The 68,873-nt window shown below is 64.0% G+C and overlaps 1 protein-coding gene across 8 annotated transcripts; it reads right to left on the minus strand.

Annotated features, from left to right (window-relative positions):
- Nucleotides 1-11,671: 11,671 nt before the first annotated feature.
- On the minus strand, nucleotides 11,672-42,695 carry WSCD1 (WSC domain containing 1). 8 transcript variants are annotated; one of them, XM_045487318.1, is made up of 9 exons: nucleotides 42,602-42,695; nucleotides 34,277-34,922; nucleotides 29,740-29,854; nucleotides 28,222-28,412; nucleotides 24,842-24,963; nucleotides 17,970-18,129; nucleotides 17,474-17,638; nucleotides 15,993-16,214; nucleotides 11,672-15,413 (listed from the first exon to the last, which is right to left on the minus strand). In XM_045487318.1, the coding sequence occupies exons 2-9, from the start codon at nucleotides 34,686-34,688 to the stop codon at nucleotides 15,061-15,063; spliced, it is 1,740 nt and encodes a 579-aa protein (XP_045343274.1). In that variant the 5' UTR covers nucleotides 34,689-34,922; nucleotides 42,602-42,695; the 3' UTR covers nucleotides 11,672-15,060. The 8 variants fall into 8 exon arrangements, with proteins under 8 accessions (XP_045343274.1, XP_045343272.1, XP_045343279.1 ...); XM_045487316.1 differs by lacking the exon at nucleotides 42,602-42,695 and adding an exon at nucleotides 41,558-41,676; XM_045487323.1 differs by lacking the exon at nucleotides 42,602-42,695 and adding an exon at nucleotides 41,558-41,675 and having other exon boundaries at nucleotides 15,993-16,193; nucleotides 28,228-28,412.
- Between the last annotated feature and the right edge of the window lie 26,178 nt (nucleotides 42,696-68,873).

Genomic DNA, 68,873 nt, shown 5'->3' on the forward strand with positions numbered 1-68,873 from the left:
CCTCCTTCTCGGTGGAAGGAGACCCAAGAGACTCCCCACCCCCGCATGCCGTCCCTCTGGGCCGGGTCAGCCTGGGAGGACGAGGTTCAGGCGACCGCCAGCCCAGCCGTGTTCGGCCGAGAACACCAGGACCTAATGAGGTCTGAACTGTTCCAAGGAGTGTTCTTAGCAAGTTGTAAATATACCTCCCCACGTCCCGTCGTCGTGCATAATTGATACAGCTGATGAAAAGCAATCACGATCCCGTGAATCAGTTCTGTCTGTTTACGAGAACGTTTCATTCCCCATCTTCCAGAAGGAGGCACAAAACACACTTTACAGGAAAACGTATTTGATACTGACATATGGTAAGACCGTACCGTGTTCCGCTTCCTCGCTGGCTCCTCGTATGTGAGAAAGAAGGAAAACTCGTAATTACTGTAGATTTTATCTTATTTTTTTCAATACCCGCAGATAATTTCTTTTAAGTATAAACAAGGGCATTTGCAGAAATGATGATCTGCAAATCTCCACTTGGTTTGCCTTAGGATAAGAAACGTGGCCGGTACTTGGGATGTGATTATTTGCTTACAGGCCTGTCTCTCTCACTCAAAGAAACAGAATGAGTCTCGTGCTAATTTATAGCCACCCCACGCTTGACCTCCATCGCTCCTGCTAAGGCTGAGCACAAGCGTCTGTGTGTTTAGTGTATGAACTTAGGGAATAAGCCTTCTCGAAGAAATCCCGAATAACCCTGACGGGGGGGGGGGAGTCTTTCTTATTTCCAGTGATTGTCTCTGTGACAGTCGGGCTCATGGAGTAAGTGTGGGGGACTTGAACGAGCAGGGTTGTGTCAGTCAGCGAATGCAGCCGTGCTGTGTAACAAACCACCCCGAGACTCAGTGGCTGAAAGCAAAAAGCATTTCTTCTAACCATGGATGTGAAGGTTGATGGCAGTATGGCTAATCTAGGTTAATCTAACTCAGGCTGTAGGTCAGCGGGGCAGGGCTCCAGGCTACGGGGTAGACGTGGGTCTCTTTGCCACGTTTCTCCCGGGCCCCGTCTGAAGTGGTGTCCTCTACCTGGTACGTAATCTTCTCTGTGAATCACAGGAGTCACACAAATAGCGACCTCAGTTGCACAAGGTCCTTGCAAGCCTCTGGTTGCATCACATCTACTAACATCTCGTTGGCCCAAACAAGTCACATGGTTTACCCGGAAGTCAGGGAGTGGGGAGGGCCGTGGGGCTGTGATGTGAGTAAAATCTGTCACAAAGCAGTGAAGTGTTGGAACCCAAGATTCAGTGTGTCCCCCAGGAAGCCACGGGGTAGAGAGTGGGGAGCATATCAACGGAGGAGAAGCAGAGGGAACAAGCCAAGCTGGGGAGCAGACGGGCGCGTGTGTGACGCATGCAGGCCGCCAAGCAAGGTTTTAGTTCCCGAGGGACACAGCGCACACGTCCCAAAGACCCTCCAGGTGGAAAGGGCAGAGCAGCACACCCCTCCCCCGGTGGAAAAGCAAAAATCTGTCGTTTCCCCACCGTTCGTTGGTCTTAGGTGAGCAAAGACCCCACGGCCCCATGGCGGCCATCCAGGATGCCCGCGCACGCTGTGCGCCTCCTATGCCAGCTCTCTCCTCGCGCTGTGGCCACCTGGGCTCTGCTCCCGCGGCCCCGCTCTTCTGACAACGTCTGTCCCGTGGCCCCGATGCCTCCGAGTCCGGCAGGCACTCGCCAGACTCCCTTGTCCGCCTGTGGCGCCCACAGCCTCTCTCTCCCGAGAGCCCCCGCTGCCCCAGGATCCTGCTTTGTGACTCATTTGCATTCCCCTCCTGTCTCCCGAAACATTCCTTCCCCGTGTCTTTTCCTGGCTCGTCGGAACGTTCGTTCGTTCGAGGGGGAGAATGTTGGCGGCGGAGACGGAGAGAAGTGCTTGGCAGTAAATGGCCCAACGTCTTGCCTTGGAAGCGCCTGCAGCCTCCCGCTAACAGCGTCTGCTGTTCCATGGGGTCGGGTGGATGGCGGGCTTCTCTGTGACCTGCGGCCGCACCTGAGCAGTGACCCCGCTCCAGCGTCCACGCATAAGTGCAGACGTAAGCTCGGTGGCACTGGCCACGGCATTTCCACCCTTCTGAGCCCCCGGGAACAGGCTGGTGGCTAAGTCACCATTCAGGGTGTGGCAGGCCGTCCTCGCGCAGGGGGGAACGCGCTGCAGGGGGGGAAGGGGCCCGCCCTTGACTTACAAACGTAAAGGCCTGCTCCCCCCACAGCCTTCAAGCTGCCTGGGCTCCGCCCCCCAGCACTCCCGGTGGCATTCCACTAACATTGAACCCGTCTGTCTGCACGCCTGCCCGCCCTGGCTCCTCCCCGCCCCCTCACCCTGCACAGTTCAGCACAGACGCCACTTCCTCCATGAAGCCCTTGCAGATTCTCCTGCAGGAAACCACCCCGCGGCCTCTGCACCGCAGCCCCACCTCTGCGCCTCTTCTGGAACATTCGTTACCGTCCAGCTCGCTCCGCTGTTTCTTCCGTCCGCGCTCATGTGCTTCCCCGCCTGGCTGTCGGTTCCTCGCCGGCCGCCGGGAGTTCGTTCCAAGTTTTGCTTTTCCCTGGTACTTAGCCAGTGATTCGAGTGGAGGGGGTCCTCGATAAATAGTCGGGTAATGATCTCATTGTGGGGGGAGTGGCGATCTGAGAAGAAATCCGATCCGGGCTTAAAAGCTCCCGTCTCAAGCTTGTGGCTTTGGAAGAGAGGAGAGTAAAATCGGTTTTTATTGAATCTGTCTGCTCTTTGCAGAGTTATTTCGTGGTCTCTTTCATTGGGCCAATTACATTTATGAAGATGAATTATGACAGGCGAGAACCCGCTTGCATAGATTACTGTGTGCTAACTGTGTAATTAGCAGCCAGCGTCTAGGAGGGGAGTTTGTTGGATATTTCCATCAGAAAAAAACAAAACAAAACACATTACGATCCATAAAAAACAATGAGCAATGATAATTTCATTTTTATTGGTCATTTTAAAACATTCACTGATAATTTCCCCCGTGCTTAATAGGCATATGCTTGCCTCCTTCAAAATATATCCATAAACTTGTTGCAAAAAAAGTCTTACATAATTGTTCAGCTTCCTCCCCTCGTGAAAGCCAGAAGAAAGACTTCCAGAGGCAGAAGGTGTGGGGTTCGTGGAGGGCGTTCACACGAGTCAGCGGGTCAACAGGACCCTTCCCGAGGGTGGACTGAGCGTTGCCCTTTCACACCCGAGGGGGTTGAGCCTCCGTCGGGCGTCTGAATTAAAGCAGGATGAGCCCTTGTGACCCGTCTGGTTTCCCGTCCTTTCCATCGGTAACCAAGAGGGGACTTGAGGTCCTTTTGGGGGGTGGGGACCCCCAGCCCAGGCCAAAGGGAAACACACACCAAGTGAGAATAAATGGTCACCGTAGGAGTGAGTGCCCCGGGCGGGCTGAGTGCTGGCTGCGTGGCTGGGTGGCTGGGACGGGGGCACTTGCCACGTCCCGCTCTGTGTGGTCCCCGCAGAGACCGCGCACCCCCCACCCCTGACTCCCGGCTCTCGTGACAAGAAGACCAGGGGCCAAGGGGAGGTGGTCACGGCCTCCAGACGCTCCCGGTTCAGGAGGGGAACCGCCTCTGTGTTTCCAGAACCACCTTAGGAAGGGATCTCACTCTTGCCGCGTGGAAGTTAAATCCCCCACGTGGAACGTGTTTCCTTCTCTTCTCGTTCCCCTTGCCCATCCCCTCCGGGGCTCCGGCCCGTCTCTGGCCTCTGCATGCAAAGCCAGAAGCCAGCACGGACGGCAACGGAGACGGCAGGGGAGGGAGGCGCCCACTCACCGGCCTTCAGCACGAGCTTCTCTCCGGAGACAAGACCCACCCTCTGCTTGTGCCGTGAAGCCTGACAAACCCTCGGAGTGTGTGTGTGATTACGTGTGTGTGCGCACGTGTGCATCTGCATGTGTGTGTGCATGGGAGTGTGATTACACGTGTGTGCGCACGTGTGCATGAGCGTGTCTGCATGTGTGTGTGCGTGTGTGTGAACACGGGTGTGCACGTGAGTGTGTATGACCGAATGCCTGTGTCCCCGTGTCTCCAGAAGTCCCCAGGATGGGAGGACGGGGCTCCCCTCTGAGCGTCAGGTCAGGCTGGGCGGTGGCCAGCGGGCAGGTGGGCCACAGTCTGCGTTTGTCCCTGGCTGTGCCCCGGGTGCACGCGGCCGCTCCCTGAGCCGAGCCTGTCTGCCACGTGCTCGCCAGCACCGGAGGCTCGTCTGGGACGGAGACCCGGGTCGCTCCTCCCCCGTCCCCCCAGCGGCCTCCGCTCTGTGGTTCCCGCAGGCAAAGTCACGGCTGCGGCCCGGCGTCCGAATATTCAGTCAGCAAACGTTGAATGAGCACCTAGGGAAGCCAGTGGGTCAGGGCCGTTAATCAGGAACCGAGTTGGAAGCCCAGCCCTACCATCCCACCCTCTCTCTCGGAACCCCACTTGCTTATCTCTGAAATGGGCGTAAACACAGCATGGGCCTCGGGAGACCGATCTGGGGAAGCCAGCGGGCTCACATTTTAAAGCCCGCCTGGCTCTTAGCTGCGGTTACTGGCGTTGATGTTGTCACGGTCAAACCAGGTGTCAGGCGCCCACCCCGCGGAGGCTCACAGTCCGGCAACGGCAGGTAGGAAGGGCGCCCGTGATGGGGAGCAGCTTGCGACGCGTCAGATGGAGGAGACGCCCACCATTTCTGCCTGGGGGGCAGAGAAGGCCGACGGAGGGGGCAGGTAGCTGGGCCGGGAAGGATGTTTAAACGTTCGGAGTCAGGGACGGGGAGGAAAGTCATCCCAGGAAGAAGGAAGAGTGTGGAAGGCCAACGGTCTGAGGCGGCCGAGCAGATTGGGGATGGCGGCCACGAAGAGGACGGTTGTGTGGCCAGATTACAGAGAGCCTTGAATGCCAAGCCAAGTGGGGCATCTGGGTTTGTCTGGGCCGCGGGAGTGGTTCCAGCGTCTTAAACAAAGGAGCAGCAGATCTGATCATTGCCAGCGGTACGACTTGCCATTATAACGGTAACTACGTCTACCCAAGACTAAGGAAGTTGGCAGGAATAAGCGGCCAGATTTTCAGGGCTCTGCCTGTGAGTACGCTTCCTGCCTCAGGAAAAGGGGCCAGGAAGGGTGACGTCACAGGAGCTCGGCGGCCTCCTGTCCAGAGCAGGCAGCCAGGTTGTGCTCGCCAGGGGCCCCGAGGCCAGGAGGTGACCCAGGTGGCATCTGGAGACTGGCTTCCTCCAATCCTCACAGCCTCAGTGGCTCCTAGGTGCCCGGGGTAGCTCCGGGTGAGAAACCCAGGTGGGGGGAGGTGGGTGGGGGGCGGAGCCAAGGGGACCGTGGGGCCCGACATCACCCTGTGATGCAGGGCCGGGGCAGGGTGTCCTCGTGGGTGAGGTGGGCACAGCACAACCGGTCACAGCGAGTGGGGAGGATCGGGGACACTATGACCTTCGGGGCGCCCTGCGGGGTTCCAGCAGGAGCTCTTAGCAGGCAGGTGTGGGCGGGGCCTCTGAGACACTGAGCACAGGCTAGTCCGCCCACCCGCACCCCTGCCCCAGCACCTCTGCCTCCCGCACCCCTGCCTCCCACAACCCTTCCTGCTGCACCCCTGCCTCCTGCACCCCTTCCTGCCAGCAGGCTCTGCCCAGGGCTGGTGGGCGGGACAGGGCGCCTGGCCCTGGAGGGGTTGTCATCATGGAAAACCGAAGCACATCATGCGGTTTTCTCCACGCTCTCTCCCAAGAGGGTAAAACACACATCCTACATCTTTTCTTCTAGGACCTTTGAAGTTTTCGCTCCAAGTGGTAAAACACATCAACGAGTTTCCCCATGAATATTTATTGAAATGGCACCTTTAAGACAAAGCCATTGGGGGCGCCTGGGTGGCACAGTCGGTTAAGCGTCCGACTTCAGCCAGGTCACGATCTCGCGGTCCGTGAGTTCGAGCCCCGTGTCGGGCTCTGGGCTGATGGCTCAGAGCCTGGAGCCTGTTTCCGATTCTGTGTCTCCCTCTCTCTCTGCCCCTCCCCCGTTCATGCTCTGTCTCTCTCTGTCCCAAAAAAAAAATTAAAAAAAAAAAAAAAAAAAAAAGACAAAGCCATTGTAGTGAAACTCCCAGGAAATGCATTTTGTGCAGCCATTGATCTTAAAATATTTACTACGATTGTGCTCATCTTGCAAATACCGCGCATCGCTCTTTGTTGTTTGTTCTGGGATTTGGCCTACGTGGTCTCGTACGGTTGAGCTGGGTCGGCAAGACCATCTTCTGGACGGCGTTCAGCTTCCTTCCTCCTCCTTCCTCCCTCCTTCCTTCCTTCCTTCCTTCATCCTGGCCCTTGGCTCGCTGGTTTTGCCACCTCTGCGCGCGTCCCTGGGCTTCCCGAGCGGCTGGCTGGGGCCGGGAAAGACACACCTGTAGCAGGTGAGCTCTGAGCAGAGACACTAGAGAGTCATGGACACTTGAGCAGGAAAGAGCTCGGCCGTCACCTTGCCGAACGCCCTCACTCACCCTCGAAGGTGCCCGTCGGATCAGAGCCACCTGGCACCCCCACCTGCCAGATCAGCAAACCACGAGGACTCGGGGAAACAGGCCTTTGGCACGTTCTGGTGGGGATATGAACCGCTACGGACTTTTCGAGGGTGAGGCCACCCAACATCCATCACGATGAGAACGCCACCCGGCCTCTGAGCCAGCATGCACCTTTGGGGGGTCTGTGCCTCCGTCCTGAAAGTAGGAGACGTCCGTGCAGAGCAACGCGGGCTGTCATGTAGAGGGTGGCGGCCCCGCTAGAAGCCGCGTGCACACCCGCCCAAGGCGGCCGGGAAGGAAGAACACCCCCCTCCTGTAGACTGCTGGTCTCCGAGGGCTTCTGGCCTCTCCGTCAATGCCAGCTCGCACGTCTACGGTGTGCGTGTGTATTTGTGCGACCGAATGTCTTATAGACAAACAGAAGATAGACATTTTAAAGGGATGGGCCAACACGCCGAATGTCTGTTCCTCCTGCCAACGGGGCGTATGCGCCTCGCGTCGGACGTCCTTGCGGGACGATGTCGTGCCACGTTCCTCGAGCACATCGCCTGGTGGAGACTACAGAGACAGAAAAGCCTAGGCCTCGTGTGCTCACGTCGCTGCAAAAACCCACGACGGCCTTCAGAATTCTCCTACCTCGGTCTGCGGACCGTGGGTAACGTCTTACGGGCACAGAGATGTAGGTCTGGACGCCTTCGTGCGTTTATATGGGCGCACGGAATGGCGTGGGTGGGGTGGTCCTCTGCTGTCCCCCCGGAAGCACAGTGGGGGCTGGACGGGAACATGGGAAAAGGAGAAGAGTGGGGGCAACAAGGGATTAAAAAGGTAACGCAAACCGAGAAGATATTCGCGATAGCATGCTACGTAGGAAGGAAAGTAAACGGCCGTGCGCTGCGTGTGCCCACACGGGGAGAAGGTCGGCGTGCAAAAAGGCACCCGGGTGCCCCAGGGACGAGTGCAGGTTTTGATGGGACGAGGGGCGCAATTTTTGTCTCGGGTTTCTGTTGTCATCGTAACGTCGCCGGTCCTCCCCGGGGCATTTCCTTCTGGGCTGTCCTCTCTGCACAGGGTGCTGTTCCTGCTTCCCCGCAGGGAGAGACCCACGACCGCGTGCCTTCCCCTCACGCACGAGCAGACCGGCTGGGGTCTTTGGGGCCCAAGTCCCGGTGCTGGAAAGAGAGAGCCCGACTGCCCCGGGTCAGGTCAGGGGACAAGGTCTGAGTGGGTGTCAGAGCACAGATACCAGAGCCCGAGCCCCCAGATCCCGGGCCTGGTGGCCTGTCCACTCGTCCGAGCTTCCTCGTTCCCGTGTCCTTGGTCTGGTGACTCGAGGCAGGACGGCTCAGTGATCTGTGGGTTCAGACAGGCGTTCCTGCGGGAACAGAGGGACTCCCAGCAGAAGGTGGCTGTTTACAGAGCACAGCATTTCCACCTGTGGCCCCTCTGTGCTCTGCACCAGGCAGTCTGCTCACGGACTCCGCTGTCCAGCACGACCAGCAGGTCTGAGGGTTTGCCTGCTCCCTGCGCAGCATCCGGGCCCTGAACGGTGTAACAGCTCAGCCTGCGGACAAGGACGGAGACAGAGAGACAGGGCGTGGTCCTGGCAGAGTCCTGAGGGCCCGGCCTCCGTGGCTGGGACGAGCCTCGTCGGTGCCCTGAGGGGCAGGGGACGGAGCCTGACCCGGACGCCTCCTCCATCCGACTCTGTGGGTCGTGGATGGTCCCCCTGCCCTCGGCTGCTGGGCCATTTGAGACAAGAATTGACAGGTAACCCTATCATCCTTGCATCCATCTGGAAATCTGTCATGGTAAATAAATGCTAATCAGGCGAGGGACACGACGTGGGTGGTTTCCCAGGGATCAAGCTGCACTGCCCAGGTCAGGTCGACACCGTCTTCAGCGGGGGGTGGGGGGTGGTAGTCGGGCCAGCGCGGCTGAGTGAGCGTCGGGACAAAAGCGAGGAGTCGCTCGGTGTTTTCCGTTTGAACATCTCATTAGACTCTGTGTCATTCAGGGGCGCGCTGGCTGGCGGAAAGGTGACGTTTAAGGTCTCTCACGGAGAGCCAAACCCTTCATTATGTGATGGAGGTTCACGTGGCCTCGGAAGAGGGGAGTGTGGGCGGCGGGGACAGTGGGTTACGTTGAGCTGTTCTGCGGGTGAGCCTGAAGACTGGCCGTCGTTTTCCGCCCTCGCGGGTCCCCTTCCAGGCTGAATGTGGGGACCTGGACGGTCGTCTGCGTCTGCAGTTGGAGGGCGGAGGCTGCAGGAAGCGGGGCGTGCAGAGGCGGGGCCACGACGCTTGGCCGGGGTGTGCGGGGCCGATGGGGAGGGGGCTTCCGACGGAGCTTGGTTCCCGAAGGGACTGCCTTCCGGCCCGCGTGCCCCTTGCGGCCCCTCCTCTGGGCGCTTCTAGAAAATACAGCAAAGTGATGGGACCCGCAGGGCTGGGTCACAAGGCTGGCGTCCACGTTGCCCACACCCTGTGCCCTCCCCCCTCCTCTCTCCGACGGATCGAGTGAGCCACGTGGGTGAGGGCCTTGCGGGGGGGGGAGTCCTCTGTCCTACCACCCGAGAGGAGTCTCATCCTGTCCACGGCGGGCGAGGGGCTTGGCAGTCAGCCCCCTCAGGGCTCTGTGGGTCCGCGGGCTGCAGGCCCTTGGTCAGCTGTGCCTGGACTCCCGACCCACAGAGACTCCGAGTCTGTGAGCGTTTGCTCTGGGCCATGGCTTAACGTGGCTGTTCTGGAGCGACCTGTGGCACGGTGATGGGTCACTCGCGGGTTCAGACCCTGCGGTGCCGCTGGGGTGGGGGCTCCGGCTCCCCCATTTGATCCATGAAAACCAGGAGCTTTCATGAAAGAGATGGCAAGGTGGACACGGAGAAGTTCACACCTGAGGAAACAGAGTTAACAGAGCTCTGAGTGTATTTAACATCCTCGAGTAGACGTGAGGGGACACCATCCACGGAGCCACTCAGATCGTGATCAGAATCACTTAGAAGCCCCAGGAATTAAAAAAAAAAAAACATAATTACGGAAATCAACAGGTAGGTTGGAGGGAAGTGTTTGCAGTGAAAAGCAAATGACGGTTTCTGACGATCACAGTGCAGAACGGCCGTGAGACCCGGCGCGGTGGGGTTGAGAGACGGCCCCCCAAGGGCTGGGTCTGGAGTCTCGGCCTCGGCGAGTGAGCGTTGGAGAAGGGACGAGGGAGCCGTGGGAGGTGGTGGCAACACTGAAGCCCAGATAGTGGAAGCTCCACTATGCGCTGTGCACGACTGATTACAAACGGGAGCTCGCAGGTGGCCAGTGTGGACTGGGGACACAGCCCTGACCGGCGCTGACGCCGCCAAACGCCCACCACACTCTGCCGCCGATGGGGAGTGATGAAGGCACCGGGTTCTGGACTCTTCGCACATTGGTGCTGGGCAGACAGACCCAGAGGGGGGTCCCTGGGGGCCCGGCCTCCGGGCATTCGTGCCTTCGTGGGACCCCTGCCCCCCGGGGTGAGGGTAGGGCTGTGAGGCTCCTGTGCAACGGGATGCGGCATAGGTCACGGGTGGCGTTCCCATGATGCTGTGACACAGGTGGGACCCCGTGTCCCCCTCCCGGCAGCCCCAGAGAAGCCAACAGCCACGTCCCGACCCTCATAGGAGAGGCCCGCGTGTCAGGACTGGGCGTGGGCTGGAGGGCCCCGGAGGGCCCCGGGGCCTCGGCCCTATGATTGCCAACAGTTTGGGTGAGGCTGGGCGCAGACGCGGCCCCAGTCGAGCGTCTGCGAGGGGTGCAGCCCACCGAGGCCCGGAAGTGGATACCGGAAGTGGAGTCCCGGCTGAGCCCCGGAAGTGGAGACGCCCTGAGACCCGGAAGCGAAGACCCGGAAGCGGAGGCCCGGCAGAGCCTCACCTAGCTGCCCGACCCCGGGGGGGGGCTGCAGGACGGTGCCTGTCCGGCCGGCTGAAGCTGCGGGGTTCGTGGTGATTTGTCACGCGGCCATGGAAAACCGACTCAGGTGATTCTGGGGAGGTGTGGTGTCGACGTGGGGCCGATCCCGGGGCGCAGTCTGGACGGCAGGGGGTGGGCAGGGAGGGAAGCGGCCTCTGATGTGGGGGGCAGGTCATCGAGCGACTTGACGCCGGAGCCCGGGTGAGCAGGGGCCCGTCCTGTGGTCAGGAGGGCAGGCACGAGGGCAGCCGCGGCGCCCCCTGCGCGCACACGCGTCTGCGAACACGCCCGAGGCCCGTCCGCCAGCGGCTGTGCGAGCGGGACCCGTCTGCTGCCCGGGTGTGGTGACTGAGGGTGAAGACCCCGGGCACGTCACGGCCCCTGCCCTGCTCCTCGTGGGCAGGTCAAGCGCCCGCTGTGCTTGGATCGAACGGCCCTCGGCGCTGAGCTCCGGCGCCGCGCGAGCGCGTTTGGCGAGTGGGGGGAGGGGACTCGCGGGCTCGCTGCCAGGTGCTGGGTGCAGGTGCACAGTCGCGGCTCCAGCAGCGTCGCCGGGTCGCGGGGAGGCCGCGAGGGGGGGAGGGGCGTGGGGCGGTTTCTGGGGACCGGCCCGCACTCCCGCAGTGACCCCGTAGGAGACGCGACCGCCCCTGGGGCCCGGTGGCCGGAAGGGCCGCGGGGACCGCCCGCCGTGTCCGGTAGAGGGGGAAGGGCAGAGTCAGAGGAGGGGGCTCCTCGGCGGCCTCAGCCCCCGCCCCGGCGGCAGCCACGTGCCCCGGCCAGCGTCCCCAGAGCTGGCGTGGCACCCACCGGCTCCCAGGGGCAGTTCCCCGCCCGGCCAGGCCTCCCCACGTCCAGTCCAGACGGTGAGTGTTCTCGACGCCACCGCACATTATCCCCCCGCGGAAGGAGGCAACGGGGCCACCCGTGCACGGCGCTCAGATCGGTGTCCCCGTGTGTCACAACAGCCAGTCCTGGTTAAAGACTGGAGCCGCGGCTGGTCCTCCTGAGCAGCTCACCCCGGCCCCACCCGGGGAAGCGGCGGCTTCCGGCCCCCAGCTCATGCGGGCGTGGGGCTGGGTCTTCACCAACGGCCACAGAGGCGGAGATGGTGCGAACCCAGCGCCGCCCGCCATAAGTAACAAAGGCCCAACTCAAGCCGCCGTAAACAATAAGGGATTTATTGGCTCACGTAACAAAACCGTCCACACGGAGCGCAAACGTCGGCGAAGCTTGATCGTACGTACTTAGTGATGTCACCAAGGACCTGGTTTCCCCAACTGTCCCCACAGCGGGATCCACTTCAGGCTAAGGATGGGGCGCCACCCAGGACCCCTCACGCCAGCAGCACGGTCTCTGCTGGACATTCCCCACGTGGCGGGGTCGCTCTGGCCGAGCCGTGTCCGTGAACCAACCCGTAGCCAGAGAGTCGGAAGGAGCCGCTGGCCTCGTCCAGGCTGGGGGTTCCACCCCGGAGGTGGGGACCCTGAAATCCCCTCGGCAGAGATGGGGGCTGCTGGCAAAGCAGATGGCACAGCCGACGCCCCCCACCACACCCCTGCATCTTACACGCCAGCTCGCCCTGTGCTGAGCGGCGACCTGTGTGTGTCCAGCGTCCAGGACGGTTGATCCCTGGACGCCAGCGAACTGCGCTGGAGGCCACCGTCCCGACGCCTCCGGCCGGAAGAAAACGAGCCTGCGTCCCAAGAGCCCGACAGCCACGAAGGCCACCCCCAGCACTGCCCTCTCCCCGCGGGGGGCCCCAGGAGCCGAGCGGCTCCTGCTACTTTTCAGGGGAAAATGCAAACGTTCGCGCACTCAGGACCCGAGTTTAGCTGTGAGACACTTCGCTACAAGACGCGCATGTAATTAAGCAGTTTCCTTCCCCGGGGGTCTGGGAGCCTAACTGTTCTCTCTCATTGACACATCACTGCAATTATCAGAAATAAATGTGTCTTAGCTTTTTCTTTTCTTTTTTTTGATACGTTTTGGCTTTCCCAAATTGATCCGCGACGGGAGCGGGAACCCGTGGAAATTATGTTTTCACACAGGTTCGTGTGACTTTGCAGCCTCGCCATTGAGGGTGGGGCCTGGAGGCAGTCGGGGTCCTGCCTCGGGTCTCCCCCCAGATTCACACCGGCTCTTACTCCTTGGCCGCTTGGGGTAGAAGCGGAGGGCTCTGGGAGGCTGCACTCGCAGAGACCCGACGGACATGCCCCGAGGACAGCCGGTCCCTTCCCCTGCTTCCAGGCTCTCCCCCCGGAGCAGGCCGTGGTGCCGGCTGCTGAGAACAGGCAGTCGGGCCCCCGTGTGGACCCTGACCCCATCGTATTCACGTGCACGGCCGGCTAAGGTGCCCCGTGAGCTACGAGGCCATCAGAGTGGGTGGCTGTCCAGCTGGATAGGGGAGGAGGTCTCGGGCACATGGGGCAGGGAATGAACCGTCTACCAGGAGGCACGGCCCGCACTGGGGCTATTCTGACTCTGGGGAGGGGGCAGGGAAGCCCAAGGGCCAGCCCAGGTTGGCCCTCCAGCCACACCTCTGCCCTTCCCGGCCTCCCCGGCTCCTGGGTCTTCTCCCCGAGGTCATCTGGGTGGCCGGGAAGGGTGAGGGCCGGAGCTGGGGAGCCCATTGCAGGAGGCGGTCGGCTTCCCTCCATCAGTGGGCGCCGCCGTCCCCTCGGAGTCTCCGGTTTTGCCCCTGGGCCGCCTTCCAGGGCAGGCTCGTGAACTCTCGGTGGGCCTCACCCCCTCCTACGACCCCAGGGAAACGGCCTCATCAGCGGCTTTCCCGGACCGGACCGCAGAGCCACAGCCGAGCCAATGAGCCTTTAAGAAGACCCAGGCGTTCCCAGCTTAGAGCAGAGGGAGGCTGTGGGGAGGGTCCAGAACAGGCGGGGGCGGGGGCAGGTTTGGCGAGCCAAGGGCAGGGAGGCGAAGGGCAGGCCGCCGGGGTCCCCCCACCCCTGGCCGTGGTGGCTCTCAGCTTCCCGTGGCCGGCAGAGCATGCGGGGTCAGGGCATTCTGACGCCTGGTCCTTAAAATCTCACATCCTCTTTTCTTCCCGCAGTGCAGCCTGCCTCTGGCTGGGGGAGGTCAGACCCAGGGGCCCGGCTGGGGTCACCCCAGGCCTGGAGAAGCTGCTGCGGGGTGCAGGGGCCGCTGGGCGCGGACCTGTCCACCATCATTCGCCTCACAGAGGGTGGCGTGCAGCTGAGCCCCTGCAGCCAGCCCGGGGCCCACCCCCGCGTCCAGACCCGAGCTCTGGTCTCCAGGGCCTTGTGCCGGAGCCCGAGGTGCCATTGAAGGGAGACCCAAGTTGGCATCAGCGGCACTGCCCCCCAGGCTGAGCACCGAGTGGCCGTGAGGACGGTCCGGTCCTGGGTCCCCACCTCTGTCCTCACCCGCCCGCTCCCGTCCTCCTGCCGCATAGACTCGGAGACACCCCCCCCCCCCCCCACCCTATTCACCTATTTTGTAGACGCATCAGGGTTTTCCGAGCCTCTGAGCCTCTGTACATGCTGTTCTCTCCGCTTCGATACCCTCTCCCTCTGGCCTGCCGGGTTAACTCCCAGAGATTGCTCAGGACCAGTTCAGGCTGTGCGCTCCCGAGACCCAGGCCCACGGTGACCCCGGAGCCGGCACGTCACACGCTCCTCTGCTGCTGGCCTTCTCATTCCCATCTGTGACCACCCCTCCCCTGCTCCCCCCAAGGTTGTGAGCCAGGAGTGGGGGCCCCCACCAGGCAGCGGCGTCAGCCTCCCACACACAGAGACGGTGCGGCAACGAGGGACGGGGGCTCGGCCTCGGGGACAGGCGGGAGCTGCAGCCACGGCCTTCCCACCCCCCCGAGGGCCGTGCAGATGGACCTGGCCGCTCCCTTCCTTGTGCCCCTGGCGCGGGACCCCACTGGGAGCAGGGCCCTCGAGATGGGCTGGGCAACCAGTCCAGGCGGCCCCCCAAGGCAGTCCCTCCTGATCTCCCCACGTCCACCCCAAGGCCCCTCCTGCCGGCCCATGGATCCCTTGGGTCTGGGCTCCACTCACCCCCCCTCACCCCGACCCGGGTCGGCGTGAATCCCAGCTTTCCCAGGACGTGGGAGGAAGAAGCCAGGGAAGGGGCCCCTCCAAGCGCCGAAGCTGGATGGGGTGGTGGGGGGCACCGAGCTGGCGGCAGGTCCTGAGGTGGCTGTGTGCACGGCGGGGGGGAGGGGGGAGGGGGGCGCTCCGCTGTGTCCCACGCTGCCGGCCAGTCTGCGGGGAGGGGAGAGGCGGGGCTGCGGACCGCGGTGCCTGGCGGTCTCCCCACACGCAGTCACCGGGAGTCACGTGCAGTCAGCGGCATCCACGAGTCCCCCCGCCCACGCCGGGTGCCACTGCGCCGATGCCCGCGTGGCCTGGTGTCCGGGCACAAGCCCGCAGCGGGGCCGGGCACCTGCGGGCAGGCGGGCGAGTGGCGGCGTGTGCGGACGCGCGCGTGAGCGCCGGGGGGTCCTGCGGCGGGTGCCCGCCCGGTGACCTTGGGGCTCGGGGCCGCAGCGAGGCCGCCGGGCCGTCATCTGGGCACGTACTCGCCCGGCAGCCCGGCCCCGCCGTGCTCGCGCAGCGCCCGGTCCACCGTCCGGATATAGCCGTCGATGAGGGCCCTCATCTCGGGGGTGAAGGGCTCGGGGTCGTGGGGGCGCCGGCCGCGCCGCCAGAAGCTGCCCTCCTTGTTGTTCTCCACGCACAGCAGCCGCTCCTCGCTGACGGACACGTTGAGGAAGGCCACCATGTCCCGCAGCGTGGGCACCAGGCTGCGGCGCAGGTCCTCGTAGTGCACCACCAGCAGCCGCTTGCCGTAGCGCAGCCAGTCCAGCACGTGCGACGACCACCAGGCGGCGTAGCTGTTGACGAAGTCCGGCCACTCTGCGCGGGGGAGAAGGCGGGCGTCGGGCACGGGGCGGGCCCCAGCGGAGCCGGTCCCTGCCATCTGCCGGCCGTGTCCCGCGGGGGCGGGGGAGGGGCGCCAGCACAAGCCGCCAGCCGCCGGCGGGACCCGCGGCCAAGCCGCGCGACGCGCCCCGCGAGATCTCTCCGCCCGCGAGCTAAGAAACCAGGTGGGCTTTTCGTCGTGTTCCGACTTGTTTCGGAGGGGGACACGTGCAGAGGTCGAGAATCACCCCCACAGGATCAGTTGCCGGAACAGGGCTGCCCCGGTGTCTGGGACGAGGGGACTGAGCCAAGGAGGGACCAGAGCTCGGCCTCCCGCCTCCGGGGGGGCGGGGTCAGCAAGGGGCGGGGACGGCTGGCGGCCACAGCGCAGACCACGGGGACAGGAGCACAGACCTGCTGGACGCAGCGGCCCCTCCGAGCACTGGGTTCCCCGTCCTCACCGCCCTGACCCGTGTCTCCTCGATCCATCGCCCACCGGCCAGACCCGGGGCCCCCGGGGCAGATCGGGGGCGCGAACCCGCGTGGGCCGCCCACCGACCACCTCCCGTCTACCTTTGCTCTTCCAGTTGCGGTCGGCCGCGTAGCCCAGGTGGCCGGCACATTTGCGGTTGAACTCGGCCACCAGGGACCTGTACGGGTTCCGGATCAGCAGGATGGCCGAGTCGAACATCTCGATTTCCCTGCGGCCGCTCTCGTGGGTCTTCACGCAGATGGTGCGCCGGCTCCGCCAGTGGTCCTTCTCGCCCTTGAACCCTGCGGGGGCGGGGGAGGCCCCTGAGCGAGGCGTCGGGATCCGCCCCGCCCCCAGCAGAAGAGCTGAACCCACTTCCGCGAGACACCAGAGGCCGGGAGGCTGACCTGAGTCAGTCACGGCTGCAGGCTGGCCAGGGAAGAGACAGAGGCTCAGAGAGGGTGTGGACCTGCCCGCGATCACACAGCCGCAGAGCCAGTCACACACGTGCCGACAGAGCCAACCGTGTGCTCCTCTGTGCTGGACTTTACGTTGGGGGTAAAGGGGCTCAGCTTGGGTCTGGCTAAACAGCAGCCCTGGGGCCATGCCGAGCACGGGGCCTCATGGGAACACGGAGGAAGGGGCCGGTCGGGGGTGCGGAGGGACGTCACTGAAGGACTCCCAGGAAGGTGTCCCTGAACCCGCACTCCCGGCCGTGCCCCGACAGAGCCCCGGTTGGCCAGCCCGGGACACGTGCTCCTGAAACGAACACACGATTATCTTGGGCTCCTGGGGACCCAGGTCAGCAGGCGGGAGCCCTTGCACGTGGAGCAAACAGGCAGGGGCTCTCTGATGCCGGGAAGCACGCGCCCCCTGTGAACGTGGGTTCGCCCACTGGAACTCAACACATTTCAAACGCACCCCTGCCACGGGCCAGATGCCACGGGCCTTCACTTTGGCTCCTTCTGGCGAACGGCTGAGGAGCTCCAGGGAACCCGAAGCCAGACCATGGCTGTAAACACGAGGTCTGGTCCCTGACACCCTGGGGACTGAGGTGCCTTCCTACAGCGGCCACCCTGAGCTGCCCCGTAAGCCTCACAGGGAAGCCTCCGGGGCCATCGCACGCAGCGATTCCAGCCCCCGGGCCCCTTGGCCGTTCGCAGATGGAGACCGCCAGCTGTGTGGACAGGTTAGGCCCCCTGGACCACACAGATCGTGCTACAGCCTCGCAGGGGTCGGCCAGAGCGGGCAGGACCCCGGGGCGGGATCATCCAGCCACTACCCCCACCCCCGCCGTAGGTACAGGTGATACTTGGGACCCGAGGACCAGAGGCCTGGTTCAGGGACCAGCTCCCCTGGCTTCTCCCACCAGACCAGACCCACCGCCGAGCCCAGGGCGTTAGGGAACCAGAGTCCAGGTGAGAATCCCAGAGAAACTGGCGTTAGCGCCTGATGACCCAGAAATGCATCTCGTGCAACTCAGACTCCGGCCACACGAGCACGGCACCACGGCCCGGGGAGCCCCTCCCTGGCTCCCGTCTACACTCGCTGCTTGGGGCCCCTGCCTGCGGCCCCCACTCACCCTTGTTGTACAGCGTCCCGTCAAAGTAGTAGCTGCCGGTGTAGAAGCCCGTGGCATGCTCGATGAGGTGCCGTACCCACGTGTTCCCGGCTCCCGGGAAGCTGGACAGAGCCACGAACACCTTGGACTTGGTGGGCAGGAACCTCCGGTCCGTGCAGCGAGTGTCTGAAAGGCCAGAGCTTGACCACGGACCGCCCCGCCAGGAACTGCTGACCCCAGACTCCCACTTCACAGACGGGGAAACTGAGGCCCGGAGAGGGGGTTGCCACCTGTGCCTCGGCGGCAGAGACAGCCCCAGTGATGACGAGACCTCTGCGCACCACGGCCCCAAGATGGGACCACCCGCCACCAGGCCAGGGTTTGTGCCCAGATGCCTCCCCACCCACCGCGGCTCCACACGCGGCCCTGGGGCATCTCCAGACCCGCAGGGCGCAAACGGGGGTAGAGCCTGGGGGGGGGGGGGGAGGAGGGGAGGGTCCTCGCAGTGGGAACTCACCCTGCACGGGCGTCTGGTAGACCTCACAGTACTCAGCCTGCCTCGGGGCCTCGGACCCCCGGCCACACAGCGAGCTGTCCACGGCGTCCCGAAGGCTGAACTGCGGCGTGGGATAAGCGCAGTAGCACTCCCGGCCCCGGAGGACGGCCAGCGGGAACTCCTGGCGGGGAAGAGACGCATCCGGGGTGGGTGCGGGGCCTTGGCGGCTCATGCCGGGAGGCACACGCGCGATCGGCGGGGATGACGAGGCCCATCCTCCCCGTCCCACCCCGCGACCGGCTCCTGGCCTCTCCTGCAGTCCCCTGTCCCCTCTGGGAAGGCCGCCTCCGCAGAGGACGCAGCGGGGGCGCTGGGCGACCTCGGACAAGGTGCCGCACCTCTCTGGATTTCACCACGGAACAAGGGCAAGGAGACCGCCTTGCATGTTTGTTTCGGGGACGGGACGAGGAGGGTCCGACACCTGCACGACACTCAGGGCACTCAGCCCCACTCGCCCCTGCCTGCCCGCGCCTCTCCGCAGCCCGGGAGCGTCCAGGGAGGGAGACGGGAGGCACGGGAAGCGTCTCGCAGCTTCAGCAACGCCGCACAGACCTTTTTATTTTTTGCCCACAGCAAAATCTCATAAATAAATAAATAAAAGAAAATCAATAGTGTTTTCTGCGTGTGGTTTGGCAAAGCCGAGGATCTCTGTCCACGCTCAGAAAAGTCACCCGGCCGGGCCCCGGTTGCCGGAGGGCGATGCGGAGCCTGGGGTGGGGGCTCCAGCTCGCTCGGGCGTGTTCCCCGCCCCCTCCCAGTGTTGGAAGCTTGAGAGCGGGACAGCCCCGCGTGGGCCCAGCGCGTCCCAGGGGCCCCTGCTCCCATCTCAGGACTTTGCCATCCTCGGATGCTCAGGGCACCTGACAGTTGTGGAGTCCTGAAATTCTGCCCGCGGGCCCCCCTCCCAGGCCCCCAAAGCCCAGGATGGAGACCACCCCCCCTGTTGGGCGTGTGACGCTCTTTCTAGGTCAGACCCACCGAGAACGGACCCCTGTGAAGATCCCCCGCCGCAGCAGCCCCAGCCCTCACCGGTCACTCGCTCGGCCACGGGGCCGGGGCCAGCCAGTGTTGGGGTGCAGGGCCGGGGCCTGGATGGGGGTGCAGAGCAGAGCCTGGCAAGCCTTCCAGCAGCTGCAGCAGGGCGCCCCCCCCCCCATCCCTCAGCACGATGTGGAATGTGTCCCCACCCGACGTTCTAACCCAGCCTCAGAACAGGACTGTATTCGGGGACAGCGTCTTTGAGGACATAGTTCAGATAAAATACGGCGGGGGAAGGGGGGGCTCCAATCTAATCTAACTGGCATCATCGTAAGAAGAGATTAAGACACAGATGGACGGAACACCGTGTAAAGACACAGGGCAAAGACCATCTCAGCCCACAGGCCTGAGAAGAAACCCCCCGTCTGGGGCTTCTGGCTTCCAGAACCGGGAGAAACAAGCCTGTGTCACGCAAGCCCTCGTCCGTGGGACGTTGTTCAGGCAGCCTGGTGAGCTGTGACACCGGGGTCCTTACTGGTCCACACACGGCAGGCCCGTGCCCACCTCAGGGCCTTGGCACCTGCTGTGCCTTCGGCCTGAAACGTCCTGCCCCCGGGCACCCTTTTCCAAGCCCACTTTTCAGAGAGGCCTTCGCTGGCCACCCCGTTCCGTGCCTCAGCGCCCTTCCCACCCTCACAGGACCCCTGGGCCCTTGCTGAGCTCTCTGGTTCTGCTTCACTGCGAGGTAGGACTTCGGGACCACAGTGAAACACTCTGCCCCGCGAGAACTGTCCAGTCTGCTCTGACGCACACGCAGCAAGGCCCCCGGCGGTTCCCTCACACGCGCGGTTCGTCGGCCCTCCCCACGCCCTCCCTCCCGCCAACGGCCACTGGGCCGATCCAGTCTGTCCCACGGCGTCCTACGGACAGGATCCCTCGGTTCGAACTTGGCATCTGGTTCCCTTCGCTCAGAATCACGTGTGCAAATCCCTAGCAGAGACCACGCCCCGGAGAATGCCTAACGGATGCCTGAGGGACGAACGGCGAAGGAGGGAAGGAGCTGATGGCTGAAGCCCCTCCCCCCACCGACAGGTGCTGGTAACACACTTGGGGGTGAGCCCTCTGGGGTCGCCTGAGCCCCAGCTCCACCTAAGCCCTCCTGCCACCAGGTTCCCGGGTGCCGGTGTCCTGGACGTCCTGCTCAGGGATGAAAAGGCCAGCACGCGGGACCCCTCACCAGCTGCGGTGGCTGCCCCGCGACCCTGCGCCCCACCCGGCAGCGACCCTGGCCCCTCCGCTCCCTCGAGTGGATTAAACGGTCAAGTTCCCTGTCGTGTGCGGAGCAAGGGGGGACTGGAGACAGTAATGCGGTTTATTTACAACATAATCGCTTCAGGACATCACCGGATTCCGAAAACACAGAACAATTTTCAGCCCCTTGGGGATTTCTAGGACACGATTTCCATAAAAATTAAATATTGATGAATCTCCTCTCTGCCAGCCTCCCCGCTGCCCCCTCCCCCACCCGGGCTTCAGAGTCAGAGGAGAGAGCGCGGCGATGGGAGACGGAGGCAGGAGGTGGAGGACGGAGACGTGGGGCTGTTTCCCTCACAGGGACAAAGCGGAGCCTGCTCGGGCGGCGTGGGGTCAGGGGGTGCACGCCCCCCGGAGCTGCATGCGGGGCCTGCCGTGCGGGGCGGGGGGCTGCCTGTGGGCAACGGGCACTGGGTCACAGCAAGAGCTGGGCTCTCCGTACGCGAGGGGTGGTCGTGGCCGGGGGTCAGGGAGGGGACGTCCCACCGGGCCGTCTGGGTCTCATCACCTCTGTCTCCATCCTCCTGGAGCGCCTTTCTCAGGGTCTCCAGGATTACAGGGAATTACAAAGACGTGAGATTTCAGAAGGGGAAACTGAGGCGTGGAAGCAGGGGGCGAGCTGCCCAAGACCTCAGGCCGTGAGACGGCGAGCAGGGACAGAAGCTTCTGGACTCCCAGCCCCGGGTTCTGCCACACACTACATTCAACTCCGTGGACACGGACACACGAACGGTGGGGTTTTTGGTGAAATCTTTGAACCAGCACGGAGCTCGCCGTGACCCTTCTCTCCGGAGGCCGGTCTGGACATCCAGGCCCAAACGGGAGAGATGCTGCGGGAGGAGGGCGAGTCAGGGTGAACGGGAGCCTGTCTGCTAAGCCTGTCACTGAGCGTGTGTCCTCCTGCGTGGCTGCAAAGTGGGGACCGTGTGGGTGGAGGGGCAGCCATGGAGGCAGGACCTGTGGCTTCGAATCGCATCCATGAGAATCCGTGAGAATGCCGCGGCTTGGGGCCATGAGACTGGCCAGGACCTCGAGGCGGGATGTGGCCATGCAGGGACACATGCCCGGGTCACTGACTCTGAAGCCACCGTCCACGGTCCATCCTCAGAATGGGGCCAGAAGAGTCGCTTCTCAGAATGTGCCGGAAGGCTCACAAGCACACGCAAGAAATGCACAAATCCTTCACTCCAGCGATTCCAGAAACGCCTGATGACACAGCCCAAGGAAACAGCTGGGACCCTGCTCACGGGTGGGCCTTCGGGAACGAGTTCTATACAACAGCCGGGCAGCAAAGGCAGAGCCCAGAGGCCCAGCAGTGGGGGGGGGGGGGGGGCGAGGGTCCTGTCAGCCACGCGGGACACACCCAGCCCAGGGAAGACACGGAGGGAAAGGTTTAATCTTCAAGAAACGAATCCCCATACACTTGGAATACAAGACCAGAGGACGTGAAACCTCATTGGTGGTTTTCTCTGATGTGCTACAGTTATAGGTGAGGTTTAACTGTGCGTCTCCAAATTTTTTTAATTTTCAAAGATACATATGCGTTACTTCTGTAGCCACCAACCCCCCACCAAAAACCGGTAAACGTTCTTTAAAGACACACGTAGTATAACGCGGACAGGTTTAGCACAGAAAGGGTACGGAACACAAAGCCGTGCCGGACAGCGGCCTCCTGAAAGGACAGCGCAGCCTTCTCGCGAAGGGAAAACGTCCCGACATCGAGGCGGTTAATCCACAGAACCCAGACCCGGACAGACCCAACCCCTGGCAGAGCGGGGAGGCGGTGGGCCCACATGGGACCAGCTGCACCTGCCCGGATCCAGGCGGGTCAGGCAGGGCCACGGCGGCGCGGAGAACAAGCCGGCCTGCCCGCGGAGCTGGATTCCCTCGGCGGCCCGGCCGCGGGGCCTGCGCACAAACACCGGGGCCCAAGATCAACCACCCCAGGTCCAGGCTGGTGGTGGGTGAACACCTGAGCTCCCCTGTTCACCTTCTTCTGGCCCAATGGAGCAGGTGAGAGTGTCCGCGAGAACGGAGACAGGCGGGTGTCTCCCCACGACCCCCGAAAATCCCACGAGACCGCTTCACTGTGTTCACACTCACACGACACGGACCCCTGCCGGCAGAGTCAGGTCGTCCCGCCGGGAAGAGCACCCCGAATTGTTCTTTTTCTGCCCAGCCACACCCCCGGAGCTCCCTGAAACCTCACGACCCACCGGCAAGCAACAGTAGAGGCGATCCTCCGCCCTGGGGAGGGGGAGCTGGGAGGCGGCCCCCTCCCTCATTGGCCTTCCTGAAGCCCCACGGACCCTAGCCGTGGCTCCACGGTGAGTGTCCTGCACCACAGCCCGTGAAGACACCTCCGGTGGCCGTGTGGCCCGCTGCGCGCGGTACTCGCGTCCTAGGTGTCTGCACCTTTCCGCCAAATCTTCAGGGTTTGTGGCCTTGGCGCCGCTGGCCTTTCTGGGGCGTGGCGCTCGCCAGGGGCGGCTCCGCCCGCAGGGGACAGTCCGGCTGTCACACAAGGTGGGGGAGCTGCCGGCAGGTGGTGGGTAGGGGCGGGAGGGAGGTACCGACTCCTCCTAAAACGAGGATCTACCCGAAACGCCTTCACTGCGCCAGGAACCCGCCCTGGACTGAGGCGGGAGCCCCCAGACTCCGGCGGAAACCGCACGAGGGCTGCCGGAGGGGGGCCGCCCCGAGGGCGAACCCCGTTACACGACGCCCCGGGCGTGCCGAGGGGCAGGGGGCCGCGGTCCGGGAGCAAACGCCACTCCGCTGGGTAGAAGGTGGCTCTACCCGGACGCGGCACCCCCGCCCACCTGGATCCGCCCCCTGGCTGCGACCCCGCCCCCCCCCGCCGGCCGTCCCCGAGGGTCCACACCGAGCACCCGCAGGGCGTCTCACCTGCGGCCGTGGAGCTCCTTCCACACCCGCCCCGCCGCACAGGGTCACGGCGCCCTCTTTGCGGCCTGGGCGTGGCCCGGCGCCCTCCGCACACACGCAGCCCCCGCCCCCTCGCCTTCCTGGGGACACGCCCGCGTCCTCCAGCTCCGCCCCTTCCCGAAGCTGCGGACGACCCCCAGGCCCCTTCGCCGGCTCCTGGCGCCGACCTCGGCCCCTCCCCGGCTGTGACCCCGCGTCCCCCCGCCCCGGGCTCTGCCCGCACCCCCGGGGGCGAAAACAGCCAGAACGCTTAACAGCGGGCAACTGGTTAACTCTGCAGGATGGATGTCCGCGTGGGGGACAGGGGACCAGAAGGCCCCTCGGTGCTAGCACGGAACGGTCCCCGAGACCGAGACCGACCCTCGGCCCAGGAACGGGAGCTGCCCCGTCCCGTCCCCCCCCCCCCCATGCCACTGGGAGGGGGGAGGGCAGCACAGGAAGCCCAGCGTGGTGTGGAGACTGGGCCCCGCCTGCCCCACTTCCCGGAGCCGGCTGGTTCTGGGGGCATGTTGGGGTCCCCCTCGGGGGAGTGTGTCCCCTCGGAAGCCCGGGAGGTTAAAGCAGGTCACGCGGGGCACCTCCAGGTTTGCAGACTGAGGCAGCCTGGTCTGGACCTGCCTGCCGAGGCCCCACGATTCCGGGTGGGGGAGGCTCTCGGGGGAGGGGAGGGGGGGTCTGTGACGGCAGGTGTAGTGTCCCCCTACCCACGGCTCTGCTCCTGTGCAGGGGAGCAGGGGCCCCGGCCAGTTGTGAGCCCGAGGGCACCCCAGCACCCGCAACCACTGGCGACGCAGAGACCTGCGTCAAAGGCTGTGGTCTGGGAGGACAGTACACACGAAAGGCTCCGTCTGCGGTCCAAGGGATGCATCTCAAGAGGAACCAGGGAGGGTGCGTCCCTCTGGGCTCCCCAGCCTGCCTCCTGCACCTCCCGATCTGCAGGGTCAGAACCACGGGCCCAAATGGGCCCAAATGCCGGCTGCCCCTGGTAGGGGTGCCGTGACCTTGGGCAGCATGCTCCAGCTTCTCGACCTCCGTTCCCACTGCTACAAAGGCAGACTCCCAGTGCCCACGGCTTCCTGCCACCCCCCGGGGGGCCACTCTGGGGCTGGCCGCTGGACCCAGCCCCCGACCTCCATGCCCTGTGGGTCTCATCACTTACGAGCCCCATCTGGCCTTGACTGGCGTGTCCCACCCAGAGCTACCGTCTGAGGCAGGGACACTGGCCTTAGAGCCCAGCCCAGCCTCTGCAGACTCGCACCTCCCGTGAGCCCGGGCTGGGCCAAAGGTGCACCTGTGCCCACAGTCCCTGAAGCCAGGTTCAGGGCCCGGCCCTGTCCCCGATCCCCGAGCCAGCACATCTCACTAACAAACCCCATCAATTTAACAACTCAGAGCTCCCATTCGGGAAGGCACGGTCCCGCCAGCCTCAAATCCGCCGACCGTGCCCCTGCCAGCCTGGGGGACCCACGCTAGCCATGGCCACGTGGCCCTCCCTCTCCTGTCTCCTCCATCCCAAGAATCTGCATCCGTCACGGCACCTGCCCCTCGGCCTCCCGCCCCCCGCACCCCCGCACACACTCGTTACAGGACCTTACTTTCTGGGAACAAAATCCCGAGCACGCCTCTGCTGTCGCGTTGGGCTGCAACAGGGAGTCGGGGAAGGTGTGGGTGCCGTTCTCTGGCAACCTGAAGCATCCGCGGTACGTGACGGTCCTCCCTGCGGGGACAGAACGGTTTCTGGTGAGAAATGGTGCCCGTCGCCGGGAAACGGTGGCTTCGTGGTCTGAAATGGGTGCTAACATGCTCAGAGGGGCGAGTTTCAAACCAGAAAGCAGACCGCCCCGGAGAGGGTGTGGGCGAGCCAGACTCCTGAGACCACGGTGCCCAAACCTTGTCACCAGCGGTCACCCTCGTCACAGGGGCCACGTGGCTGCAGCTGTTGACCTCAGGCCTGCTTCTCCTGCCAGCTCTGGGGATGGGGTCCATCCTTCCTTCCTTCCATCCTTCCCTCCTTCCTTCTTTCCCTCTCTCCTTCCTTCCTTCCTTCCTTCCTTCCTTCCTTCCCTCCTTCCTTCTTTCCCTCTCTCCTTCCTCCCACAAATCTGGATCAAGCATCCCTTACATGCCAGATTCTATACTACGTGACCCAAGAGGCCGGTATTCTGGAAAATTCTATGTTCCCACAGCACAGGTGTGAGAACTACATCTGTTAATGTGAAATCCCGCCACCATTCCCTCCACCCCCCCCCCCCCACCAACCGCTGTGCCGCCAGGTCAGACCCGCTTGTTGTCTCTGATCCTGAATTCCCACCAGGCCCCACGAATGCTCAAGCCCGTGTTAGAGGAAGCCTCCTGCCCTGTTGTCATCCAGACCTTCTGGTGGAAACGTCCAGCCCCTAGCTAGCTTCCTTGATGAACCTTCTGGAATGTTTCGGCTCCGAGGGCTCGTGCCCCTTCCGCATTCATCAGGGTTTCTCAGATGCCTGCCTCACTCTTGTGCCCCCCACGCCCCAGCAGCAGCCGGCACCCCTGGAACAGGACCAGGCCTGGGGCCTGGGAGCCCGCCCGATGGGCCACGGCTCTGTGGCCTGGGCACCAGGGCACGGCCCCTTCCCCGACTGCAGCGGGCCCTACAAGTGCCCGGCGAGTGGACGGCAGGGGACGGGGCACGGGAGGCGTGGGGTAACCCGCCTCAGGCTGGTGGTTGAGTGGCGCCGGCGGTCTGCGCACGGCACCGTGTCACTGGCAGGGGAGAGCCCGCCATCCCCTTGCGCCCAGGGGACAGTCCAGGGCCTCCCGGGGCACGAGGGCACCTCCGAGGTGAGGCGCTCCTGAGCTCCGCTTCTGGGCACTCACTGCCCAGGGGCGCGTCCGTGGGTCTCCCTCCTGTGAGTGCTCCCTGCCAGCGAGAAGCTGAAATTTAAGGCAGGTGGTCACCCGGGCAGCTCATGACTCAGACCCTGTCTGCTCGGTCCCTTGAGGACAGGCGAAGGGCAGCCAGCCGGCCCACAGCCTGCGGGAGGGGCAGCCTCACACCGTTTCAACATTAACCGTGACGGCAGGTGCAGCCGACCCAAGACCTGGGGCCGGCTTGAGGGACCGGGCCACGTGGCCCCAGCGAGTGGGCAGCCTGGAGTCAAACGGCGACATTTGAGTCGGCGGCAGGGCACACAGGAGGGGCCGGCAGGGCAGCCCGGAGCCCCCGTGTGGATGGTGTCCGAACCCAGGAAGGTCAAAGGTCCAAGAGGCCAGCCAGGAGGCCCACGCAAACGTGCAGGTGACGGTGCAGGGCTCCGGTTCTCCACGGACAGGCGTCGACGAGTGTCCGCCGAGATGACGGCTCATCAGCGAATCCACAGTGCGTGGTCAGGACCTCCACGCCATCGCGGATGCCCGTCCCGAGTCCTTGATCGCATCCTGTCTGAACACAGACACACCACGCACGGCGCCAGCACCGGCTTTCACGCTCACCCAGAGTCGGAGCAGCGGGGCTTCCGTCCCGCTGGGCAGGCTTGCTCATTGCACGGAGAGCCGGGGACCCCCCTGCAGTCCCGGCCCTCCTCCAAGCTGGGTCCCGGCCCTCCGGGAGCATGCCACGGCCGGGAGGCACTGTTGCGGACGCTGGGCGGTCCCACCTCAGCCAGGGGTGGGGGAGGTCTCCCAGGTTCTGACTTCTTCCCACTCCCAGCCTGGCCGTCCCCATCGCGACAAGGACGCTCCGACGTGGGCAGGTATTTTGGAAAGAGGCTTTCGACGATCACGTTACGTGGATCCGGGCTGAATCATCTTGCAGTGAGGATGCATTGGAGTTTCAGTCGCACCTCGCTGGGCACTTGCAGTGGAAATTTGGGGGGTTCGCTGTGGCCGCCCGGAGCGTCAGCTCACTGCCCCTCGCGGTTGGTGACTGCCTCCTGTGTCCTGTAATTTGGGATCGTAAGCTCATCTTCAGTGAGGAATTATCTACGGGAGCTGCATTCGCCTGGGCCGGTGGCGCAGCTCTAAAGAGACTGCATTTGCTGTGTTGGTACCTCCACGCCGCCCAGAGCCAACTGTCAAACCGGGGCATCGGGACCAGGCAGGCGGTAAAAAATCTGAACGTCAAGCAAAACTCACCCAAATGCAACCCTGCAATTACAAATTCTTAGCAAGGGTTTTGCTTTGGTTGTTGTTTTGTTTTTAATTTCACCTCCAGCTGAGGTCAAAACACATGGGTTTTTGTACCCTTTCTGAACTGGTAGGTGGTATTTTCTTTTGAATCTAAGATTGCACAGACTTATACTTGAGTAGAATTCTGTGCGCGGAGCTCTCAGTCCAACCCCACCCCACAGGCCCACAGCCTCCTTTCCTGCCCGACTTGGACGCTAAACCCTGAGCTTCACTTTCCTTCTTTTGGTGGGAGCTCAGCTGCACACAAGAAACAACAGCTAGGAAACTTCCAGACCCTCCGGTAGGCCTCACTGCTGCAGATCTAGGTCTGCCTGGGCACTTCACGGAAGAGACTGGAACCAGAGAGGTAGACCAAGCTGCCTGAGGCCACACGGCATGTCCCAGACCTACCTGGGCCGCCAGATTAGAGTCTCTCTCCCGCCAGCCCACAAGGAAGCTATGCCTGGCCCTGAGCCCAAGCAGCCCTTCGCAGAGCCCACGTGAGCCTGCCCCCCCAGTCCGCACGCGAGCTCGCCCCCCGCAAAGGCGTTGGGATAGAGAGGGCACAGGTTCCTCCCAGAGTCCCAGCCAGTGTCTGGAGGAGGGGCTGAGGGCGAGGAGGTGGGGCTGCGGGCGGGGAGGCGGGGCTGAGGGCGAGGAGGCGGAGCACAGCGCAGGGAGGCGCGGCTGCGGGCGGGGAGGCGGGGCGCAGCGTGAGGAGGCGGGGCTGCGGGCGCGGAGGCGGGGCGCAGCGCGGGGAGGCGGGGCTGGGGGCGGGGCGCGGCGCGATGGGGCGTGGTTGAGGGAGGGACACAGGGCGGAGCCGCACACTCACGCTTCCTGGAGCCGGGCTGCAGCTCCTGGACGCGGTACACCGACAGCCGGCCGACGCCCCCGCACGTGGAGCCTTTCTCCCCTTTGCACTCGTGGTTACAGGCCTCTGGCCCGACGCTCGTCACAGGGAGCCGGTTCCCGCAGTAGCACTCCGCCCCCGCCTCCAAGCCCGCGTAGACATAGGACCTGCCGGGAGAGCGCCCTGCTGAGCCCCTCCCTGCCCAGGTACCGCAGCACCCACCGAGGTCTGGGTCAGGATGGTCTCCGGTCAGATCTGGGGAGGAGGCGGGGACCGGGGCGGTCGGCACACGGCTGGCCTTAGGGGCGTTTTCAGCCGGATGTGAGGGTCATCGGCTGAATGTAGGGGAGCAGCCCTTCCTTGTGATAAACGAATCCCATCAGCAGCCCTCCCACCCTCGCTCTGGTCACCCTGAGCTTTGTCCCCAAGGCACCGCCTGCAGGAGCTGCGGGTCCAGCGCCGCGGTGCGCTGTGTACCCGCTTGCGGCTCCGCAAGGCCAGAGCCCGATTCCGTGGCACGTGTCAGTCCCCCTGGTGCAAATATCCCAGCGCAGAAGACTTCAGCCACGGAGGGCGCAGCCCCGGGCTCACGACACTTACAAGACTTCAGTGCCCGGGCTGAGATGGAACGAGTCTGAAGCACCTGCCGCCAAAGGCGGTCCTCTACCTGCTCCCACTGTGACGGGGACCCAAGTAAGCCAAGATCACAAATGGGACCTGCTGCGTGCCACACGGGATGTTAGCTCTGGAAAGAGGCCCACAAACCCAGACTGATCCCCGTCCGGCCGCATGCTAGCCGTGTGGCCCCAACCCCCACTGACTACCGCCCAGTCTGTCTCCCCAACTGCCGGAGAAGGAGAGGACACCGTCGCTGTCAGTTTTAATGCTGTCCGAACTGTAGAAGCCCCTCCGAGCAGGGACCCGCCCTTTCCTTTCCGGGCCTCGGTTTCCCTGTCTATAAAATGGGCGCAATTAATTGCAACCAACCAGAAGGTGGTGAGGACTTACGCCACAGCAAATGTGGACAAATCTAATGTCTGAGAAACAACACACGAGGAGCCCCTGCCGCCTCTGGTGCCCCCCGCTCCCGAGTGTGAGCACGCACGCGTGCACGCCCACAGTGAGCTGGGTGCCTCGGCGGGAGGGGCCGCTCCAGCCACACTGCTGCTGTCTGCTAACAGCAGGGGGAACAGGCAGCAGCAGAATCAGCAGATCTGGCTGTGGAGTCCGAGAGAGAAATACGCTTCTCCTGGGGAGCTAGAAGGGTCCCCGGAGACATGCGGGCAGAGGCCCTTTACTGTAGTTGAAACACCGGAGGAAACCGAGGCCCAGGGAAGGAGGACAACTCACTAATGTGGCGGGGAGCCCCTGCTCTCCCTGCGAGCCCGTGCCCTCGTCGGTCGCCCGCGGTCTGATCCGTCCAGCTCCCCGGCCGCCACGGACCGCCTCGCTCGGGGACCGTCTGAACCTCCTTCCCGGCGGACTCACACTCACCGCTCAGCGCACGCATCCTGGCAGTGGGAGACGGTCATCTTTCGCAAGTCAAAAAACACGGCCCCCTTCAGGGTCCTGTCCCGGCCACTGTCACTGAAGCATCCGACGTACGTACCTGCGGGAAGCGCGGCAGAGACTCAGGCCCCGGGGACGGGAGGGGTCCTAGCCGTGGGACACCCCCCAGGACTGACCAGCCGGCCCAGGCTCTTCTCAGAGGCCCCGGAGACCAGGCTGCGGCCTCACCTTTCTCCGTGTCTCTGGACCCCTCCGCCTCCTTCGTTTCCTGCCTCTCTCCTCGGTTAACGGCCCACCGTCCCCACAGACGCCTGCCAGGGGCTGGCGTCAGCCTGAATGCCTGGTTCTTCTTCCGGCCCCAGCTCACCACGTCTGCTGGCTTATCACCTCCCCTGGACCCCTCCCCGCCATCCCTCCCCGCCCTAGGTTTGGAAAGGCCTCCCTCCACCAATGTCCTGATGGGCGGTTTCTGTCACCTCCTTATGACCCAGAGGGAAGAAATCAGTTACGGAAAGTCTGACCTTCGCTAAAATAAAGAACTGGCAAAGGGGAAGAGCTATTTCCAGAAAACACCTGCGGTGCCAGGGGGACGTGTCAGCAGCGTGTGCGGAATCGACGGCACCGAGGGACGGCTGAGCCCTCACCCGTCTGGGCATCGCCCCTGGAAGGGGACGCGGGGGGCACGTGATCCCGCCAAGCGGTGGTGCCGCTGCCCCCACGGTAACATGGCAGAGGGAGCCTGGAACAGCCCTGCCTGTCACCCCGACTCGGAGGGGTCTCCCAGAGACGCCCGGGGCGGGCACGTGCGGTGTGTGGACGCACAGCCACGTTGTGCAGGAGCCCACACGGTCCCACGCCGCATGCACACGCCGCGGGCAGTGCCGAGACGTGGACGGGGCACCCACGATACAGACGCTGTCCGTCTCCCCCAGGACGTCCCACAGGACACCGCACGGCACACGCAGCCTCCGAAAATGGGCTGCCCCTGGCGGGGGGGGGGACGCTCCCAGATGGCTCCACGGTGGGATCACCCACCAGACCGGGAACCCCGAGGGCAGGCGAGGCTCCCGGCTGCCCCTGCCAGGATCATGGCCCCGAGCAGCGTCCCCGGTCCCCCTGCTGAGGGGTTTGCAGAAGTGGACCCACCAAGCCCGACTCCTGGGACCGAATCCAGAACAACCGTCCTGTCTGTGAACACACCTGACGCCACCTCTGACCTCAGCTAAGTTACAGCCACGTTCTGTGCCTCAGTTTCCCCAACCGTCCAACAGATAAAGGCCCACCCACCTGCCTCACCCGGCACCAGCCCCTTTCTTCCTGCCCACCCTCTGTTTCCTGCCTGTCCTTGACGGGCGTTCCCGACCACTCCAGCCACCGCGGCCACCCCTTGCTCCCGATTCTTAGATTTTCTGACACGGGTCAACACCCAATGACGACGATAATGCTTATCACTAACTGCTGTTGTTAAAGCTGCTTTATCCCCATGCGTCCCGTGTCCACCAGGGCCCTGCTGGGTCTGGCACACCGTCAGCACCAGCCCCCCCCCACCCCAACATCAGGGGTGGCCCAGGGCTCCCGAAACCAGGCCGACACGCTCCCAGAGGCCGGACGCGGCTCCCGGGCCCCGACTTAGGAGAGGCAGAGCGGGGGAAGGGGAGCAGGGTCGGTCGAGGCACGCAGACACCTCACCTGCAGGACGTGGGGGCAGCGGGGGGAGCAAAGGTCACCCTTGTCAAGGTCTGCCCGCCGGGATAAGCCTGTGTGTCCCCTCAGCCCCAGGACGCCCATCACACGTCGGGCCTCACCTGCTCCCGCTCAGGGTCCCCAGGGTCACATACGTGTCAGCAGCACTGAGACCCGAGTGGCCGCAGCGGGAATAAATGCCTATCCTTGGCCGGCTTACTCAGCGAAAGAAAACTAATATTTGAGAAATTTCTGGCGTGCTGCTCGGCAAAGAAGAACGTCTATTACGGTTTTCAATTAAACATCCAAAACATAAGCTCAGGGGTTGTTAAACATTTATCACCGTTGATGGGAAATTAACCGAAAGGGTGTAAAGGGGGCCGGGCTCACGACCCCGAAGGCCGAGGCTGGCGGGTGTGAAACGTGTGTTCGGGGGCGGGGTGAGGGGCACGAATCTAGGCCCTTCCCCCCCAGGCTGCGAGGCCTGGCCCGTGCAGCCCCCTCCCTGCCTGTGCCTCAATTTCCCCATCTGTAAAGTGGGCTCGTGGCCCCCCGGGCTCACAGAGGGTTGAGAGGGGACACCACCTCCTCATCGGGCGGCCGTCTGGAGGCGGAGGTGAATGAGTTCTTGGGCGGGGACGGCCATCCCTGCGGTCCTGCGCTCTAGCTGGTGGACTGGAAAATAGTAGCTGCACAGTTAACACACGAAGGAGCGGTAAGGGGAGCAGCCGGGCCTGGGTTCTCCGGACAACGAGGTACAGCCCGCGTCTGACGGGGCGGCCGGGTCTGGGGCGGCAGGGGGCGGGGGTGCAGGAGGCCCGGGACCCACGCGCGCGCTCCAGCGGCGAGGGGGGGAGGGGAGCCTCCCTCCTGGAAAAACACCGAATGACTCCTCCGGCTCTGACAGAGGCGAGGGTGTGTGGCGGAGGAAGGACGTCCGAGGGACACACTGGGACACATTCTGAGGCGGATTTATTACTTTCGGCTGAAACGGAGGCAATGCATTATTGTCTGTGACTCCGCATCTGTTCATTTGCACATCAGAATGGACACGCCGTGAGGCTATTAACGATGGCTTTGGAGATATTGGAATGTCTTTGGAAATCACTATCAATAAAAAACAAACTGGCTACGGAGAAGTTACTATTTCTCCCCTAGTAAACTTACTGACATTTTATTCCATTATGGATGTTGTCCAAGGTATAATGAAATGCTCGGTGATTGATGGGGCCTCCTGCGGCTTCCCGGGCCTTGCAGGAACCCCTTTCAGGAGCATGGCGGGCTGCCCGGCCGCAAAGAGACGCCCTCTTTGTCTGCGGCCCCAGCAGCTGGCCCGCAGGCCACCATCCGCCGTGAGGAGCCGGTGGGGGGAAGCGGGGGGGGGGGGGTGCTCCAGGCCAGCGCCCCCTTCTGTGAAGCTCTCCCTCCAGCCCCCTGACACCACGGCCTCCCCAGAACACAAATGTATCCTCACACTCTAGGGGGGGAGCTCAAACCTGTTTTAACAGCCTACAGCAGAGGGGGTGCTGACCCGCTGACCGCTCAGGGCCCCCAGCATCCTGCAGGGGGAGCCTCAGACTCCCGCTGCACCAGCCACTAACCCTTCACGTGCTGGGTCATGGGGAGGCTGGGGGTCGCTGGGGAGGAAGCCAGAGAGCTCCCACGGGGCATCCCAGGGGCTCGGGGAGGTCACCGGCCCAACCGGCCCACCACGGCCAAGACCCTGCTGCTCCGTGCGACCCTCCGGGCCCGTGCAGTCTCTCCCGTCTCCTTGGCCATCGCTAGACCCCGCCCACGGCTTCTCTAGGTCCCTGGACACGGCTTGAACCCAAAGGTGCCCCCAGGGCCGTAACTGGGTCGCCCGAGCCCTGCCCTCTGCTGGCTACATTATAAAGACCCTCGGCCCGTGCCCCAGTCCTGCGGTGCAGATCTGGTTCTGCCCCCACCCTGGGCTCCTCGAGTACACAGAGGATACTGGACCGGTACATGGATCCTCAACAGGATGGACTGAGAAACAGCGGGGGATTGCAGCAAATCTGTTCAAGGTCACAGAGTCAAAACCCGGCAACACCAAGACAGAAACCCAGGTCCGTTTTCAAAACCTGTGCTCTTTCCGTGGCTGCCTCTAGAAGACTCCGTGTTGACTTTGTCAGCCATTCACATTTTAGTCTAAATGAGTGGTGGTGTAGTCTGCCTAGAGACCCAGCTTCCTGGTGTGCTGGGCGGGTCTACAGAAGGCAGGCCTGTGTAATGTGAGCTGCAGAATCAGTTCCTTGTGTCCCCCTCATTCTTGGGCAGAAGCCTCGCTGAGGAATCCCACAGCAAGGGCTCCGACCTCTGTGACCTCAGGAGAAACTGCCTTCCGTGGAGACAGGAGCATAGCATCCTCCGGGATTCACTCACTATCGGGGTCGTTCCTCCCCCACCACTGGCTGGAGGGCCACCGGGCTCCTCCCTCTCTTCCCTGGACCGTCTCACCTCCTGAGAACAAAGCCAGACTCCCAGGCCCTCGTTCCCCCGCAGCCGCCCCCAGGCTGCATTCTGAGATGCGCGCCCCCTCCGAGTCCCTTCCCTGGCCGCCTTCTCTTCCCTGCCTCGTCCCCACTTCCTGCCGGTGTCCTGGGGCCACATCCCAGGCAGGCCACGGCCACGGGGAACGCAAACGCGGGCAATGACCCCGGGCAACTGTGCCGCAGTCCTCCGAATCGTGTCTCCCCCGCCCGCGGGCCTCCCCCCCAGCCCAGGCAGCCACGGGGCGGGACCATCGAGCGCCACCCCCCCAACCACCCCTCCCCCACCGCCCCGCCCACGCGAAAGGCAACCGGGCCCGGGCACCTACCTCGTCCCCCGACGACGGCTGGCCCGGGGGCCTCGGGGCGCAGGGCGGGCGCCCCCTGGGGGTCGCCCACAAAGTGGTGGAACCAGCCTCGCCGCGGCTGGCGCAGCTCCGGGTTCCGGGTCCGGAGCCAGCGGGGGCCGGGCCGGGCCCGGGCCGCGGGCCCCCGCGGCACGTCCATGCCGAGCGGCAGGTCCCGCGGCGCCCGGCTGTCCAGCAGGCCGACGCCCAGCGCCACGGCGGCCACGGGGAGGGCCTGCAGGGGGCCGGGGGCCCGGGGCCCGGGCGGGAGGGCCACGCGCGCTCGCTGCAGCAGCAGCAGGCTGCCCGTCATCAGGTAGGCGGCCGACAGAAAGAAGAGCAGGAACCGCGTGCGGCGAAGCAGCTTCTGGAGCCGGAAGGAGGGTTTGGCCATGCCCCTGGGCGGCAGGGCTCCCGGCCGGGGCCCCGGGCACGGCTCCTAGCGCCCGGCCGGGGGGCAGCCCGGGGTCTCCAGAGGCCTCATGCCCGCATCCTGACGCCCGCCGCGCTCCCGCCCCGCTGCCGGCAGGTGCTCCGACGACTCGGTCACGCGGCTCCGGCCACGGGGCCCCGCGGCTGCGGCCTCCGCCCCAGGGTCGCCGGCCTCGCCATCGCCGAGCTCCGGGATCTGGAAGAGCAGAGAGCGCGCGCTGACACCGACGAAGGGCCCACCGCGGCCCCCGCGCCAGGGCCAGGAGCCCCTCCGCCCCAGGGCCCGGCAGTGCTGCGGGAGCACCCGACACGGACGGGGGGGCTCGGTCCCCGCCCGGCCGCCGGCCGCCGGCCGCGGAGCGACACCGGCCCGGTCCGTTAGGCCCCGGCCTCCCCGCGCACAAAGCGGGCGTGAGGCCCTCCACTGGGGCCGCGGTGAAGGAAGGGCTCAGAGGCGGCTCGCACCGAGCCCTCCTGGCGTATCATCTCATTTAACCCTCGGGGCAACCGACCAGCCGGGTGGACACGGTCGCAGCCCCGCTTTACAGGTGACGCAGAAGGAGGCAAAGGCACACAGCCGGCGAACCGGGGAGCCCAGCTTTGGAACGGCGCGTTTCAGAGCCTGTACTGCGGACGGCCCGGCCAGCGATCGACGCCAGCACGCACAAGGGCGCCCGGCCCAGGGCGGGAGTACCCAGCGGGCGCTCGATACATGTGTACGACCTGCCGAGTCCCTCCCGGGTGGGCACGGGGACGGCAAGCTGTGTTCTGGGAACTGCGTCTGCAGAGGCTTCAGCACAAGAGAGGGGGTGGGGCCGTGCACCTGCTACGGAGCCTGCGGCACCTGGTGGGAAGGCAGCAGGGCGCCCGGAGCGGCCTTGAGGGCCGCCCCTCGCTGCCCCGGGGCCTCGGCGCTCACACTGGGCGCGGGCCCCCGTCGGCGGTGCCTCTGAAGTGCGCTGCGAGGGGCCGGCGGGGGCCTCTGCAGCTGCCGGGAGCCGGGCGGCTGCTCCCGGCTGCCCCTGAGCACAAGGACAGTCTTGTCCCGGGAAGAAAAGCTCCCAGCAGCGTGACTAACGTGGCCCGGGACCCCCGCCAGGCCCCGCAGCCCCTCAATGACCACTCTGTGCGCAGGGAACAGCCAGCCTGGTGTGCGTGGAAAGACAATGTTTGGGCTCTTGTGGGCTGGCGTTCCCGGGGCGGCCAGACCGGCACCACCCTTTCCAATTCAACCCCCAGCCTCCACGACCTGAGCCCCCGAGAGTGCAGGGACCCCCGAGGCTCGGGCGGGGGGGTGGGGGGGGTGGGCTCGATAATCAGCAGCAGACAGTAGGTTTAAACTCTGAGCCGGGAAGCCATTTCGGCTGGGCCTCCAGACCTTTTATTTTCTCGTTAAGCTGGTGCACGCCAGGCCCGCCCCGGCCAGCCTCGTCAGACTTGTAAAACCACAGAGAAAATCCCAAGAAATCCTGCCTGATCTCCCTGCCTCCAGCCTCGGCCCTCCAATCCGCCCTCCGCGAGGCCGCCAGGGTGATCCTCCTAATGCACAAATCTGATCACGGTGCTCCCCTGCTCAAAACCCCTTTCCATAGCTGCCCGTGGCTTCTGGGATAAACTCCAAGCTCCTTAGCATGACACACAAGCCCCCATCTGGCCTCGTCTCCTGCCAAGCCCCTTCCTTCGGCTTCCCGTCTCACGTGCGTGTGAGCACGCACACACGCCCGCACCAAGATCTGGGAGGCACCTCCTGTGCCTCCACTGCCTCCTGTGTCTCTTCCACCCTCTCGGCCCAGCGAATCCCTGTGTGTCCGCCAAGGCCCAGCCCGGTGTCTCTTCCTCCAGGAAGCTCTCCCTGACTACCCCCACCCCCACCCCGCCACCACACACACACTGGTGCCGACCCCTGACCCCAGCAGTCAGCACCTGGGACAGCTGGGCCGTGAACAACTCTGGGCCCGGGGCCGCCCCCTAAGCCTGCCCATTCCTATAATTCTGGTGCCCGCACGAGGCCTGGGCAGCGCAGGTGCCCCGAGACCCTTGTTCTGAGTACACTTTGTAAGCTGACTGAGCAGATAAAGTGACAGGCACATCCCGACACCAGGAACCCGATCCTGTGGGGCCTGAAGTCAGAAAAGCATGGGGACACAGAGCAGCCCGGCTCCTTCAGGCACAGGGACGCGAGGGCGGCCTGCTGGCCCGTCCACGTTGTAATTCTAGGAAGGGGTTTCCAGGTCTGCTCACAAAGGGCTCCCGGTCACAAGACTGGGATTCTGTCGGCGAGAATAAGCGGGAGAAGGGAGGCCTTGCCGTGGGAAGGAGAGGCTCGGAGAGCTGGGGCGGAGGGCGGGCGGGTCAGCAGTTCGGGGTTGGGAACCACGGTGTGCGGTGGGTCCCGCGCCGTGCCGGGCGCAGGACTTGGAAACTCGCCACAGGAAGCGAGGGGTGGCCGGGGTGCCATCAGGGCCCATCGGTCAGGATTCGAACGACCACACCCGGCTTCCCCAAGGACCCCCAAAGTCCCCCCCAGGGCCATCCCGTCCCAGAGGGGCCTCCCGGTCTGCGGAGGGGGCCTGGGCGTGAAGGTGGGGACAGCCACTCTCAGGGTCCTATAAAGCAGTGGCCACCCCGGACCTTGAAAATCGCGCAGCTGGTTCCGGGCCCAGAACGCCTGCCTCGGGCGGGGCGGGGGCTGGCATGCCCTGAGCGTGAGAAACTCGTCCCCTGCCCTGGACCGCCAGTGTCACACTTGCCGTTGACCCCTACCCCGTCGCCTGTCCTCCAGGCTGCTGGCCCCTCCAGGCAGGGCCCCGGCCACACCCCCAGATCCCAGCGCACAGCCAGCAGCTTGGGGATGGAAAACGTCTCTGGAGTGACCGCAGGTGAGCGCGGCCTGGGGGTGGCTGGGTGACCTACAGCCGCTGCACAAGGGGCTCCCGCCAAGCCTCGAGGCCGGCGGGACCTGCCAGCCCCCGGGGGCACACCCACCACGGCCTGTCTGCACGGCCGGGGGCCCACCCCAGGCTGCCAGTGCCTGCTCATTCCCAGTGCTCCCCACCCCCTGGGCCGTGCTCCTCACCTGCCCCATCCCGGCTACTCCGCATGCCCCCTCCCTCCCTGCGGGCGCCACGCTGGTCCCCATTTGAGAGCCACAGCCGCCAAGGCCCCGCGATCGGACACCAGGGCTAGCCCGCCCACGCCGGCTCCAGCCCCACACCGGGCAGGACTATTCTGGAAAGGAGTTCAGGGCGCCCCCACCAGCACCTTTGAAAACAAGCCAGGTCCAGGCTCAGGGAGACGGTGCCGTGCATGGCGTGCACCACCCCCCCCCCGCGCCGCACACACCCCTGATGTCGCCGTGGGGGTCAGCGTTCCGCCCCCCGGGCCCCTCCTCCGTCCACTCTGCTCTTCCCATGGGGCCCCTCCCATCTCGGAATCCAGCCAAGTGCTTCAGGGGGACGGGGCTGGACATCAGCCCGGAGAAGGGCAGGCAGGGCCTGGGGGAGGGTCGCCCCACTCAGGAAGGAGGGAGTCGGGGCAAAGGGGCTTCTGGGGGTCTCGGGAGGGAGCTGGGGCCTAGCGCAGGTGGGGACGGGAACACCCGAGCCCTTTCCTGTTACTTTGCTGCTGGCTGGGCCCCAGGGCGCAGCAGGTGCCCGGCCTGCAGGTGGGACCGGGAGTAGGACACAGGCTCCCGCCTCTCAGCTAGGCTGAGGGGTCCGGGGACTGGGCAGGTGACGGTGGCAGCGGGGAGAGGAGAAGGGCAGCCCGTGGGGCCTGGGGGCTGCACAAAGCCCTCGGAGAGGCCGGGGCCTGACTCCCGGCCGCCGGGGTTCAGTCACGTGACTGCCTCCGTTCCCCCTCCCCGGCCAGAGAGGACAGGCGGTGGCAGGTGAGGAGGGAGACTCCAGAGGCCCCCAGAAGCAGGTCCGCACCTGTGGCCAGGGCAGGGGGGACGGGGACCCTCTGGGCTCAGAGCCACGTGCTCCCAGTCGGGTGAGAGCCTTAAAGACAAAGGAGCAGGCCCAGCACCTCGCCCTCCCGATGAGAGACGGGCGGTGGGGTCCCAGCAGCTGAGTCCCAGCCTCTAGGACCGGCGGCCGGCACGGTGGGGAGGAGTCCTCAGGTCCACATGAGCCTCCAGCTGGGCTCAGGGCTCTGGATTCGCCCTCCTCTGTCTGTTCTCACCCCTGCAGGCCTCCGCCCTGCTCAGCTCCGGGCACATTGTCTGGATACTCCCCTTCTCGCAAAGGCCAAGCCTAAGAAAGTGATCTTTCTAAAGAAGGAAACAGAAATGCTGCAGCCTCCAACGTGTCCCCAGGACTCGGACGGCCAAGCCCAGGCCTCTCGGTCGGACACCCAGTCTGCCAGCCCCTTCCTCTCGAGGGTCCTTCCAGAAGGCCGTGGCCCAAGCACAGTGCCCCCCGCCCCCGTGCCCTTCCTCGTACGGCTCGCGCATGCTTTGTGGCCATCAAGGTTCAGGTCCGATGCTCCCTGAGGCGGAGCTCGACGGCGGGACGGGATGCTCTGTGAGCTGACCCCGGCTGACGTGTCCCGCCTGGAGTGAGCGCTCCGAGCCGCTCTGCCCACTCTCCCTCCCGGCCCGCGAGCCCCCCACGGGCACCTCCGAGTGGAACACAGGGCAGACCCCCAGGAATCGGTGCCCCCCGCCACCCTCCAGGGCTCAGGGGAGAGGGGCGCGTCCGTCCCCTACTCGGGAGTGGAACCCTCTGGAAACAGCCCATCGCCACCTCTCTGGTCTATCGCTGGGCCACCTCTTTCATAGACCCCTGTCTTGTTCCTCTGTTTCTCCCACCCGATGGCGAACCCTTGAGGGTTATTCAAGCCCCTTGGGCGATTCGGATGAATCTGGGCAGGCTCAGCCTCGCCCCTCTGGCTCCTGCGGGTGCTGGGATGGGGGCCTGGGCGCCGCTGTCCTCAGCACCCTCTGGGCCCCCTCAGGCCAAGACAGCCGCCCTCTGGGAGGGGCTCAGGTCCCCGAGGGTCTGTCTCCAGCAGCAAGAGAAGCCCAGGAGAAGGAAGGGGCCCTAGCAGCCAACAGGTGTGCCCGCGTCGGTAGCTCACAAAATGAATCCAGCCTACCCTTCCACCCACATCACACGTCCACACGGCAGGCGGTTCTCGCCAACCACAGTCTCCGCAAGCAGCACGCTTCCGATCATTGTGCGGCGGCCTCCCCGCGGCCGACCGGGGTCTGAGCCAGACCGGAGCACGAGCCGCGAGTGTCTACGGGGGAACCGGCCCTTCCCAAGAGTGCCTGCTCAGGCAGGACCCGGTCCTGGGCTCCAGGCAGGGGGAGCCGCCCCTGTGACTCGCTCCCCGGGGCTGGGCCTGAACTGACCTGGCCAGAGACTGGCGGCCGGGACAAGCACCCCCACCTGCCTGGGCACACAGGAGGGCAGGGATGGGGTCTGGCCTTCTGCCTAACCAGGCTTCTTTTCCCTTCCGGCGGCTGGGCTGCAGGCCACAGGACACACCCCACAGGGCTCCGGCAGCCGCCGAAAAGGGGGAGCCCCTCACCCCCAAACCAAGCTTCCAGGGAGCTGGGAAATACTCATGCTGGGGATGGGAGCACGCGGCCGTGGGCGGGGGCTTCTCCTGGGGAAGGGGGGGCTGCCGGGTCAGCCCCCCACCCCCAGCCACTCGCCAAGCTTCCTTCGGGGAGTGCCTGGGAGACGACCGCTCTGCTGCAGCTTACAGGGGCTCTGGTGGCCACTAGGCACCTTCCCCAAGGGGCTTCTGAGGCCCCAGCCGAGGGTATGGGGGGGGGGGGTGAGGGGCACACTTGGGGAACCTCCCCTTTGCCTCCTCTCCTGCAGTTTGCAACCATCAGGAAGGGGCCGGCTCTTCCCTCCTGCCTCCCTCCCCACGGCCTCACTCCCTTCCCTTGCCCGGGGCCTCCCAGGCAAATCAGAGGAGAAAACAAAAGGCCCATCTCCTGAGCCCGACCTGGGACCCTCCCGGTTCCAGCGACAAGAGGGTGACAGGTCTGCATCTGTCAGAAAAGTACAGCAGAGTTCCCAGTCTGTCCATCTTCGCAGCAGCCCCGGAAGGGCGCGGGGCCGTGGAAGCCCGAACCCCGGTGTCCAACCTGCCCCTGCTGAGACAAGGACGCGAGTCCCTCTGCGCCACCCCCTACCCCCGGGGGCGGGGGCGGGGGGCGAGCCAGCACGCGCTACCCCGGGCACCAGGCCACCGGCGGGGCCACCCTGAGGCTCCAGACTTAAAAGAAGAACGCAGGGAGCAGCCCCCAGTCCCGCTGCGTCCACACCTGGGGAGGTGCACGGCTCCCTCCACTACTTGGGGTAATTTTCCGGACAAGATCCGCGAATACCTACGTGTCGCCTTTGCCTCTGCCTCTGTTCAAGTTCACCCAGAGACAGCGGGCAGAGCCCTCCGCTGACCGGAAGCCTCGCTCTCTGGGCGAGTGAGCGGCTCCTGCCGGAGGCAGCGCGCACCCCGAACCCCGCGCTCGCCCCCTGCCCGGCCGGATCCGCCTCTCTCCCTCCCTCCGCGGACACTGACGGTCGCCGAGGATTCCAGGAGGGGACGCCGCGTCCAAAGCTGCCCTGCGCGCCCCCGCCCGCCCCCGGGGGCCCCCTCCCGAGCGCCGCCCCCGCGCGTGCACCCACACCCCCCTCCCCGGCCCGCCGCCCGGAGCAGGTGCACCCCCGCCGCGCTCCGGCCGCGTCTACACAAACTTGTTCGCGGGCGGCTGGGAAGGAGCGCGCCCGCCCCCGCCCGCGCGGGGGGTCCCGTTGGGGGTCCCGCTGGGGGTCCCGGCGGGGCGCCCCGGAGACAGGACTCACTCACCCCGCGATCGCGGCCGGCTGGGGCGCCCGCTCCCGCGGCCACGCGCCCGCTCCCGGGCACCGAGCCCCGCGGCCCCGCAGCGCCCGGAGCCCCGGCGCCCCCACCCTCCCCCCCCCCCCCCCGCCGCGAGCGGCCCGACGCACGCCCCCCCCCCCCGCTCCGGGCACAGGGCGCCGCCACCAGGCTCCGGGGCTGCGGGCGACCGGGCGGCGCGGGCGGGCGGCGGGCGGGCTCTGCACATGCTCACTCGCGCGGCCCGGGGACAGCGGCCGGCCGCCGCCGGGTCCTAGAGGCGCCCGCTCGGCCCGCCGCGTGGGAGGGGTCGTGCTGGGGGCGGGGGCCCGCGGGAGGGAGCGGGCGGGCGGGCGGGGCACGCGCGCACACGCTCCGCCGGGCTGCCACGCTCACTCGGTCGCAGACACACAGGGACAGACGCACCGTCTGGTGCAGACACTGAATCCCGGCCCCCGGGCCACGCCGACAGCCACGCTTTCTCACGCGCGCGTGTGCGCACACACACCGGGCTGTGTCCCGCTCGCTCGCAGACAGCCCGGGACGCCGTGGCAGGCACACACACAGTGTCGCACAGACACACGCGGGGCCACCGTCCCACGCACATCTGGCCGCGGACGCCCTCGTGCACACGACAGGCGGGGACAGCCGCGCACACAACCGCCAGCCTAGGAGCGGGCGAACGCACGGACACCATCCCCAACCCCCCCCGCCCCGCACACTCAGGGCACGACACCGGCGACTGACCCACGCCCTGACAGGGTGCCCCACGGAAGCAGGGCCACACACCCGGGGTCAGCTGACGGGGGCGGGCGCACTCCTGTGTGGTCACACTGGGCCACCCACAGGCGCACGCACGCACGCTCGGAGGCGGACAGGTGCGCCTCCACACTGCTCTCCACAATCCCCCTCGTGAAACGGGGCTGGTCCAACCCTAAGCGTTTCCCCTCCAAGCGTCCCCCTGCCCCTGCTCCCCACAGTCCCCCAGCCACGGGGCCACCCCTGTGGGCACCTCGGCGGTCCCGTCCTCACCCGGGGCCGGACGCCCAGATGCTCCAGGAGGCTGAGGACCCGCACAGGCGGTGCAGCTGGTAGGGCTCTGGTGGTGCGGCTCTAACCCGGCTTCCTGAGAGGCAGCGTCGTGCCTCTGATGACCGCTAGGGGCAGAGCTGCTTGGCGAGGCTCCCAGGAGCCTGTTTTCAACAGGTGCAGGGGGATAAGGATTGGCCCGGCCGGGGACGGGGACCAGTGGGAGCCCCGCTTCATGGCGGTCAGCCAGGTGGCAACCAGAAGGGAAAGGGGCTTGCTCAAGGTCACACAGCTAGCAGGCCAAGCCCCGGAGTCAGAAGAGAGTCGGCCCCCTCTGGAGCCCTGGGGACACCGGGATGGGTGGCAGGGGTGACAGACGCGTCCTGTGCCTCCCCGGCATTCCTGGCTTTGCAGAACAGCCCCGTGCGTCTCCCTTACCGCGTGCGCATGACTGCACCCGTGTCCTGCTGGTGACGCCGCCCCAGGCTCCCTCCTGCCCGTTATGTCCCTGGAATCTCACAGTGAGTCAGGGGCTGCCTTCCCGCGGCCACTTTACAGAGGAAGCGCCCGGGGCCCAAAGGAGGACGAGTGTCCGAGGCCCACAGCGAGCGGAGCCCAGGGGAGCTTAGCGGAGAAGTGACGTGGCCGCGGCCCGGAGGAGAGCCGCCTCAGGAAAGAGAAGGAAAAAGCCTGCTGGGCATCTGTGCCACTTCTGTGCCCGATGCCACGCCGCTCCTGCTGCGCAAAGCCCTCCAGGGACGCGCACCGCCTGTGTGTGGGAGACAGGAGCACCTGCTGACTCTGGAGGGATGCGGAGAAGGGAAGAGGGTGGTGGGATCCAGGAAGTGGTTGAGAAGGCGTGGGGTACGCGGCTTGGGTCACCTGTAAGGGGTGCGGATGGCCGGGAGCGTTTCAGGGCCGGGATGAGGTCCTTCTCTGTGGCAGTGGTGACAGATCAGAGGACATGAGGGGGCCACTCGGACTAGGCTTGGTGGGGGAGCCGCTCCCAACCCCCCGTCCAGCTCTGCCTCGCAACTGTCACGTCTGCATCGCCGGGACTGTTCGACACCTATCTGCACGTCATCTCAGCCCGTGTCTCGGAAGGTACCCTCATACCACGGGGGGCTTCTCTGATGGGCCCACGGCGGTGCTGACGTGTCCAGGTACCGTTCAGCGAAGCACCGCCTCCCAGTCCCCTGCAGGTCCGGGACCGGGGACCAGACCGTCGGCTCGCATCTCAGTCCCACCGTGTTTGGCTCTCGATTCTATCTGCTTCTCTCCCTGTGGATCCCAGTGACTGGACCCCAAGTATTCACATTGCCTCCTAGCTTCCTGTCATCTGCTGGGTTATCTACCCATCCATTGTTCCACCCACTCGTGCAGCCATCCAACCAGCCTTCCTTCCTTCCTTCCCTCCACCATCCATCCATCGTTCCCCCCACGCATCCAGCCATCCAACCAGCCAGCCTTCCTTCCTTCCCTCCACCCATCCATCCATCACTCCCCCCACTCATCCAGCCATCCAACCAGCCAGCCTTCCTTCCTTCCCTCCACCATCCATCCATCACTCCCCCCACTCATCCAGCCATCCAACCAGCCAGCCTTCCTTCCTTCCCTCCACCATCCATCCATCACTCCCCCCACTCATCCAGCCATCCAACCAGCCAGCCTTCCTTCCTTCCCTCCACCATCCATCCATCACTCCCCCCACTCATCCAGCCATCCAACCAGCCAGCCTTCCTTCCTTCCCTCCACCATCCATCCATCACTCCCCCCACTCATCCAGCCATCCAACCAGCCAGCCTTCCTTCCTTCCCTCCACCCATCCATCCATGCATCCACACATCTTCTCACTTACTCACTGAGCAGGGCACCCATCGTGTTAGATTTTGTGTCGAACGCCAGAGACTCTGAGAAGAACCTTCACCGAGTGTCCAGTGAAGCCCTGGACCAGGAAACACACCCGAAGCAAGAATGTGCCACCGAGGAGGAGGTCTGCTGTATCATTTGGGTGCCCGCAGCCTCACCACATCGCCACTTGGTCTGCGCTGTCCTCCGGCAGCAGCAAAGAGCAAGCGGGTGCTGGCTGCATGACACCAAGTCAGGAGGAATTCAGGGAAGGCTCCGTGGAGGAGGTGGCATCTCAGCTGCCTCCTAAGGGAGAAGAGAACACTCTCTGGGGTACAGGGAGCAGGGGCCGGTCCAGGCAGGGGGCCCCCCGTGTGAAGGTAGGAGGCACGAAACACTCAGTGTGTCGGGGGAGGCGCAGGGAACCTGCCGTGCCTGCTGGGAGGTCGGCGGTGGCAGCAGAGGAGGCTGGACCCGGACTGGCCGGCCGAGCCCTCACTCAGATCGCTGACCCCAGCGGGCAGGGCGGGGCTGCAGGCCCAGCCGGAGCCACCGCCAAGGCGCCTGGTCCTCAACCCCGGGAAACACGCATCTGGTCACCTGGGAGCCGTCAGCCCCGCGTCTCTGCCCCCCGTCGACGGAGGCAGCCTGGTCGTCGCCGGCCTCAGGGTGACAAGCCCAGTCGGGGGCGGGTCCCGGCTCCCCCCCCCACCACCACCTTGAGAAAGTCGCCAGCTCTCTGAGCCTCTCTGTCTCCATCTCCAAAACGCACCCGTTGCCGGGCTCTTGGGAGGACCCCCGGAATGCTCGCGGTCTGCCGCAGGGTGAGCCCGCAGCGCATTTTAGCAAATAGCGTATGGAGGGCTCCCTCCCGAGCTTCTGCGATCCGGAAACGCCACGTGTGGGTGCTTTCTCGACCTACGAGGCTGCTGCGTGCACCTCCCCGGGGAGCCCCCGCCTGGCCGTCCAGTTCCCGGTGGCACCTGTGACCTGGGGCGCCTGTGTTCTTGTCTGTCACCTCCTTCCCGACGACCCCCGGGGCCCCGCAGCCAGAATTCCCGCCACCACGGAGCCAAGGAGCTCTCTGTCTCGTTCAGGACTCTGCTCTCGGGGTCTAGCTGAATTCTGGGCACATCGGCACCCTCGCTAAATATTTATTAAATAAATAATTGATTGATTTTTAAAAATGCGGTAAGTCTAGCGTGACATTTTTTTAATGAATCTGACTGGGTCCCCGGTGGTCGCCGTGGTTCTTCTCAGGAATTCAGGTGGTGCTCCCTCCTGCTCAGGTCACAGACTGATCCCCGTTTCCGTCCAGCCTGGCCATCGTCCGTGGGGTCCTGCCCGCCGCGTGGGAGACCCCGGGGTGGGGTACGCATGCCCCCCCCCCCCCGTGCCGCAGCCCCCTGCCGCGGGGTCGCGGTCGGATGACGAGGCACGGCGCCCGGCCCCACCGCCCGGAGTGGCCCTCGAGGCCGCGTCGCGGGGGGCAGCCTGCCTCGGGGATGGAGGGAGGAGACCGGCAGGGACCCTCTGGCAGCACTCGGGAGGAGTGGACGTGCGGGTTTTGCAGCGCCGTGAACTGCTTGGGCCCGCTCCGCGCACGCAGACCCCCGCGGGATCGCCTGTTTGCCCGCCTCTCCCAGGACGAGGGGCCACAGTGGCCTCGGCGAGCCTCCAGAGAGGGGAAGTCTGTCCACGAAAGGGGTCGTTGGGTTCCTCCCGGTCCTCGGGAGTCTCCGCGGCACAGGGAAGGGGCCATGGCGAGGCCGCGGGGGCCGGCCGGCCCTCTAAGGGGGCAGAGCGCAGGGGAAGCCGGCCTCTGGGGCGGCCCCGGCTGTACCCCCGGGGGACCCCTTCCCGCCGACACGTGTCGGAAAATAAGGTCTATCCGTGCAGAAGAAACTGCTGTTGGCGCATGGGCCTTCACGTGGTTTCTTTCCCCCGAGGGTCCGCGCGGGGTCGGCGAGGTCCTCACGAGCGCCGGCCGCCACGTGCGCGGGGGTGTCAAGGGCACGCTCCCCGCCCGCCAGCGCCCGCCGGCGTCCCCGCGGCCTGTGCTCCGGCAGCGGCTGGGATGGGGGACCCGGGAGCCAGGTAGGAGGCTCAGGGGTGTGTGTGTGAACCCGCAACCACCCGTCCCGCTCTCCGCCTCCCGCTGGGCCCGGCCGGCGGTGGGAGGAGCCCGGGTTTGCCGGGGATGTTGCTGTACACCCTCCTCCTGGAACCCCCACCACACGGGCTGTTGCAGTGGCTGAGCCCGGATTGCAGGGCCACCCGTGGACGGCTGGCTTCCGTGGCTGCGAGGGGCCCATCCCCCACCCCCACGGGGCCCCGTCCCTGTGTCCACTCACCTGCCCGCCTGCGGGCACGCGGCCACTGTCGCTTCTCCACCCAGAGGGCCTTCTGGCCCCTTCCCCGTGCGGCCGCCTCGTGGCCACACGCACGTGCTCGCCCTCCGTGTCGGAGACGAAGGAACGTTGTGGGAGGAGAATGCTAACTCACAGAGGACACGGCCGATGTCACCGCCAGAGCCCCAGGGACCCGGGAGGGACGGGGCGGGGGATGGCTGCTTGTGTCTGAGAGGCCCTGGGCCGCATGGGGGGACCTCGAGGACAGGCCAAGGAGAGAGCCAGCCTGCCGTCGGGAGAAAGCTGTTCCAGGCGGAACATGTGCAGGAGCACAGGGCCAAGCTACCTGGACAGAGCATCCGCCGTTCCCTAGTTCCTTCTGTTTCCTTCCGCGTGTGACCCCAAGGGGACCCGAGGGAGGGGCCTGCTGTGAAGGGGAGCGAGACCGCTCCCCGAGTGCTGTGCGTCCGAGGCAGAGCCCCTCACCTCGCGGAGCCTCAGTTTTCCCATCTGAGAAGTGGAGAGAAGGAGGAGACGAGGCCCCGGGGGTCCTCAGCCCGGAGCCGCCCGCCTCCACCGTGCCTTTGTCATTTCTTGTCCTCCCCACACGCTCCGACACTTTGCAGTTATATCTTCCTTTGGGCCCTTTTCCGTTCGCGTCCGCCCTGGACGCCAGACTCAGACCCACAGGCAGGGCCGAGGTTCGAGAACGCGGCTTCCCCGGAACCTGGAGGCGTCAGCCGTCCTCTGTGGATGGGATGCGGGCAAGGGTGCGCCTGATGGGGGGAGGGGGTGTGTGTGTAGCTCGGACGGGCCTGCTGCCCCTCCTGCACCAGGTGACAGAGCAGCGAGGACAGAGGAGAGCCCGAGGGCGGTTCCCGGATGAGGGCCACGCAGGTGGGTGGGCGGCCGGGCCAGGGCGGGTGTGAACCTGGAGACTGGGGAGGCGGGGAGGAGGGTGCTGAGAGGTACCCGTTGGCAGGTGGGCGGGGGCAGGGTGGACCTGTGGGGAAGGCAGGGGCGGGGGTCCTGACCCAGGCTGCCTGTTGTCATGGCAACCGCGGCGGGCGTGTGGGACCCTCTCTTCTTGGTTCTGTGTGTATGAGTTGGACCCACAGAGTCTCAGGCTGAGTTCCAGACATTTCTGTAGCCACCAAGCCTCCTTGGAGTCCCCAGGTGAGGCCCACCCGGCTGGTTCCCCGCCCGGTCCCCCCTCCCCCCGCCTCCCGCCTGCCGCGCCGAGGGAGCGATGACAGGGCTCAGGTGGCCGTCAGGCTCTCGACGCGCCTCCACCCAGCTCCCACCCAGCTCCAGGGAGCCAGGAAATGGAAAGTGACAGCAAGTGCCAGGAGCCACTAAGTCTCTGTCACCTGGATTTGCAGGCAGACGGAGCCGTCTCCAAGTGAACACAGCACTTCGGAGCCACCCGCGCCCCTGCAGGCGCTGGGCCCCGCTGGCCCTGCCTCCCGCCCCGAGGTCGGGCCCCGCCGTCTCCCGGACCCTGCCCTGGAGCCCGCGTCCAGCCGCGGCCGCCCCGACGCCCCGGGACTGCCCTCCCTGACGGCAGGCCTGGCCCCTCATCCCGTCACGGGGACTGTCTCCTCAGAACCCACCTCTCCAACACGCTCTGCAGAGATAACCTCCCAGAGTTTCGCCTACGGTGACACCGACAGTTCCGGGGCCAGACTCCCAGGAGTCATCAATTACTCCATCTGTATTCAATTTCCTCATCTCCTTCCATTTTTGGTGGCCAGACTGAGGGGTTTCAGGCAACCACGTCTTTCCCTAGATGGCCCTGCTTTTCCCAACAACTGAGGCAGCGTCCTGTCTGTTACAGACTTCGGAAGGAATCTTCTCCAAGGGAAAAGTTGGAGAAAACTAATCTCCCCTCAGGCGCGGGCGTTTATATTTTCTAAACTGCAGATCTGACCAAGTCACTCCCACTCGGGGTCCTTCAAGGTCCTGCAAGGTGGGGACCCATGAACCAGACCAGGCCTGATCCAGCCGGACCTGCTACCCACCTTTTGTCAGCCCCACCCAAGACGCGACCGGCAGCCCCTGGGTTAAATTCTTTGACTCCCCCAGGCTGGGTTGGGTGCCCCCAATCCCAACGCAGGCACACACATACACACACACGCAGGCGTGCTCCCACGAGCGTGCATTCGTGCGCCCACGCGCCCACGTGAGTCGATACACAGAGGTGCACACGTGTATGGCTGCACGCGCAGTCACACAGGTGTATGGCGCGCGTGTGTGTGTGTGTGTTGTGATCGTAACACTGGTAGTTCATTCTTACCGGTGACGTGGGGTCCTCTTCTGCTGGTCTGTCCCTCCGCGTCCCAGTGAGACACCAGTGGGAGCGCCCGCCCGGCCGTCCAGAGGTCCTGACTCTGCCCCTGCCCCAGGGTGGATGGGTCCCTGCCCCTGGACGAGGCCCGTCTCCCAGGAGGAGACCAGGCCAGGAGGGCGTGGCCCAGGCGGGGCGGGCTGAGCCCTGAGCTTGGGGGGGGCAGGGGGGCGGGGGGGCCGGGAGGCCGGTCTATCAATCCCCACCGCAGCTGGTGCGGCCGCACAGCCGCCCAACCGCCCAACCCAGCTTATTTACGATGCTTTTAGCTCCGAGCAGACCCATTTCCGAACTCCTCTCCGAGATATAAATTATCCTAAGGGCTGATTTGTATCACCGTGGTCGGACAATGCCTAACCAGAAATCAACTCCTACCTTTCAGCAATTTCAATCCAGGGAGAGCGATGGATTTTTTTTCCCCCTCCCTTATTGAGCACTTCAGAAAGGGGGCTGAAAATCTTCAATAGGTTTCGTTTTTAGGGAAGGCAATTTTGCCTTATTAGACACTGTCGGCTTCAGAAATATGCTCACTAATGACTTCTATTTAAATATTTTCCTCCAGCTGACAATTGTTCAAAAATACCGTGTTAATGGATTCAGCATGCCCTAAGTGGGTGCTCTCCCCCACCTCAGCCTCTGAACTCCCTTGGCTGGGCCCTCAACCAAGTCAAGAGCTTCCCAAGCGGCCCGTGTTCGAGGACCACGCCGTCAGAATCACGAGTAGCAACGGTCCCCTCGCCCTCGCGGCACCCACGGCCGTCGGCTCTGTGTGAGCACAGACTCAGGAGGAGTCGCCAGTCCCTCAAAATCCTTCGCCGGCCCCCCGGCTCCTCCAGGGTGAAATCCAAACCTCCGGGCTTGCACAAAAGGCCCAGCCTGCCCTCAGTGGGACCGCGACACCCACCGCGCTCCCTGTCGAGCCCCAGGCAGGGAGTGGAGATGCGGGCGTCCGGGCTGCAGGCCTGCACCTGCTTTAACGCTGTCACCTCGCAGCTCTTGGTCGTGTGTGAACGAGGGTCCCCCCACACCGGCGTCTTCCTCAACGCGGCCACAGGGGAAAACGCGTTAGCTCACAGCCCTCTGGCTTTTCCTGAGGGTTCTACCCACCGGGAGGAGGTCCCCGATCGGGTCTCAAGGTCCTGCAGAGGGAGGGAGGCCTGAGCGCCGCCCCAGGGTCAGGTGCTCTCAGCGGAGCCCAGACTGAAGGACCACCTTACGCTCCAGGATGCCTCGTGCCCGCCACACCTGTCTTCCACACATGCCTGTATTTCCCCGGAGGGCCACCAAAGGACCACGCGCTCCTCGCCTTCGCCTTCTCCGCGACCCAGTCCGGTGCCCGGAACACGCGTTTTGTTGAACGAAGGAAGGCGTGGGTGATGGGGGAGGGGCTCGTGCCGGGACCACCGTGCAATGTCAGGCAGGAAGTTCGTGTGAGGGGTCCGGGGGAGCCCGCCCAGCCCCAGCCCTGCACGCTCGGGCGGGTCCGTCCGCCCCCCCCCCCCACACACCTCCAGAGCGACCGCGGCCTCCGTCCCCCGCTCGTTCGCAAGCGAGCCAGGGCTCCGTCTTCTGGAACGTGCGGCGTGCAGCTCCGGGATTCGGGTTGATTTCTGCAGGAGGCAACCCGCTCGCTCAACAGACTCTACACTCCCAGAAATGATTAAAGGAGCAGAATTAAATTCGCTGGGGCCGGAGGGCAGGGAGCGCAGGGAGCGCGGGAAACACGGCGTTCCCGGCAGGGCCTCAGCTCCTGGCCGCGGTTGGAGATGCCGGAGGCGCTGCTCGGTTATTTCCTTGGGTCCAAAGACCGGAGAGAGTAACAGAACCTGACCGGCGGCCGCGATCCCCTGAGCCGAGGGCGCTGCGGTGGCCGGGGGCTCTTGGTACCAAAGGTGTCTCCGGACCCCGACCCTAGCCGTCCCCCCAGGTGAGGGTGTGAGGGCCGGGAAAGGGCCCGGCGCGCGGCCTGGGATGCAGGCTCCCGGGCCCCCACCCTGAAGAGCGCCTCCTCCCCCGGCCCGGCTTCTGAAACCCCCCTTCTCCTCGTGAGCCCGCGTCCCTCCACCCCCTTGGCAGCCAGCCGCCAGCCGCCCCGGCGGGGGCACCGGCATCCCCAGGGCGGGTCCTCGGGCCAGCTGCCTGCTCAAGTCCAGATCTGTGGGCCCCACCTTTACTCCCTGTTTGCTCAGCTTGGGCCAAAGCCAGGTGGGGAGCAGCTCCTAGCTTTCCCGAGGGCGCTCCCAGATCCCGAGTTTTGCTGTGCATCAGGAGCCGCGCACACAGCGGGCATAGCTCCTGGCCTGAGGCGCGATCTTTCCGCCGGCACGGAAGAGAGGAAAGACAACCATCCAGCCTAAGGAGAGCTTCCAGAAACCAGCAAGGTCAAAGTGCCCTGCCCAAGGTCACAGCCACAGGCTCTGGCTGTCCCAAACCTTCCGTGTATGTGTTTGGCTTCTTGAATTCCAGTCTTTATTATTATTATTATTATTATCATCACTTCCTAATGGAACAAATAATGAGGATCTTTGTGGAAGCTTTTTTTTTTGAGTTTATTTATTTATTTTGAGAGATACACAGACAGCGTGAGTAGGGGAGGGGCAGAGAGAGAGGGAGACACAGAATCCGAAGCAGGCTCCGGGCTCCGAGCTGTCAGCACAGAGCCCAACACGGGGCTTGAACCCACGAACCGCGAGATCATGACCTGAGCCGAAGTCGGACACCCAGCCGACGGAGCCACGCAGGCGCCCCGCGCTGGGGAAACTCTTAATAAATGGCACCCCTCCCAGATTTTGAACAAGTTGTAAAATAAAATAAAAAGCAAAGATAAAGACAAGCATATCGGGTTTCTTGCTGCCAGACTCCAGGGGGAAAAGGCGGCTTTGGGGCTATTCGGTGAGTGGTTTGCTAGAGCTGACCCCGCCCCAGTCCTGACCCCGCCCCCAGTCCAGACCCCGCCCCCAATCTGACCCCGCCCCCAACCCGACCCCCTCCAGCAGGGGCAGGTCCAGGCTCAACCGCAGAGCGTGGGCGGCGGGATTTTCTGGCTCAGAGTGAGCGGGGGACCCCAAGCCCCTCTTTCCAAGCTGCACTTCCCAGAGGATGTTCTCGGGGAGACCCTGCCGCACGAGAGGGAGACTCAGGGGACCCCCCCCCTCCCGGGGAACACATCCCGCTTGGCACGTGGATCTGCTCGGTTCCGTAGGGCAGCCGTGAGCCGCACACGCTGTTTACCGGCACAAATTAAGATCGAATCGAAACTGGTCCTGAGCCCAACGAGCCACGTTTCAAGGATTCAGGTGCCACGTGTGGTCAGCGGCCACGTTAGACGATGCGGAGTCACCGAACGCTTCCGTCCCTGCGAGAAGTTCTCGGAGACTGCGCAGATCCGGGAAGGGTTTCTCCGCGTGGGCACCACCCACACGTGGGGCCTGGGAACCTTTGGCCGTGGCCCCTGTCCACATACTGTGGGGGGTGGGGGGTCCGGCAGTATCTCTGGCCTCTACACACTCGATGCCAGTAGTGCCCCCCACCCAGATTGCTGGGTGTCCTTGGTGGGGACAAAGCCGCCCGGGTAGGGAACCACTGGGCCAGACCCCTCAGACCATCACCGGCGTTGCCCGGGCTGGACCAGCCTTTGGGGGCCCTGGGGCGGTGGCCTGGTGGCAGGGAGTCTGTAAGGGTCATCTGGGTCCCTTCCTCCTTGGCCGCTGCCGCGGCCTCCCCTCCGCCCCCCTCCCCCCCACCGCACACCTGCTTCCGTGACTTTGCCTCTGCGGTTCCCGTGCCTGGAATGCCGTCTCTCCCTGCTGTCCTATTACCGGTCCTGGCCAGGGGTCCCCAAGACCACCCACACGCCCGAGCCCCCCCCCGAAGGACTGCGAGCGTTCCACACGAACCACGTAGCGGTCACAGTCCGACCGCAAGGGGGTTTGTGGGTTTCTCAGTCCGGAACAGCTCCAGCTGATGGGTGCACACCCCTTTCCCAGACCAGAGCCACCCTCTTGTAAACCCTCTCGCCTCCCAGGTAAAGCTGGCCCTCGCTCGCTGTGGCTTTGCAAAACTCCTTGTTTTGCAAAACTCTGGGGCTCCCTGTGCGCCCCCTGCAGACTGTGGGCGCCCGGAGGGCAGGGACCGGCATTTTGTCTCGTGTTTCTGGGGCCAGCTCGGGGCCCGGCGCCCAACAGGGACGTGGTGCGTGATGCTTCAATAGATGAGTGACTACAAATATGCCGGGAGCCCCGGGTGCGGGGGACAGACCAGAGATGACGGGGCCCCGGCCCGGCACGCTGGGATGGATGGAGCAGGTGAACACAGCCAGACAGAACGTCCGTCCGTCCGTCCTGGCCACCCGCCCAGAGGCAGTCGGTCAGACGGGAGAACCAGCAGCCGCCTGGCCTCACACCCTTTCTGCTGTCGTCCAGGGGGCACACCTCTCCCAAGCGGCTGGGGGATAACACCTAGCATCCCTCTAGGAGAAGGCTCCGGTAAGAGGCCACCAGGGCATCTTACCAGGTCCAAGTCCCAGGACCCTGTCATTGAAGCGCGCAGGCCGTGTCCGTCCCGGGGCCTGGAATCGGCCCGGCCGTCTGCTGTGACATCTGGCAAGTGCCTGAGCCTCTGGGGCCTCAGCTGCCGCATCTGTAATATGGGAATAACACCTCCTTCCCGAGGACACTGTGAGGCTGGATGGAATAAGGCGTGTGGGCCCCGTGCCTGGAGCTGTGACCGCCACACGGGGAGCCTCGGTTTTGCTGCTCGCGGCCCCGGAGCTCAGCACACCCCGCGCCGTCCCTGTCAGCGGGCTCGCCCCGGGTCAGCACCTACCAGCCGCTGCCCAAGCAACAAACCCCTGGAAACTCTGGGGTAACCATGGCAACTGCCTTCCGAGCAGGGTGGTTGCGACTTAATCGGAAAGTTCCCTTTTCCCTTCGCTTTCCGATGCCCCAAAGTTCACTGAGTTTCGGACTGTGGCCTTATTCTATCTTGGAGCTGACTCTTTTCCCCTGGAAACGCTTCCCGGGTCCAGTAACCTAGCGGGCACAGCAGGGCCCGGGCTCCGTCCCTGAGCCGCCCCTGTCTGCCCCGGTGAGCACGGTGGGGGCAGGGCGGTCTGGGTCAGCTGCTGCATCCGAGGCGCCGGGGTCGTCCCCCCCCCTGCACAGGGGGCCAAGGGTATTAAATCACGCACACATGCTCTCCGGGGAACGAATGAATGAATGAATGAATGAACCGATTTCTCACTGTGTCTCTTGCAAAGCTCGAATAAAACAGAACGAGGGAGATCGTGACGGGGTTGCTTTTGGGTTTAACCCAAAGGCACCTCCAGCGGCTCAGCTCCCCACCTCAGAAACCTCCCCTCCCCATGGAGAGGCCCACCCCGACCTCGACAGGGAGGACCTGAACTCTGGCCCTGCCCCGTAGCCTGTCCTGACCCCCAGGGCTCCGCGGGACAGCCTCCTCCTCCAGGCAGGGCTCCGAGGAAAAGCCTCCTCCTCCCGTGGCCGGTGAGGACAGAAGCAGATGCTGGAGCCACGCGGTCTGAGCTGACTCCACCTTGTCAGGATCAAGGGAGGGATAGAGTCCTGGGGGTCAGTCCGTGAGATGACCCTGCCCCAGAAAACGGCCCGGAAGACGGGTGACTTCACCCCTCCGTTTAGAGCCTGCACCAAGGACATCCGCTTCCCAAAGCGCTTGGCTGGGTGGGGAGAGGAAGGAGGTGTTTCTCCCTGGTTCCAGCTGGTTCTGGCAGCACTGGGTGGGGGGGGCAGGGGGCAGGGGGAGGGATGCCGTGAGCATCGGGGTGCGAGGCGGGGCTGTGGCACCCAGCGAAGTGCCCAGACGGAGGCCCTCAGTGCGGTCAGTGCCGGGTTCCTCGTGGCCGCCCTGGGGGTCCGGGCGGGAGGGATGCGGGCTCAGAGCTGGACGCACGGCTGTGGGGGCTGCCTGGCCCCAGGGTCAGCCAGGACGGGGACCCGGTCTGGGGACCGACAGGCACGGTCCCGGAGCAAGGGTGTGTCCATCTCAGGCGTCTGTGTGGGGCCCCGAGAGGCTCCCTGCTCTGCCCCGGGTGCGGTCGTCCTAACACACGTCCTGCCCAGCGGGTCGCTGGGACCCTGTGACAGACGAGGCCTGAAGGGGCCTGGCGGGTGGCTCCCTCCCAGGGGCTCCGACTGGAGGAAGTCAGCAGAGGCTTGGAGGGCGGCTCACAAAGGTGAGGGCAGGGGAGGGGTCAGGCGCCTGGGCGGCCGTGTCCGGCCAGGGGAGAGCCTGGTCCTGCCGGCCAGCGCCTGGGCAGGGACACCTTCCCTCGACCAGGTCGCCGTGGGTGCCCAGGCCGGCGTCCATGGGTCCTGGCTCTGTGTGTGAGTGAGGCCACCGGGCATGCTCTCTGGGACGCCCCCGGAAGGCCGCCTTCCCTGCATCACCCGCTGACGCCGTGTCTAAGATTAGCGGGTCGATACTGTAAATTGTGCGGAAAGGTGAGGCCTCCCGAGCCCGGGGGGATATCTCACACCGAGCGGGTGCAGACGTTGGACATGGGGGAGCCGGCTCGGGCTGCACCGTGTGGGACCCCCTTCTGGGCCACGCGGGACCCATGTCGCCACGTCCTGCTCTGACCTCAACATGCCACCTGCAGGGTCAGTCAGCTCCCCCCTGACTGCGGCCCCGACCCCGTCACCCCCACACGGCCCCTGGGCCCCCCGCTGGAGGAACCCGCGTCCTGCTGTGAAGTTAGCACTGGCCGAGGGACGGTGGTACGCGGGACCCAGTGCCAGGCACTTACAGGAACCGGTCCCCTCACCCCTCTGACGACACCCGGACAGAGGCACCGCCATCACCCCACTCCACACGGGGAAATCCAGGCTCGGAGTGCTTGAGCACGCTTAGATGCCCCAGGCCTTATTCGGAGCCTCTACACCAGGCCGCGCATCTGGACACAAACGAGGCTCCCTCGGGGCGCCGGGCCCCAGGGGAGACGCAGGCACTTCCTTACAAAGCTGGTCACGCGCCCTACCGGGTGGACAAAGTGCGCACAGAGACGGTGCGCCTAACCGGCAGTCGGGCGGGTGCCGAGGACTCGGTGGGGTGCGGGGTGGACGATGGGCCGGAAGGGCATTTTACGCACAGGGCACCGCGTGCGGGGCCGTGGTGCGCAGCATAAAACCGCTCTGGCCCGGGTAGCAGACCATGTGGCAGCCAGAGGGACAGACGGGCCGCGCACGTTCGCTGCGCCCCAAGCCCAGCTCCTGCTCTGCCGGCGGATCTCCGTTCGCGGCCGCTCCGCCTTCCCTGGCGCTCGGACCAGACCCCGTGGGCCCCTGGACTCCTGGAGGTCTGTTCCTGTTGTGTCTGTCCCAGCAAACTCCGCTGACCCTCACGTGACGTCCTGACCACCCACCGCCTGCCGGCCCCCAGCCAGGCCACCCTCATCTTGCCCTCGGATTGTCACCATCGGTGGGGACGTGTCCTTGTCCACGGTGTCGGTTTGCCACAGTGGCCAGAGGGACCTTTCTTTTAAAAAATGCTTATTTATTTTTGAGACGGAGAGACAGAGCGTGAGCAGGGGAGGGGCAGAGAGAGGGGGAGACACAGAATCTGAAGCAGGCTCCGAGCCGTCAGCACAGAGCCCGACGCGGGGCTCGAACTCACGAACCGCGAGATCATGACCTGGGCCGAAGTCAGACGCCCAACCGACCGAGCCACCCAGGTGCCCCCAGGGTGACCCTTTTTCAACGTCATGTTACTGTCGTCTTCAAACTGGCCAGTGGCCGTACCAGCGTGGATCAGAGAGGACGACACTCAGGCCAGCCTCTGTGCCCCTCCCCTCCCGCCCGGGTTCTCCCCTCTGGCCACACCGGGTGCTGTCCCAGGGAGCCGCCACGGCTCTGATGTGGGTCAGGGCCCTGGCTCTGCTGCTGACTCACCCCTCTGAGCCTCAGTTTCCTCATCGGCAAAGTGGGCATAAAAATGTCTATCTTGCAAGGTACCCGGAGGAATGAAATTAAACGGGGTACCGTGTGCACACAGAATGCAGGCCACGTGCTTGGTGCTCAGCAAACCCACCTCTCTGAGCTCTAGCTTCTTCGTCCTCGCGCCCGGGCTGGGGCCACCGACGTGCGGGGCTTCTCGTAAGGATTAAAGGGCAAGAGCTAGGTGATCACTGTCATCCAGCTTAACCCGCCACCGTCTCCCGAGAGTTCTTCCCCGTCCGGGCCCCACGCCCCTGACCGCGTTCCCCGACCTGACGGCCTGTCCCTGACCTGCGCGCCTCCGTCCGTCTGTTAGTCCCACAGCCACCACGAGTCACTGGTTGACTTGCGTCCCTGTTAGACTGTGAGCCCTGGGGTGCGGAGCGGGGCCCCCGAGCGGGGTCTGCAGCCCCGGGTCCCGAGCCCCGCCCACACGGCTTCCCGTCGCCGCTGGTGTAATTGGATTACGGTCACAGAATCGAGGGGACCCGCCGGCGTGCCCTCGACTCCTCTTCCGATCAGATACCTCACTGCTTCTCCAGGATAGGAATTAACTGAACTGAGGGCCATTTTCCAGAGAAAAGAAGCCGATTTAGGATTTTAGAAATAATTGCAGTTCTGTGTTATGTCCCATGTGGGGAAGGAAGGGGCCTCAGATAAACAAAATCACAGTGATCGGGCAGAACGTCACCGTCCGTCTTAATAAAGGACGCACTTAATCTCATAAGGTCACTTGCAAAGTGCCCTCCCGCCAGCCAAGATTCTTCCAGATGCCTCCGCGCCCCCGCCCGCCGCTCCCGGCTCCGCTTGAAGCCCCAGTTCCTGCACCCACTCCAGCGTGGCCTTTGACCCCCCTCTGCCCGACTCCAGGAGGCCTCACCTCCCGGGGCCACGGCCACTTCTGTCTCCCACCTGCCCCTTCTCCGCCCTCCTCCCAGGCACCTGCGTCTCCAGCCGGGACCGTCACACGGGCTCCCTCCATCCTTACACAGGCTGTGCCCGGATCCTTCCGGAACACACATCTGAAAACTCCTCCCCCTCTTTCTCTTGGGAAACTCCTACTCTTCCTTCCAAACCCAGCCTAAGCGTTACCTCATCTCTGAAGCCTTTTTCTGACCTTTCTGAAGGTCACCCCTTAACTCCTGAGTCTCTCTTGTTAACCTCTGCCATGTCACACGGGCTCATTTCCACGTGTCTGTCCCTCCTGCCACGAGCCCACAGAGAATCCGGACATTCAAAGACTTCTCCGTGTTCCTGGAGCCGGTGGGGGTGACCGGGGCAGGGAGTGGGGGAGGGCCAGAAGGGGACCGGGGCTCCCCGTGTGTGATGAGGTGCCACAGCTTGGACGCAGGCGGCCTGGGGGCTCACCTGGGAGCAGGGCCAGGGCACCCGGCCCGGCAGAGGGCCTGCCGCCAGCCCGGAGCCCCCTGACCGCCAGGGGGTTGTCAAACCTGGGGCCGTGGCGCTGGGCGAGGCCGGGCAGACGCCCCGAGCTCGTCCCTCCCCAGCTCTCAACCACTCACTGCCCCTACGCTTGGGCTGCCTTCATCGGGGCCCTGGGGTCCGTCACCTCCTTGCCGCGACTTAGAGGCCGGCTGGGGGCGGGGGACGTGAGGCGCGGAACGGGACAGCGGCTCTGTGTGTCCCGTGTGGGGCCCGACGCCCCCAGGCCGGCCTGCGCTGTGGGCTGTGGGCACCGCGTCTCCAGGGCGTCAGGGAGCCTGCGATGCCCCAATTCTCCCCACACGTGCACACTCACTTATGCACATACACACACGCACCCTCGTGCAGACACACACATGCACACCTGTGCAGGTGCACACACACGTGGGAGCCTCTCTGACCCCTGCTCCCGAAGTGCCGGTTCTGTGGCATTTAGCTTCCTTGGTAATTACTTGTCCCGCGTCTTTCTCCACCTCTGGCTCGCGGTAGGCGTTCATTCAATGTGTCCTTACTAAACAGGCCTGAGCCCGACGTCCAAACCCAGCTCACGTGGCCCCCAGACCAGCGATGACATTCGCCCCATCCGGGTAGGACTCCGGAATTCCACCTGAGCAGGGCCTGCCCACCGCACGTGCCTGGACGTCCAGATGTCCCCCAGCATCGTCCGATGGCAGGATCCCGGTGGAGGTTGGGGTCCCTGCCCGGAGCCTCCCGGCTCCTCCCCCTGGTGCTCCCCCCTGAGTCCGTCTGTCCGATAGCCTCTGGCCTGGCACGGGTCCGAGTCGGGAGCTCAGCGGACGCTGGTCCTGCTCTGACCGGGAGCGCTGCAGCTGGTACCTCCCATCCCGGGGTCTGCCGAGGGGCAGTGCCCGTAGCCCCAGGTACGGCCCAGTGACCGCCGGGTCCCCCCACCTGCACGGCTCCAGGAGGCCCCCAGGGCTTCGGGTCGGGACCGGAATCCTGTTCTCACCGACTCAGGCTCTTCCTTGGCTATTACCTGAGCTCCGTCACAGCACGGTCACCTCACCCGGACACCAGGCGGGCAGGCAGGGTGATCGCCGTGTTCTCCAGAGTCAACGTCAGGCTGGCGAGGCTGGAAATTCTCGCTCCGCTGGAAGCCGGCCACTTCCCCTGCCTTATCCCATCGCCCAGGTGCGGCATCACGAGGCGTCCCCACGGCGTAGGTGAGGACGCGCACCCAGGCCTGTCACGTGAGGTGGCACAGCCCTTCGGTGCTGTGTGTGTGAAGGCGTCCACACGGGGGCCCTGCATCCCCTGCCCCCGCTGCAGACAGGGACCTTTCCGAACAGCGAGGCCGGGAGACCTCCGTCTGACCGCGTGGAGGTCACACAGAGCCAGGCCTGTGCTCTCCCGGGCTCTTGTGCCGGGTCACGACATAAACCGCCAGCTGGGTGGTCCCGTCCTGCCCCCGATCGCGTCACAGGGTCACCTTCCCCTGAGACCACAGTCCAAGCGCAGATGACCTCTCCGGAGCCCGGGAAGGGCATGAGAAAAGCGACCCATCGCTGGAGAACCTGATGAGGGCTGATTACTGCTACGCCTGCTGGATTTCCTCTTCAATTATTCATGAACACAAGCCAGTGTTTGTGTGCCGGGACAGCCGTCTAAAAACCAGATAAGCTGACGCAGTCCGGAAAAATCACCCTGTTGGAAACGGCAAAACCGAATTTGACGACAGATTAGTCTGTGAATGAATTTATCCTGTGTTTCGTGTCTCAGCTGGACTTGGGGAGCTTGTGATGAAAGGAAGGAGGACAGTCGGCACTGAGTGGTCACTGAAGCCCGTGTTCGGCTGGGCCCGCTGGCCAAGCCCCCTTTGCTAGAATGTGCAGGAATCCTGCATGGGGCCCACAGGAGAGTGTCTCCAGAGGGTCATGCCCTGAACCAGCAGACCTCACACTTGGGAGTTTGCCCCAAGGACATGAAAAGCATGTGTGCAAAAAAGCATGGCTGAGGGGAGGGGAGGGGAGGGGAGGGGAAGGGAGGAGAGGGAAGGGAGGGGAGGGAGGAGGGGAGGGGAGGGAGGGGGAGGGAAAGGGAGGGGAGGAAAGGGAGGGAAAGGGAGGGAAAGGGAGGGGAGGAAAGGGAGGGGAGGGGAAGAAGGGGAGGGGAAGGAGGGGAAGGAGGGGAGGGGAGGTGTGAATGAGGGGAAGGGAGGGAGGGGAGAGGAGGGAGAGGAGGGGAGGGGAGGGAAGGGAAGGGAGGGGAGGGGAAGAAGGGGGAGGGAAGGGAAGGGAGGGGAGGGGAAGGAGGGTAAGAAGGGGAGGGGAGGGGAGGTGTGAATGAGGGGAGAGGAGGGAGGGGAGGTGTGAACAAGGGGAGAGGAGGGAGGGGAGGGGAGGTGTGAATGAGAGGAGGGGAGGGGAGGGGAGCAGAGGGAGGGGAGGGAAGGGGAGGGGAGATGTGTACGAAGGGAGCACAGAGGGTTTTAGGGCAGTGAAAATACTCCGTACGACACCTGTCATCACACGTTTGCCCAAACCCGTGGGCTGTACACACCCAAGTGAACGCTCACGTGCACAGGTACCACCTGTGTGTGATCACGACGGGTCAGTGTGGGTTCATCCTCTCTGACAAGTGCTGAGCTCTGGTGGCCAAGGCCTGCGCGTGTGGGGCTTGGGGAAGTCTTTGCACCCTCCACTTATTTCGCTGTGAACCTAAAACTTCTCTTAAAAAAGACATTTTTAAGGGGTGCCTGGGTGGCTCGGTCGGTTAAGCATCTGACTTTGGCTCAGGTCATGATCTCACAGTTCGTGGGTTCGAGCCCTGCGTCGGGCTCTGTGCTGACAGCTTGAAGCCTGGAGCCTGCTTCGGATTCTGTGTCTCCTTCTCTCTCTGCCCCTCCCCCACACATGCTCTGTCTCTCTCCGTCTCAGAAATAAATAAGCATTAAAAAAATTTAAAAAAAGACACTCCTGAACGTGGTAAATCTACAGCAAATACTACACTTAGTAACAAAATATTGATGTTTTCCCCTGGAGTTTGCGGACAGTTGCTACCAAAACCTCTGTTCTGCAGAGAGGTCCTAACCAGGGCGATAAGGAAGGAAAATATTTCTAAATGTATGGGATTAGAAAGGAAAATATTGACTTGTCGTTTTTCACCAATGGCACGATTGCATACTTAGAAAATCTGAAAGGATCTACTGATAAATTATCAGAGTAAATACACAAATTTAGCAAGGTCACTGAGCATTAAGATCAATATACAGAAATCAATTATGTTTCTCCATGAAAGCCATAAATGGGAAAAAAATGTTTTTAAGTCTACCAGTTAATGGCATAAAAAGCCAAATACTTATATAAAAACCCAACAGAAAATCTGAGAGACCTCTGCTGTAAAAACCGTAAGCTATAAACTGTAAGATGTTACTGACATAAATTGAACAAGGTCTAAAGAAATGAGGGGACACACTGTGTTTATGGGCCAGAAGACTCAACATTATAAAGACGTCAGTTTTCTCCCAAATTGATTTGCAGATTCAATGTTAACACCAGTAAAAATCCCAGAAGGTGCTGGGAGTATGTAGAAATTAATAAGACAGCTCTGAAATTCATACAGAATTAAAAGGGCTGAGAATGTACAAGATGATCCTTACGCTCTCAGACATCAAGATTTTAAAAATAAAGGTGCAGTAATTAAGATAGGACAGCATTGGTACAAGAGTAAACAGAGAACCCACAAAACGGCACACTTGTGTGACTTGTGACAAAGACGTGCCTGTGCCACAGTAGGAGAAAGACAGTTCTCGACGACTTGTGGCAAGCAGGCCAGGTGCTGGATGTCCACATGAGGGAAGTGAGTGCTAACCCCTACCTCACGCCACACACAAACACAAGTTCCACCTGGGTTACAGACGTAAGGAGAGAAGTGAAAACTCTAATGCTTCTGGGACACAATAAAGGGAACTATCTTCACAGCCCCGGAGTCAGCGGAGATCCCTCAAACAGGACACAAAATCACTAAACTTGTAAGAAATGACAGCACTGGGAGGGAAGCAGACGGGCCAGGGTAGAAAAGACATTTTCAACACATATACTGACGTGAGGCGATACAGAATTTGCTGAGAATACCTGCAAATCGGAAAGAGAAAGAGACTAAAATCCAGGCCGAATATTTGAACAGGTGCTTTAAAAATGAGGATATTTAAATGACCAGGACACTGAAAATCACTCAAGGTCATTGGTAATCAGGGAAACACATTAAAACCACCGTTCCCTCAAAGTCCAAAATAAAACAGACTTTAGGTCTCAAAAAAGGTATGGAGGAACTTGACGTTCCTGCAATGCTTGTGGGCTCGTGGGAAGGTGAGCTTGTGCAACCACATTAGGACACAGTTTGGTAAACCTCGCAAGTCGAGAAGACACAAACCCTTAACCAACAGTTCTCATCGTGAGCACATGAGCAACAGAATTGCCCGCCTACGACTGTAGCCGTACGTACGAGAATGCCCACAGCGGTGATACCCGCAACGGGGAAAAAATGAGAGGCGACTCCAAAGTCCAGTAACACAGAAGTCATTCTATTTCATTATTCTATTTATCCTGTTGGGTAAACAAATTGTAGCATATTCATAGCGTGAAATATTAAACAATAGTGAAAAATACAAGCACCTGAGATTTGTAATAACACGTATGAACATACATGCACGCACACGCACACACACGCTCTTTGGCTCTCAGCCCACACTTTCCCCCTTATTCCCTGCGTCCTCCTTGGACATCCCTCTGCCCTCTGCTGAGTGACAAATTCCTGCCATGTTCTTGGCCTCAGTTTCCCCACCTGCACAAGGAAGGGGCTGAATAAAACGACCCCTGGCCCGTTACTCAGACCCCAGACCGCGGTTTCCTGAATCCCCTCTCGTCTGCTGGAAACAAGCATGGTCAGGGTTCAGGGACGTGCACTCCGGGCCGAGAAGCGTCGGCTGGGGCCCCAGCGAGGCCTCAGGGCTCCGGCCTCACGCTCTCTCCCGCGGGCCCGGACCTCTGACGGGCCAGCTCCTCCTTCCACACCGGCCCCAGCCTGGTCTCCTGCCTCACCCCTTCCTTCCTTCATCATTTCATCCCTGGACTCTGCCCGGCACGACCAGTCCCCAGACTTGAAGAGACGGGCAGGCTCATCAGATACAAATACGCCCCCCACGCACCACGATCCACCCGGCGCCCATCGAAACCCACAGTTCCCCCGCAAGGTCAGCCGCCAGGGACCACGCGGCCCTCCCGGGAGCCACCCTGCAGCCCGTTGCCGCGAGGTCTCCGAGGGGTCCGGCACTGGCGGCTCGCGGGACCCCCGCCCCAGGAAGCAGAGAGGCCGGGGTCTAAGGAGAGGCCTCCTCCGGGCTGGCTTCGCACATGTGACAGCGGTTGGCGCTCGTGTGACCTCCGTGACCAGACGCTTCCCTTCCCACGTCCGGCCTCGGCCGCCTGCTTCCTCTCAGGGCGGAGGCCGCCCAGCGAAGGCTGTAATTTCCCAACTCTAATGCGTGACGAGGCCTCGCTTACAGGATGTGATGAAATTGCCTCTGGAGGCCGGCACTGGGAGTCACAGCCACGGCTTCCCCCGCAGGGATCGCCAGGTGGGACAACCGGAGAGAGGGCACGGGAGCCCCCCGTGCGGAGTGGGGGGAGCAGCCGGCCTGTGGCAGTCCCGGCCCCGTGGCCGGGCCACGACAGGACCCTCTGGTCGTGTGCTCCATGGAGGCCGTCTCTGGCCTCGGGCACATCTGCTCCCTGCTCTGACCACTGGCCTCAGGCCTCCTCTTCCTCCGACGAGGACCCGCCGTGGGTGGCCTCACCCGTGGCGCACGTGGCCTCACTGACGGTGGGGGTGGAGTCAGCGCTGAGTGCGGGGCCGTCGAGGGGCCCTGGCCTGGAACAGAAGAGACGCGGCCGCGCCCCCAGGGGGAAGGAAGGCCCACCTTTCACGTGACCATCTGACGCCCGCCTGGGTGAGGGAGCAGCGAGACCGTGAGGGGGGCTCCTGCCTGGGAGGCGGCCCCTCCGAGGGACAGGCCCAGGTCAGAGCACGGCCTGGGCCCGCAAACTCTCCTTCCGGAAAGACGCGAAGGTGTCCCAGCCACTCCCCTCCCACAGGGCCTCTAGGGCGCGGCTGGCATCTGCGTGCCCAGAGGGTGCTGGCGGGGAGGGCCGCAGCAGACCCTGCCGGGCGGCCGCACGGGACACAGAGGCGCACAGCTGCCCCCGTCCCTCGGCCTGCAGAGGTATTTGGGGCTGGCCATTCGAGAAGCCAGCTTTCTCTCATTCCCAGGACGACGCAGAGGGGCCCCAGCCCTGGACTCCACGGCTGACCACCGGCCCCCACTTGTGTCCGGGGCATGGGGAGCCCTGATTTCTGGACCCTCCTCGAGGGTGGCAGTCAGGGGGTCTAAGCGGCCAGCATCAGCCCTCGGTGAGCGGGCTACGGCCAAGGGAGCCGGCGGTCACGAGAGGTGTCACGAGAACCCCCGCGGGGCCTGCTTGCCGGGCTTCCCCACAAGGCCCTCGACCACCTGACCTCGCTCTTGGGTGGGGACAGGGCTGTGATCAGGGGCAGGCTCCGGGCCCAGGTCCTAGCGTGGCTCATAAGCGGCGACTACGAAGTCACGGGGAGCTGGGGCTGCAGGAGAGGGAGAGCCTGAGCAGGACGGCTGGAGGTGCGGATGAGCCGGGCCAGAAAGTCCCCGGGACGGCGCCCCTCCTGGCTGCAAACCTCCCCTTCCTCCGGGCAACGCGCCCTGCACGAGCCTGCAGTGACCTCTGAGGGACCCCGCCTCTGAGACCCGAGGTCGGATCACATAAAGTCAGGTCTGCGGAAAACCCAGGCTGTGGAAGAGGCCCCCTCACTCCCCGGCCGGCTCACCAGAGCTTTGAGTCCACGGGCCGTCACCAGGGTGCCTGCTCTGTGCCAACTGGCTGTGCCCGCACCGGCCCGTCTGTGACTCGAACACCTGCAAGGTCTCGGGCGGTCTTCACGGGTGCGACACGGGCCCCTCCGGATGTTCACGGATCGCGTTCCGGCCGGGATGCAGGTGTGGAGCTTGGCGTCACGGCTGGACACACGGGTCACAGAGAGACCTAATTTTAGAGTCGTTTTGTCATTTTTCCAGGGTTCACTCACTGGGACCTGGGAGATTGGGAGCCGGGAATTAGGGAGTGCTGCTTTTTTTTTTTTTTTAATGTTTATTATTTTTGAGGGGGGGAGAGGCAGAGAGCGAGGAGGGACACAGACTCCGAAGCAGGCTCCAGACTCTGAGCTGTCAACGCAGAGCCCGACGTGGGGCTCGAACCCACGGACCGCGAGATCGTGACCTGAGCCGAAGGTGGACGCTTAACCAACCGAGCCACCCAGGCGCCCTGTGGGAATGCTGCTTTTTAGAGTGTGTGTCTGTCCAGCCACTTGGGAAGCACAGAGACATCCCCAAGCGGAAAAGGCCAGGAGCCACTTTGGGAAACCACCTGACTTCTTCCCGCACATATTTACCCGAAACAGGAGACGCTCGTCCGCAGAAGGCGCCCTGTTCACGGCAGTCAAGGGCTACAATAATTTTTACAGATCTATTGGTATCTGCTGCACCGTGGGTTTTTTTTTTCTTGACGTGACTCAAAAGGAGCCAGACAGGGGCATCCGGGTGGCTCAGTCGGTTGAGCATCCGACTTCGGCTCAGGTCACGATCTCGCGGTTCGTGGGTTCGAGCCCCGCGTCGGGCTCTGTGCTGACAGCTCGGAGCCTGGAGCCTGCTTCGGATTCTGTGTCTCCCTCCCTCTCTCTCTGCCCCTCCCCCACTCACACTGTGTGTCTCTCTCAAAAGTAAATATTTTTTTAAAAAAAATTAAAAAGTGAAAAAAAAAAAAAAAGAAAGAAAGGAGCCAGACAGGAAAGCGCATGCAGAGTGTGGCTCCATTTATGTAAAATTCCGGAACATTCTGGAACAGACAAACTCACTGTGTTGATCAAGCTCAGGCCAGAGGCAGCCTGTGCAGGGGTAGGGGATCTGGGAATGGACAAGAGAACTTTCTGGAATATGAACATGTCTCTTCTCTTCCCTCCGAGCCTTCTGTTCAAGTCAAACATGATTTTTCATCCCCGTGTCTCCAGGCTCCGTTTTGGCTCATGTGGTTCCCATTCCCTGGAAACCCTCCTTAGCAAATCTCCACCCCCGGGAGCTAATTGACACGCCACCTTCTCCAGGAAGCCCTCCCTGCTGCACCCCTCCCTAGCGGCCGCCACCCTGCCCTTCTAGTCCTGATCCTACAGCTTTTCCGCTGTCGCTCCTTTGACGTGATCACCTGAGTTTTTCATTAACGGTCATCCTGTCCCTGCTTCGATTCCCTTGCTATGTTGTGACCTCGATGGCAGCCGCGTCTGTGTGGGTCCCGGCCACCCCGACCCCAGCAAGAGGCCCGGAGTAGGCGCTCGATTCGGACACGGGGCAACGAAGGAGCGGGGCGAACGAAGTGTTCATGTCAGGCTCTGCACTGAATTGTGCTGACTCCTGTCACTTTTCCGCCACGCAAGATGCAAGCCATGCCAACATTTTCCAGAGCACTCTTGGGGGCCCCCGCGGGGGTTGGGGGGGGCTGGGCTGCCAGCTTCTCACCCGGTAATTAAATGACACAGCACAAACCTGTAGAAACATAGCCTTCCCGCAGTCACCGCATTGAATCAGACCCGAAAGCTCACAAGACCTTCAGAACCTTTGTTCTAAAGGGTTTCGTGGCCACGGACGGGGAAACTGAGGCTGGGAGCAGGACAGCGGTGCGTTCAAGGAAGGGGGAGCTCCTGATCTGTCATGTTTCCGTCGGGGGGCGGGGAGCGAGCTTCCCCCCACCCTCAGGACGAGATACGGCTGGAGGGACATTTCTCTCCAGCCTCTTCCTCCCAGAAGAGGGAAAAACAGCTAGTGTCTGTTCTCACCCGCACCCTCAATGGGGGCAGGAGGCGACGCCGTGGATAGCCAGCCCGCCTGCCACCCACCCCCGCAAGCCCCCACACGCGACAGAGGACCTCCAGATACGGGGCCGGTAAGCACTGGAGAGCCTGCCCCCTCCCCCGTCCCATCGGGACCACCGGACACGCCAGCAAAGTCAGGGACGGCGAAGTCAGGGATGGACGCAGGTTGGCTGAAGAGGCCCAGTCCCGGCTTTCTCAGATCTGGGCAGGATTCTGTGCCAGTGAGCGTGAACAACCCGGATGGCTTGTCCTGGGGTCGGGACGCTCGGGGCTCAAACGGGGACAGTCTCAGGAAAGCCCGGGTGGTCTGTCACCCTAACTTCTAGCTCAGCATCCACAGAGCTGGGCGGCCGGGGGGGGGGGCCTTTGCTACCAGAGTCCTGCCAGGTTCGCGGGCGGTCAGCACTTGGAGGTGGTGGCCACCGGGGGTCGGCCCCGGGTCCCACACGCTGGGACGGCAACTCCTGGTCACCCTTCCCCTCCTGATGCTGAGACGGATGAGTCCTCCGGGTGGCTCCCAGCTCAGGGCCGGAGCTCCGTGCAAAAAACGCCGTTTTCTCGCAGCTGAGTAAGACTATCGCAGGCAGAGCTCGAATACTCTCCAGGTTTTATTGGGTTTAAAAATGACACCGTTTGCAAAATGCTGGTCGTCTGTGTGAGCGACACACGCATGCCGGGATATGGAGATGACGGCTGGAGCGTCGCCTCGATTGTCGCGGGTGAGAGAACACGGGTGTGCGGAGGATTGGCCGTGACCCTGAGCGGGCGAGAGACCCCGCCACGACGGTCTGCAGACTGTGGTGCCCACGCCAGCAACAGTAACGAGCCGTGGACGCGACCGGCCGCCTCCCTCCCTCCCTGGAAGGGGTGGATCTTCCCAGGGTCTCCCAGAGGCAGGCGCTGACGATGCAGGTGTCCTGGCCGCTGGTCCCGCGTGGCCACTGCCATGGCCCAGGCTCCCAAGAGGCTTCCGGAACCTTGCACGCCGCAGGGAGAGGTCGGAAGGGACACTGGGTTATAGAGCCCAAGCTTGGGTCTTAGCATCAGCCCTCCGGACCTCGTCCCCCCGCCCTACCCCACGCCCCTCGGATCCGGCACGCTGAGGTCACCCTGTTGCTGCCTACCCTGTGGTGACCGTGACAGGCGGGGACGGGCAGCGGACGCTGGAGCCACGGGGCGAAAGGACATCGAGAAACGGGGTCTTCGCGCCATTTCCAAGCATCATCCCACTGCTACTGGTTAGTTCCAAAAGGAAAACGTACTTGGGCAAAGGAGGGGCCGGGGGGCTCCCCTTCAGCAGGTGGACGGGCTTCTCGCACATGTAGCGCAAGCCGACAACACGTATC

This window comes from Leopardus geoffroyi, chromosome E1 (assembly GCF_018350155.1).
Source record: "Leopardus geoffroyi isolate Oge1 chromosome E1, O.geoffroyi_Oge1_pat1.0, whole genome shotgun sequence".
Taxonomy (NCBI): Eukaryota; Metazoa; Chordata; class Mammalia; order Carnivora; family Felidae; genus Leopardus; species Leopardus geoffroyi.

Bases quoted from the DNA above. Each gene is read 5' to 3' on its own strand.
- WSCD1 (XM_045487318.1), bottom strand. From the start codon at position 34,688: ATGGCCAAACCCTCCTTCCGGCTCCAGAAGCTGCTTCGCCGCACGCGG. The intron at 28,413-29,739 runs GTGAGTGTGAGT...CTCTCCCGGCAG, and splicing joins CAGGATGCGTGCGCTGAGCG to GTCCTATGTCTACGCGGGCT. The intron at 18,130-24,841 runs GTAAGGTCCTGT...CTTCCCCGCCAG, and splicing joins CGGGATTTTGTTCCCAGAAA to GAGTTCCCGCTGGCCGTCCT.